This window comes from Microplitis demolitor, chromosome 9, assembly GCF_026212275.2.
Source record: "Microplitis demolitor isolate Queensland-Clemson2020A chromosome 9, iyMicDemo2.1a, whole genome shotgun sequence".
NCBI lineage: Eukaryota > Metazoa > Arthropoda > Insecta > Hymenoptera > Braconidae > Microplitis > Microplitis demolitor.
Window position 1 is genome coordinate 9,638,048 of NC_068553.1, and position 72,089 is coordinate 9,710,136.

At 33.7% G+C, this 72,089-nt stretch overlaps 1 protein-coding gene and 2 long non-coding RNA genes across 3 annotated transcripts; 1 reads left to right on the forward strand and 2 right to left on the reverse strand.

Annotated features, from left to right (window-relative positions):
• The first annotated feature begins 12,440 nt into the window (after positions 1 to 12,440).
• LOC103575242 (uncharacterized) lies at positions 12,441 to 13,185 on the forward strand. The gene is made up of 3 exons (XR_549291.2): positions 12,441 to 12,620; positions 12,712 to 12,809; positions 13,035 to 13,185. It is a non-coding gene; the product is annotated as an uncharacterized LOC103575242 (long non-coding RNA).
• A 1,274-nt stretch (positions 13,186 to 14,459) lies between these two features.
• On the reverse strand, positions 14,460 to 18,266 carry LOC106693971 (uncharacterized). Its single transcript, XR_008404220.1, has 4 exons — positions 18,048 to 18,266; positions 14,976 to 15,236; positions 14,765 to 14,891; positions 14,460 to 14,666 (listed from the first exon to the last, which is right to left on the reverse strand). It is a non-coding gene; the product is annotated as an uncharacterized LOC106693971 (long non-coding RNA).
• Positions 18,267 to 49,393: 31,127 nt separating this feature from the next.
• On the reverse strand, positions 49,394 to 50,818 carry LOC128668534 (homeobox protein 2-like). The gene has a single exon (XM_053741692.1). The coding sequence runs from the start codon at positions 50,816 to 50,818 to the stop codon at positions 49,394 to 49,396; it is 1,425 nt and encodes a 474-aa protein (XP_053597667.1).
• Positions 50,819 to 72,089: the final 21,271 nt, after the last annotated feature.

The following is a 72,089-nucleotide window of genomic DNA, read 5'->3' on the forward strand; positions in this document are numbered from 1 at the left end:
TCGAAGTACTTAAAAAAGACCTTGAGTATTTTTAAAACGATCTAGCTTAGAAGTTGGTATTAACGGTTATAACCGAGATATACTTCATTTATGGGAAGCAAATATTGATTTACAATTCATACTCGATCAATATGCGTTAATGTCATATGTTACCAGTTACGTATTAAAACCTTTTAGCGGCTTAGCAAAAGTCTTACGAGAAGCTAGTGATGATTGTGCTAATGGTTACTTGGATCCAAGAGAAAGATTAAGAAAAATTACAAATGTATTCTTAAATTGTAATCTAATGTCAGCTCAAGAAGCTGCTTACCATGTATTATCACTGCCGTTATGTAAAAAAAGTCGTAAATGTATTTTTATTAATACAAACCCAATTTCAGAACGTATTCGAATATTAAAATCTAATGCTGCACTGAAAAAATCAAATGAAATGCAGCCAGATTCAACTGAAATTTTTGCAGATGATGCTTTTAAAAAATATACTATGCGAAACAAAAAATACAACGATATTTGCTTGGCTGACTTCATCGCAAACCATACAAAAAAAACTAAAAATGCAACAAATGATGATGAAATTGATAACGACATTAATACTGATGATATTAACGAAGAAAGATATAGAAACAGACAACAATCAGCCATTATTAGATATAGAATATATAAATTGCACCAAGATCCAATTAACTATTACAGAGAACAAATTTTACTATTCCTGCCCTGGAGAAATGAAAAGACTGAAGTCGAAAATATTGATCATCCAGTTGTTTACAAAAAAAATGAATCTATAATAGAAACAAATAGAAAATTATTTGCAATTATCAGTGATGAAGAATTAGATGATACTTGGGAAAAACTAATGAATGACTTAGAAAATGAAAACAAAATAAATGATACTTTAGAAACGGATAAAATTGAATATCCAGTAGATATTTTTGAACAGGGCGGTTGTAAGCTTGATAACAAAAAACCTGAGAAACCTATAAATAAATATACATGCCCAACAAGAATATCATCAGAACAAATGTATGAAATGTTTCAAAATTTAAATCCTGAACAAAAGGAATTTGCAATGCATGTATTAAATTACTTTAAACTTAATAAGATACCTTTACGAATTTTTTTGAATGGGTTCAGCCGGAGTTGGAAAAAGCTATCTGATTAATTTATTATATCAATTAATAAGAAATTTTTATGACAATGAACCTGGTAATGAAATAGAGAAAATAATAGTATTATTAACAGCTCCATCCGGAAAAGCCGCATACTTAATTAATGGTATGACATTACATTCAGCATTTTCATTACCAATTAATCAATTCAGTGGACAAATACCTGAGTTATCTAATGATTTAGCCAATCAAATCCGGTCAAAATTAATATCTGTAAAACTTGTAATAATGGATGAAGTTTCTATGATAGGGTCAAGAACATTTAATCAAATAGATATACGTTTACGACAAATAATGGGTGTTGATAAACCATTTGGAAACTTGTCAATTATTGTAGTTGGTGACTTTATGCAATTACCACCTGTACGAGATCGTTTCATTTTTCAACTTCCCAACAATCATGAATATAAAGATTTATTAGATCGTAATCCATTATGGGGAGAAATTGAAATTTATGAATTAAAACAAATAATAAGACAAAAGGATGAAAAAGAATTTATAAATCCTCTAAATAATGTAGCTACTGGAACAATGACAGATGAAAATATCAAATTAATCAAATCTTGTGAAATAAAAAATCCTAATGATGTACCAAAAGCTGCAATCAGATTATATGCAACAAATAAAAAAGTTAACCAATATAATGATTTGAAAATTTCTGAATCTCAAGGAGAGACAGTAATTATTTATGCTAAAGATATATTATTAACCAAAGTAAGCGATGCAACCATGCGAAAAACTTCGAATGCATGAAAAAATGAAGAAATACAAGATACAAATGGATTGCCTAATGAAATAAAATTAAAAATAAACATTAAATACATGGTAACACAAAATATAGATATCGAAGATGGCTTAGTTAATGGAGCCTGTGGTACGTTAAAATTAATCACATTTAATCAAACATCGAATCAGCCGGAAATACTATGGATTGAGTTTCCTATTAATGTTGGTACAAAAGCAAGAACATCATCATTCGATTTTATGAAAAATAATAATATTGATCCAAAATTAACACCAATTAAAAAAATTTCTGTTGCATAAAATATTTCTACGAATCTAGAATTTCGCGCAATTCGTGAACAGTTTCCAATTATAAAAGCAGAAGCATTAACAATACACAAGTCTCAAGGTCAAAGTTGTGATCAAATTTTGTATAACGTTTAGTAAAACAAAAGGAAAGAGCGAACGAATTTCGAATCAAATACTATACGTTGCATTAAGTCAAGTTAAAACTATAAATGGTTTATTTATTGTTGGCTCGTTTGAACCACCACAAAATAAAACAAAAACAAAAACTGATGCATTAGACGAATTATTATTTATGAAATCAGAAAAAAAATTGAAACTATCATTTAATAACTTAAAAGAAAAAAAAGGATTGTTAATAATCTATCAAAATATCAATTCATTAAAAACAAATGCGAAATTTACACTATCTGATGAATGGTATAATCGAGGTGATATATTATTATTCAGTGAAACACTAACAAAAAAAACTGATAATTTAAATCGAGAAAATTACAAAATTGTGTTTGGATCTGTTTCTACAAATAATAGTCGAGGGTTAATATGTTATGCGAAATCAAATGTGGATATAAATTGTGTAAGTTCAATAATCGATTACAATGAAAAAGGCCATGTTGAAATATTTATGCTGAAAAAAGAATAAAATCATTTTATAATAAGTGGATACAAATCTCCATCAACAACACGTTTTACGTTTGAACAAACTTGTAATAAAATAATTAGACAAATACCTGAAAACAATAAGATTATCTTGCTAGGTGATTTTGATTATAATATACATCAGAAGAAAGGAAGTATATCCAACAACTATTTAATTGACTATCTTACAACATTCAATTTAGAAACTGCATTACCTCACGATGCAATCACAACTAATTTGAGTACACAAATAAATGTTATATTTACAAATTGTACTAATATTAATTGTGGAGTATATGAAACGTATTTCAGCTACCATAAACCTATATTTGCTGTTATAAAAGACCCAAACACAACTGTTGAAAAATCAAAATTAAGTAATTATAATGAAAATCATTGCAAAACTAATAAAAAAGAAACATCAAAATTATTTGATTTCAAAAACGAAAAAAATAAGAAAAATGATATAATATAGACTAATACACGAAAAAATTCGAACGAAATTGAAAACAACATATTAAACAATAAAAATAACCACAAATCAACTGTAGACAATACACAAAATAAGTATGATGCAATCAAAAATTTAGACTATTATTTAACTGAGGAAGATATTAATTCATTCCATAATATTATAAATACAGAATTTGAAAATCGGGGCTTATATAATCATGCTCAAAATACTATATTCTTTACTGGAAAATTATTAGAATTTTTACAACCAACTCATGAAAATGAAGAAAATATACAAATTTTATATAGTGGACCAATTCCAGGCATTGATAGCAACTCGATTGGACATTGGATTTGTACTAAATATGACGAAACCGGAACAATTAATATCTATGATAGTTTAAATTCACGCTATTTAGACAATGATCAAAGAAATTATTTAAATCGAATCTATCCATTTTGTAATAATTATCAATTCCATTTAGTACAGCAGCAACCTGACCAAATTTCTTGTGAAGCGTTTGCAATATTTCTTGCAAGTCTACTTTGTTATAATATAAATCCTGATATTAATACATTAAAAAAAGAATACAATGTTACAGTTATAAGAAAATACATAGCTAATATGCTAACACAATAAAAATTGATAAATTTTTTTGTAAATGAAAATTCAAATATTATCAATGAACCTAAAAACAATGTAGATGAAATTACAGAATTATTAAAAAAAAACGTTTCATTTAAATTTGATAATTTTGAACAAGATGAACAAAATATCCATACACTTTTCAAAAGTATGAGTTTTGATAAAAATGTAAAATCTGAAAATTCAGGCTTGCATTCAAAATTGCATCAAAACCATCTGAACAATAGAACAGAATCAAAAATTGATACCCAAAATAAAAACCTATCTACAAGTGAAAATGAAAAATTAAATAAAGAAAAGAGAATATTAAATAATGAAATATTAACAAAAAAAAAAAACGAATTCAAATCCGAAAACTATCATAAATGATAAAAAAATTTTTACTGTAAACATAAAAAAAAATTATGAACATTGATATTGAAGGCATTTTACATGGAATCGCTAACAGCTCAAACATTGATGCTATGACTAAAATATGGAATAAAAATAATAATATAATAATACCAATAATTGAAAAAATCATGTTATTTAATCCAAACATCATAAAAACAATCGATGACAATAAAAGAATTCATAAATTGAAAACAAATTCATTACCGAAACAAAGTAGAGAAAGAAATAATTCATTGAATACAAATTTTAAAATCATAGGTAATAAAGGTGAAGGAGACTGTTTATATCGAGCTCTTGCAGAAATAATTTATACTGATAAAAATAAATATATTTACATGCGGCTGAGGCAGCCGTTCGGCACGCGCGTGGCTCGGGCGATCACCGAAGTTGTGTAGCATCGAGAATGATCACTACTTGGCTGGGTGACCGTTTAGCCACACGTCGGGTTCAAACGAAGGTCTCTGATCGCTAGGCGCGGGATGAAGATCCAGTGATCGGTAAAATGGGAATTTTATCGATCACTGGAGCTTCACCCAAACCGAACTGTACTGGCTAGGTTTTCTATGTGGTTTCCCTAGCCACTGCACCTCCATTGCACAAGGGAGGTTGCAGGATATCACCGTAATGATGCAGTACAGTATAAGCACAAGTCGGGCCACAGCCGCGCAACGGAAGACAGAGGAGGAAAAGTAAAGCAGTTTGCGATATAAAGGCAAAAAGTGTAAAAGGCCGTAATTGCGACTATACACTAGAAAACAATAAAAAAATATATATATATATTTATTCACATAAAAATATTTTTAGTTAATGAAATTTTAAAAAACATTGGTTTGTACGGACCTCTTGTATTTAGAGGAGTAATCGAAATAAGAGATGAATTAGATAGTCCTATAACTGCAGCGATAATAATTGAATTACCAAAAATGATCGCGACAAAAAGAAAATGGGGCAATGAAGGAGCATTTTCTATTATGAGTACTGCATTATATATCAAAATTGTCGTCATTACTATTCATCCAATAATTGGAGAAGTAATGTCAATTGTAAATTACTCACCTAAAATGGCCAAATCAGAAACACCACTAACTTTAATAACCCGAGAAAAAATGTTTATATATACTCATACATAATTATATATAACGATATATGATCATATATAATTATATATAATCTTGTATAAATATCCATATAGAATTATATATAATTATGTATGATGATATATGATCCTATATAATACAATATTTAAACGGAGAAAGTCATATGTAGCGTCATATATAATTATATATGATTATATATAATACTATTCCGAGAAATTTTTTTCATATAGAATCATATATAATTATATATAATCTTATATATATCCATATATAATTGTATACAATTATATATGGATATACATAATTATATATGATTATATATAATACTATTCCGAGAAATTTTTTTCATATAGAATCATATATAATTATATATAATCTTATACATATACCCATACATAATTGTATACAATCATTAGGGTGTTTCAAAAAAAAAAAAGAATTTTTTTTTTCATGGTATTCAAGAATTGAAAGTACCCAGTTTTTCAATCGGTTGAATTTCATATAATTTTGTGAAATTATTTAATGTTTCCCAAAATTTCATATAAGTTTTTTTAAATTTCACATCACAACAGAAAATAAAAAAATTTGAAAAAACTTAATAAAATTTCATATAAGTTCATGGAGTATTTGTAAAAATCCATAACGAAAACTTATGAACTCTGTCTTTATCGGCATTTCACTCTAAATACATCAATTAAGCACATGACTGGCACTCTCGTGACGTGGACCAGTGATAAATGTTTAGGACATCTAGCCAAAAGGAGCTGTGTTCGAACCCGGCAGGCGTCCAGGATTTTTTCATCATTTACTGCTATCAACTCTTGTTTCTGAATTTGTAATGCGTTCGCGCGGTAATAACCAAATCAAAAATTCGGTATTTAATTTTTCTTTTTTTTTTTTTTTTGTTTTCAAGAATACTTTTCGATCATACATAACTCGATTATATATAATCATATATGAAAAATGGCCAAATATAATTATGTATAATTATATAAGTTATATATAATTGTATATAATTATATATAACTATATATAATTATATTTGGCCATTTTTCATATATGATTATATATAATCGAGTTATATATAATTTTATATGATTATATTAGGTGTACAAAAAAGTTCTACCCGTTTTTTGTCAAAAAAAAATATATTTAAAAATTTTAAATAAAATACAAATTTTAATCAAAATAACCACCATCAGCATCTACTACCCTTTGCCAACGCTCAGGCAACTGATGGATCCCACGGCGATAAAAGGCTTGATCTTTTGTCGAAATGAAATCATCTATTGTTTTTTGCATTTCGTTTTCATTTTGTAAGTGTTTGTCAGCCAAGTAATTTTGCAATGAACGGAATAGGTGAAAATCACACGGTGCAAGGTCTGGTGAATACGCCGGGTGCGGTAAAACTTCCCACTGTAAATCATTTATAGTGTGGTGGACGATTGAACTTCTATGAGGCCTGGCGTTATCATGCTGCAGTATCACTGGTCGAGGTTTTTGTCCCGCAAATCGTCTTTTACTGTTGATTTCATCTGCTAATTTTTTCAATTGACAACTGTAGCGTTCTCCAGTAACGGTTTCTCCTGGTTTGAGTAACTCATAATATAGCACGCCCCACTCATCCCACCAAATACAAAGCAATATTTTTTTCCCAAAAACATTACGTTTTGGTGTTCATGTCGTTGGTTGTCCTGGGTCTACCCAATGTTTTCGACGTTTAGGATTCTCATAGTAAACCCACTTTTCGTCCCCTGTTACAAGTTTCCACAAAAAACTTTTTTTTTATGTTGTGAAAGCAACGACAGGCAGGTGTCAACTCGTCTCTCTCGTTGTTCTGGAGTTAATTCATGAGGTACCCATTTTCCTTCTTTTTGAGTCTTACCTAAAGCATGTAATCTTTCAGAAATAGCTTGTTGAATAACGTTTAACTTTTTCGCAAGTTCTTGTTGTGTTTGTGCAGAATCTTGATTCAGTAATTCTTTCAATTTCTCGTCACTGATTGTTGAAGGTCTTCCAGAGCGTGGTTTATCATTTAAATTAAAATCTCCGTTTGTGAATTTCCGAAACCATCTTCGACAAGTACTGTCATCAATAACACTGTCACCATAAGTTGCACAGATTATTCTTTGAGCTTCAGCAGCACTTTTTCCTTGATGAAATTCATATAAAAGACAATGGCGGATATGCTCATTACTTACTTCCATTTTTAACTTAATAAAAAAATATATATATCGAAGATTAATATATTAAAAGTTTGATGAATTTAAAGAGTACAAACAGCTGTGCATGTACATATACGTATTCATAGCTAACCTATAAATAGCTGTTAGATAATTCCATCTTTGAAAAACGGGTAGAACTTTTTTGTACACCTAATAATAAATTTCAATCCGCTTTCATTAAACGTCATTAAAGAATCTCAGATAAAAAATCGACTTTTGATACTTATTAATTGGTAAGGTTTGTAACTATTCAAAGCAGTTAATTTTAGTTGACGTTTTCAGATCACTAACCTTAATTAATAATATAATATATACTGCTATGAATATTAACCCTTCGTTGGTCGCGCTTCACTGCCCGCCTTCATTGGTCGCGTGGTTAGGGAATCGCCGCAATGTTAATTTTCTTACAGTGTTGCCAAGTATACTTTTAAGTAAGCGCGGTAAAATTTGAGTTGGTATGAAATAAAAATTAATAATTAGCGCAATAGAACAATGAAATCAAATGGATTGCCATTTCATTTAACTTTTTTTAAAATAATCTAAAAAAAATTTGTTATAAATTATTATGATATTAAAGGTAGCGGTCACTTGATAATTTTTTAATTTCATTTAATAAACAAATTTGTTCCGAAAAATTATTTTCAAAAAATTGCTTTTTTATTTATTAAAAATTTCTACATGTCAATTTTTTGACTCATTTTTTTTTTAACTCAATTTAATTATTAAAAGAATTCTTAAAATTATGAAATATCTGCTAAATCAATTTTAATTAAATTATTTAATATTTAATTGTAATGTAGTATCATGACTTTAATTTTAATTATAAACGTTATATTCAAATATTTTATCAAAGAAAAAACTACGTACCGGTTTAATGCTTTGATGAGTAAAGTATTAAATACTTTTGTAGTCACAGTAGTAATATTATTATTCTTGTGATCCAATCCACGTAATGATATTTATTTATTTTCATTTATATTTATATTTATTTATTTATTTTTATATTAAAATTACTTACAATAACATTGCACAAATAAATTAAATAAATAACTTTATGGGACATGCGCATAACAACTATAACAGCTGATGACGGCCATATTGTTTTTATTTATTCAAGTTTCATACGATTGGCAACGCTACGATTAAAATTTCATGGTCGGGTTTGGTCGCGCTTACGGGAAATCGCCGCGATTCCATGTTCTTACGACATTTATTATTTAATATCTAATTAACATAAATACCTACAACTTTAAAAACTGTTTAGGTGCATGCTAAATGAATTGAAGAAGGAATAGCTAAATTTTTTAAGGCTGGAAAAAATTATTTTTTTTTTTTATAACGAATTGAAAAAAAAAAGCGGGGAATCGCTCATAGCGCGACCAACGAAGGGTTAATAAATAATTAAGAATAGAGTGTAAATTGAATATTCATTATAGTGATAATATTCAAATAATGATTAAAAAGATCAATTTTAACTCATCGAAATTATTTTTAGAGTCAAGAAGAGGAGATATAAAACTAAGCAATGCATCAAAACATTAAACACGGTGCTTAATCCATTTTCAGATAAATTATCTTCTGCTGCTGAAATAAATAGTGATGAAATTTTTGCTTATATTATTGATAAATTTTTGCTATATATAATTGTCTGTATTGTTAAATTCTATTACAAATATTTTCCAAAAAATTACTGAGTTGAAAACCTCCATAAAATCGTTGAAAGAGCAAATCAGTGTGTATGAGCGAATATACAAAGGTATTAAATTTACTCGCTTGACCGTTCCTTAACAGTCCACTTTCAATCGAGACAGAAGATCATAATGTGTAAGAAGATTCTAATTTAATTTTATTTAAGCAATAATTATAATCACAATTGATAAATCTTATAATTTTAGATTTGAATAAAATATAATTATAATTCATATATGTGAATAAAAATTTAAGATTTATAATACATAAAAAAAAAAATTCATTCATTTTTATTAATCTAGGACATATGCAAAGAAGAATTGGATTCCCTATCATTAATTTTGTTGTAAGATTATTGTCATCCTTTATTGTCAGTGGAATACATCAAGTATTTCCATTGTTTGGATGTAAAGTGATGCTATTAATTATTATAGATTTTAAAAAATAATATAGTCATAAATAATAGTTATTATTATGTTATAATAATATAAAATAATAAATAAAAAAGTAATATTTCGATCGATCGCAAGAGCTCGACATTGATATATATATATATATATATATATATATATATATATATATATATATAATACTTTTTTATACTTTATTAAAATTACATTTATTAAATCGATATTTCGTTCATTGTTTATAAAATAATTTTCTTTTCTTTTTTTGCTATAAACTTTTCCTATCATCCTAATAATTTACATTTAAGTGAAATTACATTCAAGAAAAGTCATAAAAATAAATTTAAGAGAAACTACTTAAGAATTATAAACTTTCAAATTCAAAATCACAAATTTATAGCCTTAACTATATAATTATTGACATTTTCATAAGCATATGGACATAGACTTTGATGAATTAAAAACATAAGTACTTTTGAATTTCTGCAATTCTCTTCATATGAAATGAAGTTCAGCATTATTAAGTGATTAAAAAAAATTGGAAAATTATAATATTTTTAAGTTCTTCTAAATCTTTGTATAAAATGAAATTAAATCATCATTAAATGATTACAAAATATTTAAGAATACTTAAAAAATTATAAAATATTTAAATCTTCCCAAATTTTCGAACAATCAGAAAATTCGACCATTATTTAGTATAATTAAAAATTATTATAAAGTATTTAGAAAATTGAATAACTGAATCACCCCAAATTATTGGATAAAGAGTGATGTAAAACTTTTTAAAGAGATTTAATGCTTAAACATTGAAAGAGTTTGAAATTTGTGGAAGTATTTAAAAGTACAAAAAAAAAAATTTATATTATTTTAAATCACTTTTTTCAATCAAAGAACTGTAGTAACTATTGAAATTCATTAAAAAAAGTATGCAAATATATATGTAATAAAATAATATTAATTGCTATGTTTATAGTAATAATTAATTTAAATTTGCGGTTTTTAATTAAATAACTTATAACAAAAAAAAGACCTATTTTGTAATTATATACTATATACAAAAAATCATTTTTTCAAAACAAAACTGTTTTATAATAATAAAAAATGTCTTTAAAATGATTTTCAAACTTATATAATTTTGAAATCAAAACATGGCGCATTTATTCTGTTGACTATATATAGAACATCACACTATGGCTGGTTTCCATAAACCTGTTACGTCCTGGTAGATGTTTTGGCGCTGGCGTAGTTGAGCGGTCGATTTAAATTGGACGTAATGAAAACTTATATATAATTATAAATAACAATTAAGTATGGGTTGAACAGCCACCATTTGGTGGTTGCAATAAACTGGTTGTTTGATTATATATATTATTTCATATATCTAAATCCGATTTATTCAATTATAAGGGTATAATTTTGAGTGATGTGAAAATATACAGTTGAATTAATTCATAAATTGTTAGTGAACTCTTAACAATAACTTTGAGAGGGTGAGAACGAAGTTAAGGTTTTAGTATTGAGCCTGACTGCTCTTGATGATTCTATGTTTCAGACTGCCTTCTCTTGATCGAGAAAAACTAGAGTCACTCTTATCAATACGCTTGGGCATCAGACCCACGCATCGATTCATATGGAGGGGTCATTCGAGATAACGCATGTTCTCGAATGATCCATTCTAATATTTATTGAAAATAATTAATTCTCACGATCTCTCCGCTTTTGTTACGAACAAATGAGTCACTTATCTATTAACAAAAGTTATCTTAAACAAAATAGATGTTTGTGCAGCTGCACGTCTCAAAGATTTACTCGAGGCATCAGCGCTTATTTATATTTGATAAAATATAGAAAAATAACTTTATCAATTATTACTCATATCCTTAACGTTCGAATATCTTAAATAATATTATTCTATTATTATATTATATTATTTTATATAATTAATGAAATACTACGGAAATTACTTGGTTATCGATATTCGATATAATTAGTTAGATTTCAGGTCGGTAATTAGAGAAGTAAATGCCCACGTCATCTGACGTACAGGCTGGGACGTAACAAAACTAATGACATAAAATTATCTCACCTATGTTAAATAACATAGATATGGTGAATGGCCTAATTAAAAAAAAATGAATCAAAACAATTCAATTTCAATACTATAAAAATATACATCCATCATTAAGTAAGTTATATTTCATCAAGGGCACTTTCAGACAGTACCCCCCCACTTTTTAAAAACTTGCAATGACTTTTAATTACCGTAAACGTATTAAAATTTTATTAATTAATTAAAAAAAAATTTATTATTAATTGATAAAGCTTAATTTAAAAAAAGACGTAGTTATGAATTTATTGAAATATAGAATTTAAAAAAAATTACTTACAATTCATATCAATTGGAAGTTAAACGAAATTTGTTGTATGAATTTTAGTCAACAAAATTTGAAAATTCGAATTATAGAATTGACAATTTTACTGAAATTTATTTTTTTTATTAATTTCGTTTAACTCCCAATTGATATCGACTGTAATTTTTAAAAATTCTATATCTCAACAAAACTACGACTACGTTGTCTTTATTACAATAAAGATTTTAATTATTTTTTCATTAATTAATAAAGTTTAATATGCTTATGACAGTTGAAAGTAATTGAAAATTTTTAAAAAGTGGAGGACACTGCCTGAGAATGGCCTTCATCAGAGTTCATACCATGAGGCTTGACTATAAGTATTAGCCTATCTCTTCATAGTTACATACAAACCCGCCATTAAAAGAAGTCATTTTGTTATCTCAAGCTTACTCCTCTTAATAATTAAACATCAATTGAAAACTGATTATAGATATATATACAAGTTAATATCTAAAAGTAAGTAGATTACATTTTTGAAAATTTGAGAAAAAGTATATACTAAAAACGATAATCTGATATAAATTAATTGTTCTATTTATTAACCTAGTGAATCCAGAAGAAAAAAAAAATCTCGATTTCATCACAGCAACTCTAGATGGTTTGAAAATTGACAATGATGAACCGAATATTGACAAAAAAGTTGAAGTATTTAAAAAATTAATATTTATATACATATATATTATATATATATATATATATATATATATATATATATATATATATATATATATATATATATATTATATATACATATATATATATATATATATATATTTATATATATATACATAATTTTTTTTCATTAAGCATATTATCATATTCATGTTAAATTCTTAATTAAATGATAAATCATTTTTTTTTCGTATTTAGGAGTGTTGAAGAATTAGAATACCAAATAGAGGAGCTCCAAAATAACTTGGAATTTCATAAAAGTAATGTAAAAAATTTCAACGAAAATAAATATAAATTTGTCGAGCTAGTGGTTAGAGGACGTGGACTTGGACGTGGTCGTGGATATCGATATCCACTTTATAATAAACAATATTAATTAAGTGTCATTAACCTAATATTAATATCATTTATAAAATAAATTAAATCCTTCAAATGTAAAAAAATAATAAAATTAATATTTTTAAGAATTATAGATTTGAGACTTATTTTTATAAAATGTATAGTTTAAAATAGTTATCGTAACACTTATAATGTGTACTTTTATTTACATTTACTTTTCCAATTACTCTAGCTTCTTTTTGTACTTAATATTGTTTATTTCACTTTACTCATTGTAAAATTGGAAGATCAAAATCTCACAATATTTTAAACTTTTAAAATTAAATGTTGTCAGTTATTTTATTATTTTTTAATTTATCTTTATTATCTATAACTTTTTAGAAAGATTACTGATGATAACTGACTTTAATAACCGTTAAAAATTCTAACTTTTTCAATTCTAAATTACATTCAGAATAACTATCTTAAAAACATTTTTTATGTTTATTAAATTTAAAAAAAATTTGGTTTGCCCGACAATTACTTTAAATAATTTTTATCATAAAAAATATACACATTATCAATAACATCTATCCATAAATAGTGATGAGCAACCATAAATTTCGTAGAATCTACTAATTAACTAAATTTGTTACTGATTTAGATTTTATGTCAGGAAAGAAATCCCATACCCAATCAAAGAACTAGAAACCTATCACATATGTATATCTCTGTTTAGTAAATTTTACAAAATACAAATCTACAAATACATGAAGTGATCAAGTAATAGTTCTCTGATCAATTACTAGATCTTTTAGTTTACTAAATTGTTTTTAGTGACTATACTTTAATCAATTGTTTACTTTACTGCATTGTTTTTATTTCTTACATTATTCTTTGATAAAAAAGACATAGTTAAGCTATTTATTATTACTATCCAAATGCCTGACAATCGTTATTAATTAAAGAAAAATGTACAAACCAATCAAAATATCATTATTTTGTCGACTTCAAGAATAAAATGATAATATGCTGCAAATTAAAGTACACAAAAATGAACCTCATAACAAATTGCATTGCCATTTATCAGTAATCCGTCAGCCTACTACAATCGTAGAAATTTTTTGAGGTTATTCATCAATTAAAAAATGATAATTTGATAAAGATTCAGTTGTTAAGAAACTATTAAATAATTTAAATTACATTTACGATATTAAAAAAAATTTCGTTGACTCTAAATTAAATTAAACTTCTGTTATACATTTATTAACATTCACAAATTAAAATAGAAAATTTGTATACTTGAAAATTATACTTTATATTTATTTATCTTTTTTTAAGTACATATAATTATTTAAGATTTATTAGTTAACGTCCACTATAATGTCCTCTGCCTTTGAAAACTTGTTGATGAACATTACGGTTTGTCGTCTTAATATTATCACATAAGGACTGATAGGTTTCAACTTCAGCTTCTAGACTCCGTTTTTTACATTTAAAATCTTCGATTTTCTATAAAGAAAAATTGCAGTAAGTATTTGTTAATAATTATTAAACTTTTTACTAAAGGTTACCGATCAACTAATAATAAATGTTAAAATAATATCTACTTCATCCGCAGTTTTCAATTTTGTTTCATCTAACTGAACTACTTCTTCTAATTTCTTTAAGAAGCGTTTTCATTTGTTTCTCTATTCGCACTCAACTGGATAAACGGTACTATCTCTGTTGCACTTGCTTAAATAGGAAATTTGTCCAGGTAGGTTAAACAAAACAAAATCATTTTGTATTAAAAAGTAATGTATATTTTCATACACTTACGTGGCATACTTGTTATTTATTTTTTAAAACAAAGATTTTTATTACTTATTGAAATAATTATAAATATTATTTCTATCGATTTTGCAATTACAGCTGATTTTAATGAATCTTGTTCAAGAACTCGTTACTCCTTGCTCCATACAATAAACCGAAAAGTTAAGGCTAATATTCATATAAGCCAACCTTAGGCGGACTCAATAGGTACCGTACACAAAAATAAAGGCGACACTAGCCAAAGTTCGCACTCTTTGTAGTAACATTCTAAAACAATCGAGATAAATATCCTTAATGAATAATAAAAAACAGTTTTAAAAAATGGAAAAAGTAATTACAAATTAATTTAAACCTGTTATTAATAATCACGTAAATAACAAAAATGTATGCAAAAGTGAAAAATGATTTGAATTAGGCCATGAATTCAATGTCATAGAAACAGTAAATTTAAATAACCAAGTAATAATAGCCTGTCAAGTTATTTTTTCCACTAATCACCAAATGTGCTCCTGAAAAAACTATTAAATACCAGGAATAAATCAAATCTACCTTGCCGATACAAGATATTTGTACTTCCCCAGATGCAACAAAATTTTTCTAATGAGGACATTTAAAAAATTATTTAATTAATAATTACTGAATATAAATATACAATTTCAAAGCTTGATAAATTTCCTCAATTAATAAATACTTTTATCACTAATTAGCGTTCAAATCGTCATGTACGGTCCCTGTATAGACAAGTTAGCTAAATTAACATTTATTCAGCATAAATTTTTGTTAGTTTAATAATGAATTATTGTATTCTATAAGATAATTCAATTTTTAATTAGGATACAGATACGAATTAGAGTAGTCTAATAACTACTAGCTTGTAAATTGACATCAATTTGAAAATTCAATCCAAATATGGACTTCATTTGATGACTTGAACGCTAACTAATGATAAAAGTATTCACTAATCTGGGGGATTAATCAAGTTTTCGTGTTGTGTACCCTAATAGCCTAAAATTAGCAGTAATTTGACGTTTAAATTATGGCCCAATTTTGACGTTGAAATTTGCGGCCCGATTCTGATGACAATTCGTCAGCAAAAGTTTGAAAGAAAAATTTGCGGTTAATTTTTCCTTAATTTAGGTAACTTCTGAACGCTAACTAATGAGAAAAGTACTCACTAATCTGGGGAATTAATCAAGTTTTTGTATTGTGTACCCTAATAGCCTAAAATAAGCAGTAATTTGACGTTTAAATTACGGCCCAAGTTTGATGACAATTCGTCAGCAAAAGTTTGAAGAAAAATTTGCGGTTAATTTTTCCTTAATTTAGATAACTGTTGACTAGAAAAAAAAAAAAAAAAGTTGGCAATAATCATTTTAACCATTTCAGAAGGTAAGCAAATTAATGCATACAATTTTTTACAATTTGACAGTAAAAAAATACTTTACAATTTTTTAAGTCAGATAAACCATAAATTGAACTAAAAATTTGCCAGAAAATTGACGACAACTTTTTTCTAGTCAACTTTTGAGGGAAGACGTCTATTGGACAGGTTCCAATTGGAAAAGTAACCGATAGGATGTATTCCAATACTCAGGTTCCTATTACCTGAATTACCAATTACTAATAATCCCGATGACCCAAATTTCTAATCACCCAAAATCCCGATCACCAGTAATTCCAATCACCAATACTACCAATTAGTTGGCGCTCAATAGCCGTTATGGCTCTCCGTTGATCGAAAACTGAAAATAAAATAAACCCAGAACCAAATATCCCACCTGGAGATGTCCTGAATCTCCCTGGACTGGCTGCTCCGCTCAGGCTGGGCTAAAAATCCTAATTGGGCGCCAGTTCGTGTGCCCCACGAACAAAATCAACTCAAAATAACACAACGAAGAAAATGAAAATGAAAATAAAATAAAATGGCAGGATAGCGATTTCAGATTTTAGGAATTAGGATAGCAAGAAAGATAGCAGTAATTAAAAAAATAAAATTAAATAAATACCGGGTTGATGACCACTTGCTTTAATTATTCGTTAATTACTTAAATAATCAGTCAATATATATAACGCATACTCACATAAGTAATGTTCAAAATAATAATAAATCACTTACAAAAAAAATAATAACAAAATGGTATGCGTATATAAGCTTACTTCCAATAATAATAATATCGCATAAACAATAACTGGGTTGAACAAAATATATATATTGGTAAATAGATATTAATTCGCTCGCACAGGTACAACAATCGTAAAATAATTAGTAACGCAAATAATAAATAATAATTTATAACTCAACTCAAAAAATTAAAGAAATATGATGAGGACTCAAAATAATAAGAATTAATACCTCACATTAATAATACTTTTTAGCCAATATTCGAATAAATAATAATTGATAATACAATTCCAGAATAATTAATACGTTAAATACTAATTATTCTTAAGCAATATTCGCTGAGTAATAACTAATAATTAAAATCACATCAAGGATGATTTACAAATAGTACTCAGATACTAGCAATTTCTTACTCGAATTATTAGTACTCGATTCGCGAATTACTAATATTTCTCACTTCAGATTAGCAATATTTCATAACTTAAATCACGAATTTTCCATAAATAATACATAATTAAATAATAATTTATAATTCAACTTATTAAGAATTCATAAATCCACTCAATAATAATTCATAAACAATACTCAGATAAATAATAATTCATAACCCAAATTATTAAACTCGGCGCTGTGTAATGTAGGTATATACATATATATATCAAGCTAGCGAGACTCAGGCGCATATGATGATATTCACGTGGCGTAAAATAATAATAAAATAATAGCAGAATATTTTTCCACAATAAATATTCGCTATTTAAATAATAATAGATGATCGTGATTAAATTTTTATCATCTCCTGGGTTCGATTATTACTAATTTTATTCGTGTGCTTGTAATCAACGTACACTACTACTAACAATAGAATCGTCAACTACGTGATAATCGCACGCTTGCAAATGGCCACCAACGCGGGAATGCAAGTTACACGCCAATGAATTTCCAAAGGTACTTACAGTCGTCGTTGGATAATAATCGGCGGCCAGAATTCATGGTAATAATAACCAATGACAACAAAATCAATTAATAGTGGCGTACACTAATAAAGCCGCTACAAATGGCAATTTCACTTGCAATAATTATGCGATAAATCAAATACTTTTTACAGAATAGACCTTTCTACACGGCAGCACACCTTGCCCGTACACAAGTTTATCCACGTCTGACCATGGCAGCACGTGATTTTCATGCCGGCACCTCGACCGGCCATATTTTATGTATACATCTCAGTCTAACCCATCGGAGTAATATCTCTGTCGCATGTTACTTTCAAATACTACCAACGACGACGCACCCGATGTCAATTGTGTAACCTTGCCAATTCCCGACGTCAAATGCCCAAGTACTTTGTATATTACTAATTAACAGTACTATAAATGGCTAAACCCATTACTAGTGTATTTAAAATAATTATAAATTTCATTGATAATTTAATAAATTTGTTGATGACAACTGTTGCGTCGCCGCGCATGCGCCGACCAACCACAAGCATATAAATAAAATTAATAATTACCTTCCAGCCTCATAAATTATACTTGTAAACTCAATATAATCAGCAATTTTTGCTGATTCCAGCGCAATTTTCACCTAATTAATTAATTAAGTACAAGCAGTGTAATAATAAGTATAAAATCTTATATATAAACAAAATAATCATAAAATTAATGAGTGTAGAGACGTGTGAGCAGCGTGTGCTGCCATCTGTTGCTCACCGACCTAATGTGAGACTGCCACGATATTTAAATATCGTGACATAATAATGTTTATTAATATTATTTGGATTTATCGTAATTTTTACAGCATTAACTTAAGTGTTTTTGATAAAATATTTATTTAAAAAAATACATTTTTATTATTATTATTAACATTTATCTTTTATTATTATGGTTTTTTTTTATTTTTATGATTAGAGAAAAAATCAAACTATTTGTTTATAGAGAAATTAAAGGCATATTTTGTTAAATAAATGGATGCAGAATTATCAACCAAAATAGAAAAAATATTATTATTAGCAGCAGAGAAGGATATAGTAAATGGTGTGTCAATTCGAGGATTAATTTTTGTAGACGATGGGGTCACTGTAGTGACTCTTGAAGTGGTATGTGAGTTATTCAGATGCTCATCAGGTACATTTAGTGAATCAGAAGTGACGGCACTTGGAAATGGGTGCACATTACTCCTGTGCGTTATTGCAGGAGTGCATGATATCATTTTTAAAATCGTCGAAATAAGGAGGAAAACCAACCATTTCTTGCTGCCGGCCAGACATATTAAAATACATCTGAAAAAAAATAAATAAATAAATTTACATTAATGATAATCAATTAAATAAAAAATTTTAAAAAATTTACTTGCCAAATAATTTTCGAATATAATTCGGAATCGTTGTCTACACATGACAGCCGTCTTGTTTCCTAGAGTAAAGACTCTGTCTCGGCTAATAGATCTGGGAAAAATTAATACTATTATTTCAAAATATATAATTAAGAGAATAATAAAAATTTTGTTTCTGGGATATTTATAAAATAAAATAATTTTTTTAATTAAATTTAATATCATTGGCAAGTTCTTGACCTGAATAAGTGCCTTTTTAATGTTTTATATGCAAAAGCATATAAAACAAGCTTTTGCATATAAAACATTAAAAAGGCACTTATTCAGGCCAAGAACTTTCCAATAAAAATTTTCTAAAATTGTTTATTTATTACAATAAGTTTTCGAAGTAGTTATCTATAGATTCGAATTTGGTGATAAACAAAATTCGTTTATTTTTTTCATTTTTTTTTTTTTTTTACATGTCGATGTGATTGTAGGTAAAAAATTAATTTATATAATTAAGCGACTAAGAAAAACTTTTTGTAAGTTATATCTTTATCGTAAATTGTGGTTGATACTTTTTCAGTGATCGTCTTTTATGATTTATATAATTGAGAGAGTAATGAAAATTTTGTGAAGAGCATATTATTATTTTTAAAAAAATTTTTATCGTTAAATTTGATATAATCAAAAAGTTCTTGACCAAGACTCAGTGCTTTTTTACGGTTTTATATATTTTCAGTGATAGTTAATTTTTTCGTGTTAAATTTTTGGAAAAGTTTTGAATAGTTTGTTGGTTCTACAAATTTGTTCCGTCATATTTGTCCATTAAATTATTTTTAATTGATCCTGTGATAGCACTATTATTTTTTAAGTTTATTTGAAAATATCCAAACTATATATAATGTGATTATGAATATCAAAAAATTATTAAGCCCAAGTTTTCTAATTTATAATCCATAAATGTCGGCCGTCACATAGTGACTGCAGGTTACTCGTATTAATTATTATACTTGATATATTTATAATATGGTCTTAAAAAACTCCCAAATTGAATCATCTCCGTCACCTCGCAAACGATTAAATTTTTCGTTTAATCCATGTCGCCACAGATGCAAATTTACCAAAGTAAACTCTTTTATCTCAGTCCCTGTAATTAAATATACCGGTAATTACAATTGGTTTTATCAGCAATATAAGTTTAGAATTTAAATATACTTACAATTATTTATGACGATGATTTGTAACTTTTCAAACGCTTTAGTTTCAGTTATGTCAGTAACAACTGTAAACAAAAAGAAATTACTATCGTTGTCATAGCAACATGTCTATTAATTTGCTTTTGTTTTTTTCTTTCCGAATTTACATTTAAAAATAATATTTATTATTTATGAATATAAAAATATACTTTTATTTATAAAAATAAACATTTTTGTCTTATATATAAATATATAATATCATAAATGATAAGAAAAAGATTATGAATTTAAATAAATTAAGTATTCCATCGTTATGTAAGTTATGTAAATTAATGATTACTAACTTTTACTCTCAGTTAATTCATTACTGACACATTAGTGAATTCTTTGGATTCCATTATAATGCGGCGGTGTGGCTAAATATTTTCTATTTTTCCTCAAGAATGTTAGACTGGAAGCCTGAGGGGTGTTGAAAAAGCCTCGCGCTGCAGTGCGTTTCAGTAGAGATTCTGTGGACGGCATATGCTCCAACTCACCAGTTCGCAGCGTACCAATATCGCTGATACATTTATGATTTACAAAATGAGTCCAGTAGTCAGAGAGAATTTTCGACAGACTCTCAAGAATGGCAGCTTGGGTCGTGATTTCTAAGAGCATCGCAGTCGCTGGCAGCTCTTGGGAACTGTAGCCAATTAAAGTTGGTCCAAACATTTTGACCAGGTTGCTTATAGGCATTTTACACTCCGACATCGATGACACGCACTGCAAGTGAAAAATGAAGAAGGCAACAGTGTCGCAATTAGGTTGTGGAAGCTCGAACATCGCTTGGTACAGCGCTACATCGGCATCCTGCTTGTTTGTTATCGTCACCACGTGCATAGAGTCTGCCTACAGACCGATAGTTATCAGTAGCCCTCTTAAAGATCGTAAAAAGTCTGAGAGTCGAACAAATAACCACGATATCTATTTCTGATAAATTCGGAACTCCTCTCTTTTTTAAAAACTTCTCTTTTGAATATTTGACGTCGTTGGCTCCACCGTTGATCAAGAAGTCAGATTAACAGACAGCGACGCCGAAAGTTTAGTGTCATCGTCACCGTTGTAACACTCATGCTTACAATCTTTCTTGAACTTGCGCTCAGTCACCTGTGGAGTTTGCGCCTCTTCCTCGACCTGCCGTCTTTTGACAGCACCACCGTCGTCGTAGTGATAATTCTGTCTTTTTAAATCGACGGCTTAGTTCTAAGTACTCCTGCGCTTTCTCTTGTTGAAATGTACTCTCCACTAGATCTGTGTTCCTTCTACTCACATTTGTTAAAGTTCTAATTCAGCAGCATGCTGGTGTCCAAGTCGCCCTCGGACTTCGAGTAGCAGTGGCATTTAAAAAGTCTACTCTATTCTTCAAGTATATCACTCGCGAGGGAAAAACTCCGAAGGTGCAAGACGAAGGAAGAGTGTTCTCGTTTGCACCTCAAAGCTGTCATCACTGCAACGTGCATCTATGAAAATCAAAAAAATAATATTCATGATTATTATCATTAATATATTGATATAATATTTATTGATTATTATTTTCATTGAATCAATAAATTTCTGTGTGTTATACTATCAAACTAATAGGAGTAAAAAGAAAATAAAATATACTCTTACTATTTTTATCGGTGACCTGCAATTGCAGTTGTTATTTCTAAAACGTACATTAACAGATATTACAATGTTTATAAAGTTAGCTCGCACAGCTGACCATGGAGTCTATACCCGTGGGACGTAGGTATATGATCCATAGGTACAGCTCACATCTTTTAAATTCTATGTTTTAACAGACTATAGTTCTTAATATCGGGAAAGTAAAAGAAGGCGCGTTTTTTTGAAATCTTAAATGTCCATTTTAATATGCAATAATGGAAATTTGAATAGCGCGTTGCACGCGTGCCTTAAGTTTAACCAATAATGAGTCGTGGCCCCGTTTTGCGAGTTTCAACCTACGACTAACTTCAAGACTTTCATGTATTTTTATTTAGAGGGAAACAGTGTTTTTATACTTATAATACCTATTACATGTAAATATAACCCTTTTACAATCGTTATATATTGTAATATTAATTTTTGATATCTTTAAGATTTTAATACAATACTTTTCAGAAATTAAAAATTTTAAACTTTGCTAATTATCTATATGTGATGAAATTAAATAAGTTCATTCTTAAATATTTTGAATTTTTAATGTATATTAACAGATGAATTTAAAATTTTCTATGACAACGATTTTCACTTTTTTAAAAATAATATACAAACAAATGAATATTTTTTCATTAATCGTTTCATCGATGAAATAAAATATAATTTTAAGCATTGCGACATTTTATAATAAAATAAAATTTGTTGTGAAGGTAATACCCGGAAAAAGAGCTGGATCAAAAATTATTTTTCACATAGGCTTTAAATACAGTCGTGATTCAAGCAGTACACATAGATTTCGGTGCTCAAGAAGAAAATCAGGATGTACTGCTCAACTAAATTTTCTTGTTGCTATTGATGATATTGAGGAATGTTTGGATTTGGATGAAGATGACGACTGTACTGTGGAAGATGTGCATAATCATTTAGAAGAAATTTGCGTCGGAGATTGGTGTGATCTTCTAGAAATTATAAAAAAGCGATGTAGGGAGACAAATGATGGACCGAGAAATCTTCGATGATGTGTGTCGTCCGTACGTATATTACTAAGTCTATATATTAAAGAATGAATATGACTATTCATAGTTTAATGATAATTATAATTATATTTTTAAATTTCCTGAGATTACTGCCCATTACAGTTTCGAATCATGCTCCAGTATGTTGTGTCGAGAACGGCAGAATTACAGAGAAAAAATACCTGACAGTTTAGCAAAACTTGGCATGACTTTGTATGAAAATAAAATTGCTAAAGGTTGTGTCTCAGTAGGAGGTAAATCTGCAGTAATTTTTACTAGCAGCAAATTGCTGGAAGCTTTAAACGAATCGAACGATATTTATGGATGGTACCTTCGAAGTAACTACAAACTCTTATAACATTTTTTAATTAAAAGAATTAAAACAAATATCAATTTATCTTTTAAAATTCATAGAATACTTCACGACAGCCAAAAATACATCAGATCTACACAATTCACATTAAATGCAAAGATACGCCAGATAATAGTGAAAAATAATTTTTGGTTTTAAAAAACTCTAAATGAAATACTTTTTGCATTCATTTTTTTATAAATTCAAAGTTCTTATGTCATTGTTGATTGAAAATTAAATATTTTGTGAAAAAATACATAAAAATTTAAAGAAAGTATTTAAATAAATGAAATATTTTGTCTTGAGTTAACTTTTTTTTTTCTTTGCAGTATGTTGGAACAGTCATCGATTTAATGGAGAATAGAACAACTGAAATGTATACAGAAGTTTTTAATTGGTTGAAAATCCATGCAAAGTCTATTGAAACTAATAATAAATTAATTATTATTAGCGATTTCGAAAAAGCAACTATAAAAGCACTGAGGGAATGTTTCCCGTTGGCAAAAGTTCATGGTTGCTATTTCCACTATTGCCAAGTGAGTTCTTTTCTTTTTATTCTTAATAGAGTTGTAATAATAACTTTATTAAACAGCTAATTAATTGTTATTAATTCAAAGGCTGTTATTAAACAATGGACTAAACTTAGATTATATATACCCGATCAAATCTTATCCCTGGTACTTAGTATTCCTTTACTACCTGCCGATAAATTTCCTGAAGCAGAAGAAATTATCAACGACGAGATCAAAATAAATAATTTGTCTGACAGAGATCCGAATATTTTATTGTTTATGAACTATTTACATAAAACTTGGATAAATGCAGCAGATCATGTTAGTGTGCATGATTGACCGAATTTAAACAATGATGCGAGTGAAAGTTTTAATCCCTATAATAATAAAAAAATTGGGCGGTAAACACCCGTGCATCTGAGAACTAATCGGTAAAATTTATTTTCTGATATTCATTTTCCTTCATTAAACATAATTTTGGAAAAAAAAAATCATTATTTTATTAGAAACTCTGAAAAAGTTTACAATAATGAGAAATTGTCGTGTACAGATTAAAAAAAGTATTATGAAAACGTAAATATGAATTACGTTAATATAGTTTATATAAATATAAATTAAGTAAATATAAATTGTAGTCAATATTAATTTGAAAAATTATTGTTGCAAATTTAATAATATTTTCGTTATTTCCCTATAAATTCTACCAGGTAAAGATGTCGAATTATAAAATTTTCTCTTATATCTAGTAACCTTGCAAAACTAGCAAAAAATTAAATTTAATTCAATAGATTAAAACTACAAAATTTTCCGTCTATTGTTAAATTATTTCTCTATTTACTGATAATACTGTAAACAAGAAACGTTTAATATTTAGTAATTTTTCTAATTATAAATATTTTTTATTTTATTTAAATTAAATAAAAATAATTGTAGTTTATAAAAACATGATGATATTTGTTCAATAATTTTCTATATTTATATTTCCAGATGGTGTTGATAAAGTCCTAAAAGATGAAGAAATAAATTACAGCAGGCTGCTTCCGAATGCTAAAAAACCGAAAAGACGCACACCAAGACATGCTATTGATCGGTGTTATTATATAGATAATTTGAGAAATCAAATTGAACAAGATAAGAGTAGATTTAATACCAAGAATTTCATGAAAATGATTCCAAGGTCATTACTTGAGCTACAATATACGTTAAAGCAAATAATTGGAAATAATGCCGATGATATAGAATATGATTCTTCGGTACCTGCAGAGCTGGACATTTTTAAAACTGATCAAGTTGAAAATATAAATAATATCAATTTACTAAATGAAGTAGAGCAGTTAATACCTCCAAATTCATGTAATCCATTCCTCAATCGAAGATTACAGATACTAAAAACGGAAAAAGTACCAAAAAAAAATAATTGTACACTCACCACTTCTACATTACCAAGTACCGTAACTTCTGGTTCACTAAATGAACCTAATGAGCATTTGAATAACTCACCTACAACTTCAAGAGTCACTACAGTGACCCCATCATCTACAAAAATTAATCCTCGAATTGACACACCACTTACCGTATCCTTTTCGGCAACACCAGTTACAAGCGCTACGGTACAATCTCACCCACTCAAAACAACTACTTTCAACTCACTAAATAAAGTCGTTAGTATTAGTGAAAATAAACAACAGTTATTTGACAATAATAATTTTCAACAAATTATGATAAATAACAAATGGGTTACTTTCGAAAAAAAACTAGCCAGTACAATTGAAATCAGTATTAAAAGACAATGTAGTTTCTAATCATTTGTCAAACGTATTCAAGAAAATGAAAAAATATAATTACCCAGTGATAAGTGGCTAAGAGAACCCAAGGAAAAGGAGAAGAAGACAACGGGGGAAAACAAGTAACAGAAAAGAAAAAAAAATTGTAAGAAAAAATATTATTATAATTATCATGGTTACTATTGTTGTTAATAGTCCTGCTAATGCAACTACGTTACAACCAGTGAATCAGTCATCAAGGACTGCTGTTTTAATCCATCCAGCTCAAGTATCTTCTAACTCGCCGTCTGCAAGTGCGCAATCTACGGCTGCTGCTAATAATAATATTTTTTCTATTTTGGTTGATAATTCTGCATCCATTTATTTAACAAAATATGCCTTTAATTTCTCTATGAACAAATAGTTTGATTGTTTCTCTAATCATAAAAATAAAAAAAAAAACCATAATAATAAAAGATAAATGTTAATAATAATAATAAAAATGTATTTTTTTAAATAAATATTTTATCAAAAACACTTAAGTTGATGCTGTAAAAATTACGATAAATTCAAAATAATATTAATAAACATTATTATTATAATAAGAAAATATTATTGATGATTAAATTTTAATAAATGTATTAAAAAAACACGTTAAAATTTTTAATTTAAAACATTTTTCTATATATATTAATATGAAATTTTATTTTATAATAGTTCTTGGCCATCTGCATAATCTGATTGTACTTTTTACGATAAGTATCATCTGTCGATAACAAAGAAATCGACTTTGAGCTTACGAAACCTGTCCAATCGGAATGTCTTGTCATCAATGTTTCTGGTTAACGAAAAATTAAGCTATCAAAATTTTGGATTATTGAAAATTTGGGTAATTGGTAGTATTGGTGATTGGAATTAATGGTGGTCGGGATTTTGGGTGATTAGAAATTTGGGTCATCGGGATTATTAGTAATTGGTAATTCAGGTAATAGGAACCTGAGTATTGGAATATATCCTATCGGTTACTATTCCAATTGGAACCTGTCCAATAAACGTCTTCCCACTTTTGAAGTGAATTTACATTCTAATTCGGGCAGTAAATTTATATCAGATTGAATAGCAAGTTGCATACAAATTATCGGCAAAAACGGAAAAGTCTGAAAATTAACGGACATTTGACAAAAAATTCAAAGAAAACTTTTGGATAGTAAACTTTTGCTGTAGTAATTCTGTGCTATTAGGCTATTTCCTACTTAGTACCGTAATAACACGTATTTGAGCAAGATTCTGGAAATCTGGAGTAAGTATCTTGAACAAGAGCCTTAGCTGCTGGTTTCTTTTTTCGACGTATGTGTCTTTCAAATTTATATGATGTTTTACGTATAAGAAAGTTAACAAGTTATACTGGAATTTTTTATAAATGCCGGACGCCATCCAAGTCTAAACAGTTCGATTTCAATTTCTGAGCTGAAACTCAGATTTCCTGGATTAAGATTTTTTTTTGCCTTAGATCTACTCAGACAAACTCGTAAACTACCCTAATAGCACAATTTGCTTTAGCAAAAGTTTACTTTGAAAAACTTTCCTTCAAATTTTCGTCAAATTTCCGTCCGCCTCAGTCTTTTCTGTTTTTTTTTTACGACAATTTGTGTGTAACTTCCTCTACAATTTCACATAAATTTACTCCCCGAATTAGAATGCAATTTACTTCAAATGTTGACTAGAGAAAAGTTGTCGTCAATTTTCAGACAAATTTAATGTCAATTTATTGTTAATTTGACTTGAAAAATTGTTAAGTATTTTCCTACCCCCAAATTGTAACCATTTTTGTGTATAAATTTACTTAACTTCTAAAATGGTAAAAAAGAAAATTACTGCCTTTTTTTTAATCGTAAAAAGTTACCTCTAATTTGAGGAAAAATTAACCGCAAATTATTCTTTTCAACTTTTGCTGTGAAATTGTCGGCAAATTTGGACAACAGATTTCAGATAATTTCAACACCAAATTACTGTTAATTTCAAGGTAAACTGGCTATTAGGGTACAATCGTCGATATGCCTTAATAGTCATTAGTTATTCTTTAAGCACTTACTTGCGATCTGATTAACGTCAGATTTTCGTCAAGTTTTGCTGTTTTTAATTTTGACAACAATATGAGTTTAACACTAACCGCAAGTTAGCGTAAATTTAAAACGTATAATGACGTTAAGTTAACTCGGAAAGTTGCCTGAAAGTTATAGAAAATACTTGAAATGCAAAATTTCCGTTCAGATTTGAGATTTGACCAATACGGACTATATATAGATATTTGAGATATAACCAATATAGACCATATATAGACATTTCAAATGCTGACATCTATAATAGCTTTAAGTTGCAAGCCTGATCATATCTATGGGGAAAATTGGTGAATGTATCATCAGTTATAATTGTCAGTTTTGAGTTCTATTTACTTATAAATAATCCATATAATGGTTGATAATAGTGAAATTTAAAAGAATTTTATGAAATAAAAATCCTGAGATTGTGAAAAGAAAACAATTCATTGATTTCTTCGAAAAATATCATATACTCATTGGTACAGATCAACTGATATACAAAAACTAATTTATTCAGTTAACTGTTATTTAATCTGTCAGTACTCTCGTTACGAACATTATTAAATACTGCACTCATTTTCGATTATCTATAAGTTTTTTTTTGATCCATCTATTTTCAGACTATTTCACATTTAAAAAAATCTTTTCATTACAGAAATAATGGAAATTTTTTTCCATGCTTCTTAAAAAATATTTCATCGATCAATTCCAAATTTTAATCAACTCTAAGATCGACAATAATATAAACTGTCAATTCAAACATCATAATCGGTTGATTGAATCAAGAAACATCGTGGGAAAAATTAAAAAAAAAAAAATTTTTGTTCCGAATATTTTCGAAGCGGCTAAACCGACTAATTAAAAATTTTAATCAGCTTTAGAACTCAATAAACACGTCAATTGCCACATAAAAGATCAGAATTAGTTCATTAGCTTAATATATATCAGCGTCGTAGGTTAAAAAACAACATTTTATGTGATTTTTCCCAAGTAAGTTATAATATAATGTGCTAAAATGTATTTAATAGTATATTATATACCTGCCCAGTAAAGTAAAAAAAGTCACAGATGACATGTAATTGTTGGCCGAGGTTGATAAATATGAAGTCTAAAACTTTCTTTTTTACTGGCCAAGGTGCGTAGACTATTTTTCTGCTCGGCGGAGCCAGAAAGTTGCAACTTCGTTCGGGCAGCGGCCCGAAAGTTGCCACATTCCGATCGGAGGGCATAAAAATCATACCAGCTCTTCTTCTTTTTAGTCTCTTTCGACCACCATGTAATGGAATGGAACTCATTCTTAAGTTTAAATAATATTATCGACAAAAAAATACACCAAATACTGTTTTTAGGATTGTTCTTGGATATTTCATGTATTAACGCTCTGACGTAAATCAGAACCCATTTAAATCCTTAATTCGATCACTTTCATTGATTTTTGCTTAAATAGGTTTTTTTTTCTTTTATTGTACATAATCGTGAATAAATATTTAAAAAACGCTCATTCCTTAATTATACTTGGTTCTAAAATTTCAAACTTTGACATAAAAAGTACCTCTTTTGAGCTTGAAATGCTCATAACAAAGAGGGAAGTAAAGATATTTTCGAGCTCGAAAACATATCTATGCTGATGTTTGAGCTCGAAAACAGAGGGAAGTTTTGGGGCTGGCCCGCAGGGTCAACCGACAGTCCGATTTTTTTGTATTATTGCTAATTGGTAAACCTGAATTTTTTAAATTCAATTTTTGTTTGTTTTTTTTTTCATATATTTTTTTTGTTATTAGATTAGTAAGTTCTTTTATAATTATAAAAAAAAAATTTAATGAAAGAAAATTTTGTATATTTTAAATTTATTTGTGCTTTCCGCCATTTTTATATTATTATTGTATTATTTCATAATAAATGAGCATTATAAGTCGTGCACTTTCGGATTTTCCAAATTTTTTTATTCTAGCTATATTAGGCGGTAAAATAATTATTTAAATTCCTTTCCGTGCCAACCGTGAGATATTTTTCCTTGTTAGTTGCAATCGATTTAATAGTTTTAATTAATGTTATTATTTTGTTGTTTATTTCATAGAATCATTAACTATCATTTCCAATAAAACTAGCAATTATTCATTTCAACTATAAAATAATTATTTAAATTTCTTACCGTGCCAACCTTGTGAGATTTTCTATGGTTTCTTACAGCTGGTTGAATTGTGATTCACATAGCTTTTTTTTATTTGTGTGAATTTGAGAATTACTTGCATTTACGTTTTTTAGTACTAGAATGTCTTTAGCTAATTAAATATTTATGAACTAATTGTTTAAATTGGTTACCGTTTTACCTGTGTGAGATTGAACGCTACTTTTTAAATTGTTCGGATTGTTTATTATTTATGTGATTTTTATTGATTAAAAAATAAAAAACTCTCAGTGAGAAGGTCATATAGGACTACCGATTATTAATTAAAATCAATATCTACAACAAAGTAAAGTGTTCAGCTGATTATCATACCGTCGACGTAAAATTTTCCCTGGCCTGTTGATTCAGGTGGGAGAATTTTTCTCCAATCTTTTTTTTCTAAAATACCGAAAAATTTATTGTCAGAAACGAGAATGTTATTATTAAAAACTATTTACTGTTGTAACAAACCGATTATCAAGATCTTCATCAGTGTCATTGCCTTTTTATTTTCGAGACGATAATAAACTTTCCAGTATTTTAATATGTCTCCTTCAGATACTGGAATTTAGTTATTTATTTATTATTAAAAACTCTTTCTAAGTTTCAAAAATACCGCTTGTGGAGGAATACGAGCTTGTTTGACGGTTGTGCTGTGGAATCAAACTTTTCGGTCGGAGTAGTTTAAGTAGTGGGGAGCTCGTCGGGTGCTAAAATCGAAAAGGGAAAGCTTTCAGTCGTCCGACTAAAGTATAGAACCGGATAGTTCAAGTGGTAGAGCACTTGGCGCGATACCGACATGGTCTGGGTTAGATTCCTAGTATGGGCTATAGATAGCCCAGTAGTATTCAGAGCCCCTCAAGGGGTATATCCCAGATGTTTTAAATGCTAAGTACTTCAAAAATCTACGCTAAATTCTTTCAATAATCGATACGTCTTTCTTATAGATCGGAGACCAGACAACATCAGCATATTCAAGTTTGGGGCAGACAAGGGCAATGTATAGTGCTTTAATGGCATTGGGATTCTTGAAGTTCTTCGTTGCTCTTATGACAAAGCCCAATGTTCTAAGAGCAGATTTGGTAATGAACGCAATATGATCAGTAAAAGTCAGGATACAATCAAAAGTAATGCCTAGGTCTCTACATGAGTTAGTAACTTTTAGCTGAACGTTATTGATCATGTAGGGGTAGGATATTTTGGATTGCGAACGGGAGAACGTCATAACTTTACACTTATATTCGTTTATTGGTAGCTTGTTAATTTTACACCATGACGACAATGCCGTCAGGTTAGCTTGCAAGTGCTGACAGTCCAATAATGATCTAATACGTAGATAAAATTTACCGTCATCAGCGAATAATTCGAAAAAGCATGAGATGATGCTAATGATAGGATTAATAAAGATCAGGAATAGCAGAGGACCAAGACTAGACCTTTGTGGTACTCCAGATGTTGATAAATATGGTGCAGAGCGATGACCATTAAAAATAACCGCGTTGGGTCTGTTAGTCAGATAGGAAACAAATAAGATAGTAAACATAGACGGTAACCCTAATTGACTCAGCCTACCAATCAATAAAAACAAATCAACCCTATCAAACGCTTTGGCAAAGTCCGTGTGAATTACATCTACCTGGCTACCATCAGAAACACATTCGTAAAGATTTCGTGTGTACGTTATGAGATTGGTAACTGTTAATCATCGCCTGATGAAGCCATGCTGGTACTTACTAATATTAGGTTGGAAGTAGAGCAAGAGCTGGTCCCCCAGATACATTTCAAATACTTTAGCAAAAGCAGAGATAATCGAGATTGGACGGAAGTTGGAGACTACCGCTGGATCCCCAGATTTTAGTATAGGGCGAACCTTTGCTTTTTTTCCATTCCGAAGGAAATACACCTGATCGCAGGCTACAATTGAAAATTAGACTTAATGGCTTACTAAAGTACTGATAGCAGTCCCTGACAATCACATAAGGGATACCGTTAAGACCCACTGACATATTTTTTCGAAGTTTGGTAATGTATTTGTGCACTGTATTCTCGTCCAAAGGGGTCATATCACCAAGATGCATTAATTATCACCAGAGCAATTTACATCAATTAACGGGTTAGTTGGTGAAAATACACTACTGAAATAAGATGCAAAAGCTTCAGCAATAATTTGCGAATCAGAGCAGTCACGGTTATTCACAGTAAAGTTTATTGGGAACTGATTTTGTTTTCTACTTGACTTGATAAAATTCCAAAAACTCTTGAGGTTAGCTGTGAGATTATTTTCCGCATCGGACTGATATTTATTAAATGCTGCTTTGATTTTCGATTTCAGTGATTTTCTAAGACCTCTATATTGGGACAATAGATACGCAGATGGATTCTTCTGCAGTTTCAAACTCAATTTTTCATTAAGTCTACAGTCATTGACGATATCCCACGTAAACCAAGAGGGGTATGACGCCTTGCATTTATCAGGTACATTATTCGTCCTAGGAACGGCTTCATCAAACGCTTCAAAGATAATGCTATAAAAACCTGTGTATGTCTCATCCGGAGAAGTTTCCTGAAACAGACTGTAATCCAATTGTTGTAATACAAGTAAAAGTTTGTTTTTGTCATAACGATGGTAGTTATAGCTGATAACCAGCAGTTTGCGAATTTGCTTGTTTCTATAGAGCTCAACATGCGTCGAGATAGAAAGAGCTGGATGGTAATTGTCCAACTTAAGAAAAGAAGAATTTATACGCTCAACATAACAATTAATTGATGCGAATACTAGATCTAGCGTCCGATTCAGACAGTTAAGTACATCATTGCACTGAGTGATATTCAAAAGTGATGCGAAGGCACAGACTAGTTCAGCCTTAGCACAGAACTTCCCACTATTGAATTGAGGTGAGTTGAAGTCTCCCTTTATAACCAGCCTCACGTCCTCCAGCGCAGGGTCAGACGAGGAGGCATCCTGGAAGTCAGAGTACAGTGAAAACTCCAGATCAGGTGGAATATAAACCGCTATTAAATTAAACTTGTAGCTGTCACGATCGGAGAGAGTGAACGCGACGGGCGAAGGGTTATTATTAATTTATTATTTAGTAAAATTACCCACAATATTTATTCTATTACTCAACCAAGGAGCCCAATAGGACCTTCACGTGGCTAGTGTGAGAATGTTTAATATTTGGCAAGTTTTGATTACTAAATAAGTCTATTTCGTACCGAGCGGAAGTACGATAGACAATCCCGATCGTTGACCTGCGTGGCTTTAGGGTAGGTCAGGGATTTTAAAGCGAGAGAGAAGCAGGTAGGTGAATATGGGCCCTCGAGAAGTCCCTGTTCTTTTACGTCTGTCTCTTTCTGTACCCGTTAACTTAGGAATGTTAGAGTAAGAGGTATAAATAAGAGAAAGATGATTTTAAAAAAAGAAAAAGAATCGGTATATTCTTGTCACGATCGGAGAGAGTGAAGGCGACGGGCGAAGGGTTATTATTAATTAATTATTTAGTAAAATTACCCACAATATTTATTCTATTACTCAACCAAGGAGCCTAATAGGACCGTCACGTGGCTAGTGTGAGAATGTTTAATATTTGGCAAGTTTTGACTACTAAATAAGCCCGTGGCTTAGGGATTTTACTCAGCGGAATTTGATGCACTTTTCGGACTCGGAGCTACTGGGGTGCCAAGCGGATACACTCCCCTCTCTGTCGAGTACGAGTATGAGTATTTAATTTTTATTTAGGATTTCGATCTAGGAGTCTGGTTTCCTAGGCTATAGACCGTCACGAGACCGATGATCCTGATGAGTCGAATCGACCGCGATTTTAGCAAGATTAAAATCTAGGTATTTGGCCAAGGAGCCCGATTGCCTAGGCGGTGGACCGTCACGTGGACAACGATTAAGATTTCATCTCTGATTCGCGGTACTAATCGGACTTGGGCCGATAGAACTAATCGGAGATTTTAACTTATAGAACTTCGGAGCGAGTGACTCGAGATCCGACAGAGGTTCGTTCAGATTAGCGATTGACTGCCTTCGTTAGATTTTCGGCAGTTTATATACTCTAATTTTGATGGGAAAGTCATAGGGTTTCTTATGCAACCAACCGGTCCATCTCATCATTTCGGACAACAACATGATGAATAAGTACATGGATCCGGTTTAGGTACCTTTCTAAAAATTAGAAAAGTCCATATATGGAAATTGAATCATATTATTTTTGTGTAAACAACAGCGGATGAGTAAATGCTCTATTGGAAGTACATAGATCCGGGTGACTTTCGAAATGTCATAGGTGACTCGGAATATGGAAATGAGATGGTCATAGAATCTTTGTATATATTGGAATTTTAATTAAAAGTCCGGTGCACACGTGCAGGTGTCCCGCTGAGTCACAGCGAAACTTGTTTTTGGGTACTACGCCCGTACACACACACACATACACATTCTCTTATAACTGTATTGTAAATAGATGTACGCAGGTAAGCGCGGATGCAAGATGAGTATACAGCTAAAATATGTAGTTGGGTTTGAGCATAGACTCTGTCCCTTTTGATGAAGAAAGAGAAAGGGAGACAGGTATATTATAATATCTGTCGATCTTCGTCTATCCTTACTCATCGTGCACGCACTTACATAGGTTCCTGCGAAAAGTGAAAGGATCTCGATGAGAAGAGCTGGGGTGCAGTTTGGTAAACCCTTCTTGAAAGAAAATGAAAAATTTAAATATATATATGTATGGTTAAATCGCGATACGTATATATCGATTGTTACACCTCTACCCTTAGATTCGTCGTCGTCCTCGATGACTTCAATTTATGCAATTGGCGTAAATAAAAATGCAGAGAGCTGATTAATACGGATTGCGCTTTAACCTTACATTTGTACATTATATTGAATAAAAATTTAAAAATTATATACTGGTGGTCCTCGTTGATTGCTTAGATTACGGGTCCCGTTTCTTCCGCTATGGCCCGTCGTTGTCTTTTGGTTGTACTTAAAATTTTATGACTTTTCTCAGTATTCGGATGCGTTTTCTCTTGAGGGGACGCTATGGTTGTTTTTTTTTTTATATTTATGGTTAATATTCCCGTTTTATTTTAAATTAGAAAAATTTCTCTTCTAGTTTTATTAAAATTTTATAGCTTTTGGTATCGGATTGCTCTTTGTGGATGGTGTTCCGTCAATCCTTATCGTTATGAGATCGATCGGTTATGATTTCTCTTCTTTCTTGTTTTTTTTTTTTTTTTTTTTATAGCTTTTCGGAGAAATCGCGGCGCGGTGTCGTTGCATTAGATCGAGATGCACCCCTTCCGAAATTTAGATTTTAGTCGACGTCTTCGTTGTTGATTGGTCCTTGATCCCACTTTTCTCAAATATTTTGGTCTTTGGTAGTTTTCTTCGGTGGCTAAAAATCTCTAGTTGTCACTCAAAATTTTCTTTACACCGGGTGTTGAAGCAAAGTTTATTTTTCTACAATGTACCAACTCAAGATTGAGGAGATAGTGTCTGGTGACGACATTGTCGTTACTGAGGATGTGGTTACCTTCCGTGTAAGTGAAGAAAATGGTGCTCCGGGAAGTCATTTGGTGGGTGGCTTCCTTGGCGAAGATCCACGAGTGCAGGTGGTAATACACGAGAGGGTTGAATCGGCCTTTGATGAGGGGATTGAAGCTCAGGCGGAGCCTTTGGACTTGTCCATGGGGACAAGTTCGGTGATAAAAGGTTTTGTTGGTTCGTATCCGTCAACTTCCAGTGGATCCCAGGAGATTGTGGTAAGTTTCACTAAAGATTAAGAAGAATCAATAATTTTATTTATTTTTCTTAATATAAAAATTATTTTTTTTTTCTCTCTCTCTTTTTTTTTTTTTTTTTGTTTTAAAATGTTTCTCTGCTCCTTTTTCTTTAGTTGTCCCAAATTGAAGGGGGTTATGGATCCGGGGAGGCGAGACTTCGGCACCCTGGAGTGCCAACGACTCCGGAGCTATTGAAGTGGGCGAATAGTGCCCCTCCAATGGAATCCCATTGGATGGATACTATGGAGTACATTGTAAGTATTCGTTTTTTTTTTTTTTCTTTTCTTTGTTTTTCGTATAAATTTTATTTTATTATATACCCCTTTTTTTATAGCGACACCGTCCAACGTCGGCAGTGACTGTGCTTAATTCACCCAGGCAAAGTCCAGCACTGGTGAGTGACCAGGCCGAGGGGTCTGATATGGTGAGCCCTGGTGGTCCTGAGCTCCAGGTGCTCGGGTCAACTGTTGGTGGTTCCAACGAGGTTCGGGAGGATCCGATCGAGCAGGGAGAACCATCTGCAGCTCCTCCTCGGAAGCGGAGGGCACCTCGCTCGGACAAAGGTCAGCCGAGGAGGAAAAAGGCTGCCATTCTTGCGGTGAGTCCCAATCCCTTGTTGAAGGGGTCGCTGGCTCAACCGCCAGTGGGTCCTGTGCTGTTGCCATTGTCGGGGGCACATGTTTTTTTGGGAAGCCGGCCGGTGTTCCGCATCCCATTCAGGGTCACGTTTCAGGAGGGTCACGGGTATGTTATCCCGTACTCGGATCCTCTAGTGGCGGCTCTCTCCCCCATGACGACCCAGGATGCCCAGTGGTTGACTGAGTGCACCTCATGGCACGTCATGGAGTATTTGGTACATGATTCTATGTTGTCGGCAAGTACTCTATTTGAATTATTATATATACATACATACATATATATATATATATATATATATATATATATATATATACATACATATACACACATATATACAGATATATATATATATATAATTTAAAAATTTAAATGATATTTTATTGTTTTCTTCAGGTAATGGTCAGCTTGTGTCTCGTGCACTTTCATGGTGGAAACGTGGGTGCTCCTCCCAGGATAATTGCCATCCTGGAGGAATTGCGAAGAGTAGGTCACGTGCCGGGGGCACTTTGCATCTATTGTGCCCAGGGTGTTCGCTCGGCGTAGTAGAGCAAGTCCATATAATTTGTCCCTTTTATTATTAAGCTGCATATAAGTTTTGTATTCCTTTTGTAAGTTTATTAAATAAAAAAAAAAAATGAATTTAATTTTATTTACTTGTTTTTGCATTTAACCTTTTATCCATTCCTTCCATTTAAATTAAGAAAGTCTTGGTGTGTTGTTTCCTTTTTTAGTGTTGCAATTCATTATCAATTTTGCTGGCGGAGGAGTTGATCGTTTCCATCTCGCATCATGTTGGGATTTTGTTCATTTGACGTCATTATTGAATTAATTCAATTTAGATCTTTGAAAATATTTTCCCTTTTTTTTTTGTTTGGTTTCCGAAAGACGTTGTCATGAGGACATTTAAGTCCGACTTTTAGTTTCGTTGCTGGTACCGAATGTTCTGTTTGTCTTCGAGTGGGAACTTTCCCTTTTTAGGAAGAGGAGGGACGTTAGAGTAAGCACGCTTACTCTAAGTGGCCCCTCTGATTGTCTCTTCGTTGGTTGTTGGGCCTTGTTGTTATGGCTGCTTGTGACGTCATGCGCAGCATAGGTGCCGTATCATATACAGAGCCTGTGGACGCACGAGTTCATCGTATCAGGTGTCTGTTTTTCCGTAGATCTCTCGCCTCTAGGGGGTTTCCGAAGGTGGTGGAGGGTGAAGGGAAACGTGCCCTAGGTCGTGAGTATTCTTGAATTCATAATGGATGCCGATGGTTGTCTGCGCTTGCGTAGTCCTATCTTATAACTAATTGTATTTATCATTTCTTATTTGTGAATTGCATTAAATAAAATGATTCGAGGAAAAATTAAAAATAACTAAAATTTAGTAATACTTATAATGTAACGATGCCGTATATTTTGATTTGATAGATTATGTATATAAAAAAAAAGTTACTTAATAAACATTTATAAAAGTATATTTTTATATTTTTTTGTGTTTTATCATGTTTTATATATTTTTTTTGTGTTTTTTTATTTTTTTATTTTTATTTATTTATTTATATATTTTTTTTTTTTTTGTTATGCCGGTTTTCACGTTTGTACACATATATCTAGCCTTATAATTAACAATTGAAATCTAAATTTTGAATATTCCTATGGCCAAATAACTAACATAATTAGCTTATTCAGATTAATGCAATTATCTAGTAACTTAAGAATTACGCGCTCTATTAGACTAAAAGTAAGTAGCTAACTTACGATACCTAGTCACTGTCTTACTTAACATTATTACATCGTATATCAAGTTTTAATTATATTTCTTATTATTGCTTATTCTTAAATATAGTGCCTTAGTACCTTGCATTATTCATTTATTATTAAATTCATAAGCTATAGATATTTTAAACAATTTTCTTATATGTCTACCCATTACCCTTATTGTATACGTGTATGTATTTCCTCCCCCTTTTTTTTTTTGATTTTGTGAAATATAATTTCTTTTGAAATTTTTTTTTTTTATATATATATTTTGTGGGTTTTTTTTTTTTTTTTTTTTTTTTTTGTCTTTCTGTCTACATATGAATTTATTAACTTTACCCTGCACCTTGTATATCAACATATTTATCTACATGGTAGGATGTATTTTGATCGATGATTAACGGGCCAAATTCATCGATCTCTAATTCGAGGCATATTACGTAACTGTTTGCAGTATATGCATAGATATATTTATGAGTAATTACACACACCTATGACTTCGGCGTTCTTGGAATGATTAAGATCGGCGAAGATCGGGTATTCATAAGTATGAGCATTTACTCACGTGAGCATGAATAAATTTGTTAGAAGCGGTTAGTTATTATTTATATATTAAAAAATTGCATAGTTGCATTAGAATATATATATATATATATATACTTTTTTTTTATTCTTATTTTTCCCTTTTTTTTTGTATTTTCCTTTTTGAAATATGGTTAGTTATTTACATTATTAGTTCGTTACCATCGGTTAGTATTTATAAGGTGAATATGTATATTACCTGCCTTACTTCTGCATGCGGAGAAGTCGGCAATTTGTTAGTGTTTGCTTATTACCCTTATCCCTTAGTTAGAGGTTAGTTTTGTTTTTAACTTCTTCCGTGAGTTCTTCTTCCTTCGGATCTTCCTTTTACAACCTCGTATCCTGGTTGTTTTGCGTCGACGAGCTTGTTTCTTGCGGTTATTCTCGATATAAGCAACTCTATCTCTTATGGAAACCATGTCATCCATATACGTAGATGAACCTCGGCTTATTATGCTGGAAGTAGCGTATGGGTGATATAAACTCACACTGGGTTGGTAATTGCATGGGTACAGGCCGGATGGTAAGTCTGGTTCCTCATAGAATCTTGATATATCGTCCATGAGGTCGAGGTAGCAGTAGGTTGAAGGTCGTTGATGAAAGTGTCTGACTGTAATCAGGTTGGATAACCGGATTATAGTTTCTTCGAGGTAAAGACTGGTGCGAACGTCCGCCCATGGTATCTCTCCAAATAGACGAAGCAAGTCTACTTTGTAGATTATTTCTGGAAAGTATTCATGTTGGGCTTTACGTATTTTGCATTGTTCTCTGAGGTGGCTCTTGCTTTTCCAGTAATTCCTCATGACTTGTATCCTTAGGTGTTTGTCTTGGGCAATAATCCAAGCGGCGTGTATTTCTAAGGGGCTCGTTTTGATGTCTTCATTGATTCTCACAGGTTTGGGTAATACTCGTAGATCTTTTTCTAGGCCCAGTGGGTCGGAGTGTTGTTGATATATACTACTGCGGCGAAGTCGTCGCAGCGCTCTTATGTGTTTTCGTCTGTACCAGTGGTCTTGGAGGATTATGGACGAGACGATGTAAGCAAATTGCATGTCTAGACCAACTGAGAGATTCCGGGGGAAATGTTTGGTTACTTTATGCGACATTGTAGTTTTTATGAAGGAAATGTTTTCAATTGTTGATCACGTAGCCACTGCCTCAGGCAGATTGCGTTGGTTAAAGCGCAGTAATGGTTCTTTTTGAGTCCGTGGTTGGTACACGTGGTTGATGATTTCCGAATGACGTCGAACTTAGGACAATTGTATTTTCTGTTTTCTAAGTTTACTATGTCACGTTTTAATACTTGTTGTAAATAGGTAGCTTTAATTTCTCCTCTGGTGTAAACTGCGCGTGCGTTCCTAGCGTATCTCTTTAGGATTTTTATACTTGATGGAGTTGCGTGTCACCTTCTGACCAGTGAATACCGTGATGCTTTGAAGTGATCCAGTCGTTTCTTTCGCGTGCCTTAGGTGATAATTTGTGGTATGGGAATGGTTGTTCGACTATCCAGTGGCCCAAGATGTCTTCGGTGGTCACAACTAATGCAATTTTTTTTGGAATGAATTCTTCTTTATTGTCCCAAAATCCTTGGATGTCAATCACTATGTCCATAATACCCTGAAAGGTATTGTTCACAAGTGGAAAAAGAAGGTGTTTTTTAAGTTTTCGAACCGATTGCTTAGCGAACTGATTCTATAACTGTGTCGAATGCAACGATGTAGTGAATTCTCTATCCAATATTCTCGTAAAAAGATTTTCCGGAAGTGTTCGCGGTGACTGGCTTGGATAGCTCGGTCCAGGTCAGTTATATCCAATGATGATGGTAGAAATAACTGAAATGTTCCCAGAGCCTTTTGGTAAGCTCGGTGTTCCTTGATGGGGTCTATGTTGTATGCCTCCTCGTTAAAGGAGTCGTCGCAAAGGAGATTATTTCGTATTCTTAATCTTGTCCGTAATTTTCTTGTAGCTTGTGCTGTCTTCCAGTGGTTTCGATGGATTAGGAATGACGTGAGTTCACAAAAATCCTCGAAACTTTGGCTCAAGTTTTTATGTTGTTGGATCGTCATTATACTAGCGTCTCTTTCTTCGTCAGTGGTAAGTCTATTGTTGGGGAGACCTTTGCACATAACTTTCTTTCGTCAGAGTCTGAAAATTCCAGATCTTCGTGGATGTTGGTGCACTGCTGATAAGTTATTCCGGTCTCTAAGGTTGGCAATTTATTCCTAGTATAACAAAAAATTAATTTTCTAAATAAGAGTGTTAAGCATCCCGCTAAAATTAGTGAAATAAGTACTATTCCATGCAAGAAATAAGGGGGTAAACAGGTTTGATTTTTGGGCTAATTAGTTGTTTGTAGTTCTCTTTTTACTTGGTCCAAAGTAAAATCGTAGGATAAAAATCCGTATGAGTCGATGAGAGGTAGATTTGTAGAGTTGTTGTTCGTATAGTTGGTGAAGCTGAGAGGTTCGTAATTGTCTATTTCTGGGAATAGTTGTGTTACGTTTAGTCCAATGGTAGGTTGTGATTGAAGCGGAATCTCGAGGTTTAAATCTGCAGATCCGAATAAATTTACATAGCCAATCCGTATGGAAGCCTCAGGGCTTAGGCTTAAGGTTCCGGTGCCGAATATCTTTACATATTCTAGAGGTTTTCCTGGATTTTGGACCTGAAGTAAGCTCAGATGTGGTATAGAGTAGATCCAGCCCTTAATTTCTTCTAAGGATTTCCAGTAAAAATAATGGGTCTTGCTGAGTCTTATGTCACATCTCTGGAATGATTCGAAATCTGAGTTGGTGAGTAGGTCAGCTTCACATGCAGGATGAACGGCAGTTTCATATATTACAAAATTTGGTTTGCAAATATGTGATCCTTCCGATTTTATACATTGTTTGAGTTCATTCTCTTGAATCAGCGAGTAGCTCGCGTGGTTTGCAGACATCATCAAGTAATCAGATCGAGGTTGGATATAAGCTGAACCCTTGGTGTTATTCTCAAAGATTTGTTGGACGGGATAAGCGTGAAATCTGTACAAGTTGTATTTTGATGGCTGTATTAGTGGTATTTGAAGTGTCAAAATTAATTTATCATTGAGTGATTCATATTTAAGTTTCATTATCTGAGAAGCTTTTTCATTGTAGAGGTCCTTGACAGTTATTGGAAATTGATGTTGTGGATTATTTTTAATGAATTTTTTTATGGCTTCTGAAATCCTTTTTGGACTGAGAATTCTCGGAGAGATCTTTCCGGCTAGAACAAAATTAACTGCTTCCAAAACGTCTTCCATATGATTGTGGTAGTCTTCGAAACAATTTCGAGCCTGGGCACTCCAAGAACTCAGTCGCATAACGTAGTGCGAGTAAGTTACATTATTTATGATGATTAAACCACTTGTTTCTTTTAAAGGAGTTGTGTATCTATAGTAGTTACCGCGGCGTAGTATTAATTGATTTAAGTCATCGTGTAGGTCTGAATGAATTATTTGTCTATTCTTCTCGAGTAGTACTGAATCTTCAGGAGAGGAAGCAAAAACAATCTTGTTGAACTTGTCGAGATAATGTTGAAGAATGTCTAATTTGTTCTGTTCAACCAAAGATGATCGATTATTTACTTGTCCAGAACCGACCAGTTGTCTTATTGACTTCATTCGCTCAGTTGATTCTCGAAGAATGCGCTTGTAGTCGTCAAGTTGTACGTAGTGCCTGCAGTTGTCTTCTTCAATTGTCGATCGGCAGTTTTGGTCCAGGAGATTTATTTCCAAATCTGCTATGTTAGGGAGTTGTTGCTCTAGAAAACCTAGATCTATCATAGTGGTTAGTTTCCAGTCGTCTGGAGTAAGGTGGATATCGGCGAGGTGTTCATAGTAGAGCCCCGAACTGGGTTCCAGTGGTTTTAGATGGACAGCAGTTCCTTTCGTGGTGCTTATGACGGCGATGAAAATTATGATTATCTTGTTTAGAGTTGCCATGTCGATGATGGTTGCACTAAAATTATTCATTTTAATTTTGCTGAGTACTTGAGATTTGGTAAACTTAATTTAATCTTAAAGTTAGGTTGTAAGGACGTAAGGAGCATGCATGGGGTTAGTTTGGCGGCTGTTGTGTATTTTCGGGTTTAGTCCTAGGTTCGCGAGGATCCAGGTCTTGAGGAAAGTTATACTGAGTACCAACTGTTCTAGGAGCGGCATAAATTACTTCTCTAGTGTGATTGGGTGGTGCGTACGGCAAGTACGGGTAAATGTTTTGAGTAGTAATAACTTTAGATTTTTCTTTCTCACTTAGCTCCACGTCATCTGTCGTAATATCTTTGTCGATCTTGGGTAGATGTAGTAGAAGATTTGTGACGGAGTCCCAAAATGCTCCTATTAACCATACACTCCATCCATATATAGTATGTAGCGCATAGCCGTGGATTAAGGTGTCTATTGCGAATTTAATTGCCTTGAACGTGAGATATACTCCAAAAAGTGTTGCACTAAAGGTACCCACGGTATTAAAGAAGTTATATACCTTTCCCCGAGCTTTGGCTAGAGATAGCCTTATAGCCTCTTCATCAATAAAATTGTTGATCTTGATTGTATTATCAGCTACAGGTTGTCCTGTTGCTCCTCTGGCAATAGTGTTTAATACAGCAGTTCTTTCCAAAGGAAACATCATATAGTCTTTTAATTTTACGATGTCGTTGTCAGAGTAGATTCCTCCTGTCGCTAGTCCTTGAGCTGGTACATACTTCCAAGAATGGTTTGTTGAAGCTGTAAGTTGTTCTGGATTTGGTACAGAGGAAAGTTTAGGATTTAATTCGTACCATGAATCTTCTAGTCGATACATCGGTGCTAGTAAAGGGTTGCAATCTATCTGTGTTCCAGTTTTAATTAATATGTGAGTTCGTGGCAACATGTAATATGTGTCGTTACCTCTTAGTACAGGTAACTCTTGGTAACATTCTTTTGTATCTCGCCTTTTTACATCTACTGCTATACACTTGGCAAATCTTATTACTTTACATGAAACATGGGCAATATATCCTGGTTTCTTCATGAATTGAAAAGCAAATTCATCGGGTGCTAGCGTGGCTATGATAAGTGCATTTTGTAGAACCTTTTTTTCTAGCTCACATTCTTGTCTGATCATATCGTTGTATAGCATCGTGATCTGGTTGTGAAGGTGGCGTTCTAGATATACAAATTTAGTGTTTACGTATGTGAAAAGGTCCATGGATTGAGTATCTATTCTATTGGCGTCATGGAAAAATTCACTATTCTCGGAGTCAAGTATGAAGAGTCTAGGATGTTCAGTCTTAATTAGTTTGGTGGCGCAGTTTGCGATATGACCCTTAGTTGTTAGTGCGAACGTTACGCCTCCAGTAGTCACTGAATATACTTATTCTCCGAATTTCCTATTGACATGATCTTGTATCTTGCTAGCTGTTCCTTCATAAAGTATGGAGAACTTGCGAGAATTGCACTGATCCAGTGGTAATAAATCCCAGAAGGTGTTTCCTCCTTCGATGTCCATACACTTCCCTTGCTGGTATTTGCATCGGACCCCGGATCGTAATATTATTTCGTTTTGATCCAGATTAATAGGAGTGTAATAGTCTTGTAGGGTGAAGGTGACATGCCCGGTTACAGTGACTGCATCGCATTTACCGTAAGGATCGGAGTATGATGCCCTTTTGCAACCACCACCGGAGGTGAATGAACCTGCCAGGGTGATTGGGAATCTAGTCGTAGAGTTTTTCTGAACACCTGCAAGTGTGGTGTCCCGATACATAAAGAGTCCGCTATCGTGGACGGATTTGCAAGCTTCATGACTTAACTCTTGCATAAACTCCATATTATTACTCGTTTCTCCGAATAGGTGGTCAAGTATGCCACAATGGAAAATCGTACGTTGGATGGAGAGTTTGCACTGAATAATCTTTATAAGTGAGAAATTACTGGATTGTAATAGTTGGACCTTGGTGTTTTTAATTACTGGTTTTGCGGTAGGCATGTTGCAGTCTTTAATGTCTAGTAAGGATAATGAAGTAACGTTTATTGATGGGGTTCCACAGTCATATGCCACGAATCCATACGTCAATTGGACGGCTGACATCATCCAGAGGATAAATTTTATCCACCCCATGGTGTTTGGACTTTTACTTGTTTCACCTGGAGTAATTTTATATAACTAGAACATAACGATTAGCGGGACATACGGGAAATAGTAATATGTTAGTCGGATTGAGTGTCAGTGTTAGAATTAGTAGAATCTCGTGTGTTACAGATTTTTAACTTATCTATGTGCTTAAGGGAACGTTTGCCCTTTTCATCCTCTATTATAGCCGTATTATTATCTAATAACTCGGCTATAACATATGGACCTTTATAATGCGAATCGAACTTACCCTTTCGTGGTTCTTTTATAGCATAAACCTGATCTCCAACATTCAAAGTACTGGGGTTCAGGCGAGCGTCATAGTAACGTTTAGAGCGGTGTTTAGATTTAATTAAATTAGATGCCGCGAAATGTCTCATGTCATCCATGCGGTTGACCAAGTCGTTTAGGTAGGTTCCGTAAGTTTCAGTTTTGTCTGGGGGTGGAAAAGAACTGGGTATGCGCGCTCTTTTACCGTATATAAGTTCGAAAGGAGTGAAATTAGTAGATTCATGTACAGCAATATTATATGAAAACATTGCAAAGGGAACAAGTTTATCCCAGTCTTCATATTTATTTACATAATGTTTGATAAATTCTGCCAATAATATGTGACTACGCTCTAGGGATCCATTGGTTTGTGGATGTTATCCTGAGGTAGTTACTTGTTTAATTTTGAAAATTTTTGCTAGGTGGTGAAATATTTTACCAACAAATGATCTGCCGTGATCACTTAATATTACGCGAGGTGACCCAAACTGAATAATAACGTGGCGAGCAAGTGCGTCTGCAATAGTCTCAGCCTTAATGTTTGGTATTGGTACTGCTACGCAATATTTCGTGAGATTGTCTTGCACAGTAAGGATATGCATATTGCCTGATGGTGTTTGAGGTAATGGGCCCACTGTGTCGATTGAGATTTTGTCAAAGGGTTCTGCAGGAGTATCCGTGATGATCATTGGTTCTTTAGTCTTGATCCGGACTAGTTTTTGTTCTTGACAACTTCTGCATGTACGAATAAATTCTGTGATGTCATCTCTCATATTTAGCCAGTAAAAACGTTCACGAATTCGTCGGTATGTTTTAGTTATACCTTTATGACCACCTGTTAGGCTTTCATGATACTCTGCGATGATATCCTTGCGGACATCCTCGTCTGGTATGGTTACACTTCCATGACAAATGGTGAGTGAACATTCGCAGTCATCTAAGCATTCCTTAAGAACGTCAGTGACAAGTGATTGGCTCAAACCTTCGAGCATATCTCCTGGTTTTGAGATTCGCAAAGTTTTTATGTTGTAGTGGTTTAGTACATTTTTGACGGTTTTTAGTACATCTTTTAATTCTTGTATGGAAAATGAGTCAAAGTGGTTTCTTTTTAGCACTGCACTGAGGATTTTATGTTTTCCGTGTGGTGTTATTAGTACTTGATTAATTTTTGGTTTCTTCAACCTCAGATCCTGTGGATCTATTTTGTCTGTTTCTATCAGTAGTCGTGATGTGATGGTTGTAAGTTCACAATCAGCAGAGATAAAGTGCAAATAATTATCTCTGAAATACGTCAAGTTTTCATTCGTCGTGTGTAAGGATATCTTACTTTCATGATTCTTTATACCAGGGTAAAATAATTCACAAGGAACAGTATCGGTTATGGATTGTCTTCTTATCTGTTGTGGTTGTTGGACTTCTTCGTCTTCATGAACTTCTTCATCCGTGTCTGTACTCGAATGGATTTCATCGATCGGTGGTAAATTAGCCCATCGTCTGCTTGCTGCTCCTCGTGGTATTGCTTCATCTACCTCTGATTCTGTGGTTGATCCTTCTGAAGCAACTGCAGGGGTTGATCGTCCTACAGGATGTCGAAATGTTACGCCAGATGGTCTGTGGGGTTGTGCTTCGGGTTTCCTAGTTGGAGGTTCTGTTCGTGGAGATTCGTAAGTTGGATCTTCAGCGCGTCGATCCCAGTAATAATTATCATTTCCTGACGATGGTCCAGGTGATACTTCGATAACATTTTTAGGCGGTGGTACTGGTATCGGTTCAGTTAGTGAAGGAGTTTCTTCGCCTGATTGATTATTTACGTATGTGAGTTGATAGTCAGTTGTTCGAGTTTTGGTAGATAACGGTCCTGGTTTTTCAGAAGCTTTAGAGAGTGGTACACGATTACTAGCGAGACTCGGAAAAGCACTGCTTCTTGCATGCGGTACTGGTGGTGTTGGATCACTTGGATGACCAGTATCTGGTTGTTTTGACGGAGTCGATCCATTTTAGTGGTTCGTGGTCATAGACGAGAGTGAATCTTCGACCATATAAGTACGGTCGAAAATGCAAAATACCGTAAATAACTGCTAAACATTCTTTTTCGGTTGTTGTGTAATTTCGCTCTGCATTTTTGAGAAGTCTTGATAAATAAGCAATTGGTCTGTCTTCACCAATTTTTCCTTGGCTTAATACCGCACCAATAGCGAGATCTGAAGCGTCAGTATTTAAGATAAATGGTTGAGAAAAGTCAGGATATTGCAAAACTGGAGATGTACATAGTGCCTTGCGTAAGTCGTCAAAACTTTCTTGTTGAGCTGAAGTCCAGTTGAATGGATTATCCTTTTTTAATAGTTCTGTTAATGGTTTCGCACGGCCTGAGAAGTTTTCAATGAAGCGACGATAATAGCCAGCTAGTCCAAGAAACTGTCTGATGTTCGTAACTGTCTTTGGTCTTGGAAATTTTTCGATAGCTTCAGTCTTCTTTGAGTCTGGACGTACACCGCCATTGCCAATAATATGACCAAGATATGCAACTTCTAGATTTAGAAATTCACATTTATCTGATTGTAAGACTAAATTGGCTTGTTCTAGTCGATTGAAGAGTCTTCGGACACGTATGCCGTGTTCTTCGAGTGATGATGCGAAAATAACGACGTCATCGAGATAGACAAATAGCTCAACGTCTTGTAGACCTAGAAGAACTCGGTCCATAAGTCGTTGAAAAGTTGCTGGAGCATTTTTCAGTCCAAATGGCATTCTGTTATACTCATAGTGACCATTTGGTGTACTGAATGCGGTTTTCTGTTGGTCCTTTGGATTCATTTTGATTTGATGAAATCCACTAGCCAAGTCGAAAACTGAAAAATACTTTGCTCCTCCTAGTCTATCGAGAATCTCAACTATATTCGGGAGAGGATAAGCATCGCCTATGGTTTTCTCGTTTAATTGTCTAAAGTCAATTACCATACGCCAGCGCTTATTACCTTTCGAATCTGGCTTCTTTGGGACTATCCAAAGGGGTGAATTATATGGAGATACAGATTCAGATGTTACACCATCATTCAGTAATTTATTTACTTGTCGAGCGATTTCTTTCTTATGTACAGGTGGAAAACGGTACTGACGGACTGATATAGGAATTTCATCGGTCGTTGGAATCGAGTGTGTCATCATTGTTGTAGCTGGAAGATCATCTCCAGGGAGATGAAAGAGCATCGGAAATTCTCTGATAAGCTCATGCACATGCTCTCTTTCCAAAACATTTAAATAATCAAGTCGGAGACTAGCACAAATGCGCTCGAATCTGTCCTGACCATTTTCCGGTATATCGATATCTTCAGAATCGTCAAAGAAATCCTCTGAACTCCCATCGCATTCGAAGGGAATAATTTCTTGTGGTGGAACGACTAATTCGATATAATCCTCGTATGCGTTTATCGCGTAGACGTAGCAAGTACTGTCATTGTTCGTGACCAAAGCATTACCAATGAAAATATTTTCGCGAGTTTCAATGCGAGGTAAAAACCCAGTTTTTTGATCTGTCTTACGAAGATTAATTGGTATTACTGTTCGAGTTCTGGCTTTTTAAAAGAATACTGAGGGTTCGTCTTCACTTCGAAACATAGTTACCAGGGGTGTATCAAATGGTTCACCTTTGGTGTTTTCGAGCGGGATTGGGTTCACGGGTTCGGAATCTGCGACTATGGTATTGTGATGAAAAGATATTTCAACCTTTTCTTTAGTTAGAAAGTCTATGCCGATAATTCCATCGGTTGGAATGGGCAATGGGTTCTCGAGAACGTGAAATTTCTCGGGATTTGAGAAGAATGTAATTTCTGTGGTTCCTAAAGTATCGAGTCGTTCAGTAGTGATGCCTTTTATGGATACTGAATCCCAGGTATCAATTACTGTACGAGGGGCCAGTGCGTCTTTTCTGATAACATTTATGTCAGCTCCTGTGTCGACTAGAAAATGAGCTCTGCCGTTTCGCAACTCAGGGGCTGTTAGAGTAACGACTGGTCCTCTACCCTGGACTTCAGACCACATTACAAATTTTCGACGGTCAGGAATCTGATTGATGATGGACGCGTTTCCGTGGGGTTCGCGCTGTTCGACGTCGCGTCGTTCCGTCGAACCGCGTTGGAGTTTAGAGGTTCCTTAGGTGGTGCAGGAGAGGTTGGTCTTGAATTATTTTGTTGGTTTTGTGGGTTACTATTACTACTGTAATTTCCATAATTATTTCTATTATAGCTATTATAACCATTGTTACCGTATCTTTGATTGTTATTGTCATAATTGTTACGATTATTGTAATTATTGGAATTATTGTTGCTATAATTCTTATTAGGGCTATGCTGATTGTTATCTTGAGGAGGATAACTTTGATAATATGGCGGATTATATGGTGCTGGAGGTGGATATGCTCCAGGAGGTGGGTATTGATATGGCATAGGAGGTATATATGGAATTGGAGGGAAATAACCCGGTGGAGGATAACATGGATAGTAGTTTCCGGGTGATCGGCTTCGCGAACGATAGGGTGAATTGCCACGCTCAGGATAGTTGCGTTTATCGCGTGGTGGTGTCGTATCCCGCACCGGAGATCTACTGTATGAATTAGAAGGTCTGTTATTGTCTTCGCGAGTAAATATGAACGGTATGGTATTTCGACGTTCTTCGTCTTGAAAGCTAACCGTTCGAGTTCTACGCGGTAAATCAAGATTTGCTGATTCGGACTGCGCGTAGGCTAAATAATTGGAATTACGGTGAGAACTACCTTTCAGGTCTTCTTCGAGCCGTAGTGCGATTTTATATGCCTCGTCGAGAGTATCAGGATTTTGTACACTTACTCCGTATATTAGATCGTCTGGTAGCCCGCGTTTGAATGACTCGAGTGCTAATCCGTCTAGCATTTTCTTCATCGCATTTACTTCGGCTACATTATTAAACCTTTCGTTTAATGCCGTTATTGCATTAGCGCGAATTTTCTTTATTCGAGTATAGTAACTCAGAATTGATTCATTTTGTTTAAGCCGAATGGCTTGGATATCCGCGCAATATTGTGAGTAAGTCTTCTTAGTGGCGAAATATTCTTTAAGCGCGTCTCTAAGAGTGTTCATTGTATTAATTGTCTTATCCGCGATCGCGTCTCTAGCAGTGTCCTTAAGCTTAGATTTTACTCCGTTAAAATAAGTGTTCCTGAAATTATCTGGTACGATTGTAAGACCGTTTTCTACATCTAGTAAGAATGCTTGTAAAGGCATGTTTTTACCGTCAAAACTCGGGACTTGCATTAACGCCTGATGCAATGTCATACTTTCCCCAAGGGACGTGATCATTTGATCCGTAATATTCGCATGTCGGGTAATATTATGGAGTTGTTGATCTAAGTCATTATTATTAGCCGGTGGGTTCAACCCGCCATTGCCTCGTGGTCCCAAATTTTCGCCGTTCTCTTCGTTGTCCGACATTTTAATTGATTATAGGAGAAAGTTATAGAAGTAATATAGAGATAGTAAGAGTGTGAATTTTGGGTAAATAGTATGAAGTTAGCAAGAAAACTATAATTGCGGTAGTCAGACGCAAGTAAAAATTGCGTTGGTTAGAACAAAATTTATTCACTGATTAATTGTTCCGAAACTTAAATAGCTTGTATTGAGTTTATAATTAATTTTGTAAAGTGAGTAGTGTTTAAGATTTATTAATTACTCGAATGAGATGTTATGTCTGTCTGTGTTTGTTGATCTTTAGTTTTAGGATTCTTATCGACACTACTGGTGGGTGAATTATCTGTTTCCTGAATGTTTACAGTATTTGTTAAATTTTTCTTTTTTTACAGGATACGGACCCAGTGATCCTTTATCTAGTATCGCTATTAACTTTCGTATCTGAAATTTTCTCCCGGCGCGTTTTCTGGTTCTCATTGAATAGTGTTTAAACTTGTGTGTAAAATAAAAGTGAAATAGGTTTATTTTATGAAATTACAGTTATTTTTCTCCTCCGAATCTGGATGATTTATTTCCTGATTTTGTAAAGATAACGGTATTGTTACGGGAGTGTATGATAACTCTCCCCTATGGTATATTGCAACTAGTTTTCGTAATTGGTATTTTCTTCCAGCGCGTTTACCGCGTTTCATTAGATATTTCTAAGCTGTATGCACAAGATACTCTTTACGATTGCTCCACTGACCAATTGAAGAGTAAGAGTACTTCAGTAACTGATCTAACGAAATATTACAAATTCCTATGTCTCCTTGAAAATGAGTAGGTGAATGAATAATGAATGAATCGCCTGGAATTCGACAAAAAGTATGCGCAATTCCAATTGATTGAATGAAAGATTGAATAGAATTCGACAAAAAGTCCGCGCAATTCGAAGCAATCGATGAAAGGTTAAATAGAATTCGACAAAAAGTCTGCGCAATTCTAAGCAACCCCAATTAATGAGATGAGTAATGAGTGAGTAATAAATGATTCAAGGTTTAACGAAAGGAATTGCGATTTCGGGTGCAAAAGACAGCAAGTTGCTTGTACGTAAAACTCAGTAGTACTATAGAATGAAGAATCACTTTAGAAAATCACAATTTATTTTCACTGAAATTGATTCTAATTTTAATAATTAAATTTATCGATAATAAATTGATTTTTTTGTCTAATACTTGCGTTCGAGGATCTAGACTTGAAAATTTATAATTGAATTTTAAAAAAAATCGATTGGGTATATCCACTGGTGTAAGTGTATAATTGATAAAATCTTGCGATCTATTAGCGTGTAAATATTTTTGTATAAAAGGGCACGATGGCGCGTCTTCTATGATTGCAACCAATCTTTCAATGTGAAATTTAATTTTTGTTTGTTTAGTACGTTTTAGTGTAACTGAGTTAGGCATAAACGTGTAGTGTAAAAAAAAAAAATTGTAGGCAACAATAAATTGTAAGAGCCTTTGAAATGTTGAAACTAAAAGTGTAAAACTTCCTCGGATAAGAATTTATTTTAGATTATGATAAGAGTTAGAGAAGACTTTCGAAAATAAAAAAATTGCAAATAGTATTAAGAAAGGAAAGTTAAGATTTTAATTACAGAGAATTTAGAAAAAGTTTTGGAATTTTATTCCCGGATTTTATTTTAGTAAGAGAAAAATAAAGATAAGTATAGAAAAAGGTCTCAGAGGTTTAGGTCTTTAGTTGTTTTTAAAAGGTTTTGAATTGATTTTTGCGCGTTGAATATTTCCGAATTTCTCAAAATGGAAAGAATTTAGCAAAATGATTTTTAGAATTTGAAACAATAGTTATGATTTCGAGAAAAATAGTTTAAATGGTCGAGTTAAGAAAATTAAATCAGTTCTATATTAAGATGTCAAAAAAAAAAAGAAAATTTTCGCTTTATGAGTTTTTATAATTGGTAAAAGAATTTATTTTGAAGAATAGAAAATATTTTTGATTTGATTTAAAATTTTCAGGATATAGAATTTCAAATTTAAGAATTTATCGAATGTATGAAATTTGTAAAATTTGTAATTAAGATTTTTTTTTTTTGAAGATTGAATACTTAAAAGTTACAAGTTGAAATTTAACTCGGAAATTTCAACAAGGCGGGACGTTTATTTTTGTTAAAATTACAAGAATCGAATAATATTATAAATTTTTAGTGAAAAGAACAATTCACCAGCGTATCCCACCGCTGTCACCAAATTTTTCGACTGTCACGATCGGAGAGAGTGAAGGCGACGGGCGAAGGGTTATTATTAATTAATTATTTAGTAAAATTACCCACAATATTTATTCTATTACTCAACCAAGGAGCCTAATAGGACCGTCACGTGGCTAGTGTGAGAATGTTTAATATTTGGCAAGTTTTGATTACTAAATAAGTCTATTTCGTACCGAGCGGAAGTACGATAGACAATCCCGATCGTTGACCTGCGTGGCTTTAGGGTAGGTCAGGGATTTTAAAGCGAGAGAGAAGCAGGTAGGTGAATATGGGCCCTCGAGAAGTCCCTGTTCTTTTACGTCTGTCTCTTTCTGTACCCGTTAACTTAGGAATGTTAGAGTAAGAGGTATAAATAAGAGAAAGATGATTTTAAAAAAAGAAAAAGAATCTGTATATTCTTGTCACGATCGGAGAGAGTGAAGGCGACGGGCGAAGGGTTATTATTAATTAATTATTTAGTAAAATTACCCACAATATTTATTCTATTACTCAACCAAGGAGCCTAATAGGACCGTCACGTGGCTAGTGTGAGAATGTTTAATATTTGGCAAGTTTTGATTACTAAATAAGTCTATTTCGTACCGAGCGGAAGTACGATAGACAATCCCGATCGTTGACCTGCGTGGCTTTAGGGTAGGTCAGGGATTTTAAAGCGAGAGGGAAGCAGGTAGGTGAATATGGGCCCTCGAGAAGTCCCTGTTCTTTTACGTCTGTCTCTTTCTGTACCCGTTAACTTAGGAATGTTAGAGTAAGAGGAATAAATAAGAGAAAGATGATTTTAAAAAAAAGAAAAAGAATCTGTATATTCTTATAAAATTATAATGTTGTTTACATGTGTGTACTAAAATTAACAATTATGATTAACTTACCACTCAGCTTGAGGTGGTTTACAATCTCGCTGATCACACTCTCTCACAATTCACCACTTTGAATTTATGATCGCGGAATTGTTTTTGTTTAATTCGCTGGGACCCTGCCCGTGGCTTAGGGATTTTACTCAGCGGAATTTGATGCACTTTTCGGACTCGGAGCTACTGGGGTGCCAAGCGGATACACTCCCCTCTCTGTCGAGTACGAGTATGAGTATTTAATTTTTATTTAGGATTTCGATCTAGGAGTCTGGTTTCCTAGGCTATAGACCGTCACGAGACCGATGATCCTGATGAGTCGAATCGACCGCGATTTTAGCAAGATTAAAATCTAGGTATTTGGCCAAGGAGCCCGATTGCCTAGGCGGTGGACCGTCACGTGGACAACGATTAAGATTTCATCTCTGATTCGCGGTACTAATCGGACTTGGGCCGATAGAACTAATCGGAGATTTTAACTTATAGAACTTCGGAGCGAGTGACTCGAGATCCGACAGAGGTTCGTTCAGATTAGCGATTGACTGCCTTCGTTAGATTTTCGGCAGTTTATATACTCTAATTTTGATGGGAAAGTCATAGGGTTTCTTATGCAACCAACCGGTCCATCTTATCATTTCGGACAACAACATGATGAATAAGTACATGGATCCGGTTTAGGTACCTTTCTAAAAATTAGAAAAGTCCATATATGGAAATTGAATCATATTATTTTTGTGTAAACAACAGCGGATGAGTAAATGCTCTATTGGAAGTACATAGATCCGGGTGACTTTCGAAATGTCATAGGTGACTCGGAATATGGAAATGAGATGGTCATAGAATCTTTGTATATATTGGAATTTTAATTAGAAGTCCGGTGCACACGTGCAGGTGTCCCGCTGAGTCACAGCTAAACTTGTTTTTGGGTACTACGCCCGTACACACACACATACACATTCTCTTATAACTGTATTGTAAATAGATGTACGCAGGTAATCGTGGATGCAAGATGAGTATACAGCTAAAATATGTAGTTGGGTTTGAGCATAGACTCTGTCCCTTTTGATGAAGAAAGAGAGAGGGACATAGGTATATTATCATATCTGTCGATCTTCGTCTATCCTTGCTCATCGTGCACGCACTTACATAGGTTCCTGCGAAAAGTGAAAGGATCTCGATGAGAAGAGCTGGGGTGCAGTTTGATAAGCCCTTCTTGAAAGAAAATGAAAAATTTGTAGATATATATATATATATATATATGTATATATATATATGTATGGTTAAATCGCGATACGTATATATCGATTGTTACATAGCCAACATCAATAACAACACCAACCACATCAATTTGGAGTAAATAATTATTCAGTCAGTAACTGAACCAGTGTTTGAGTAAATTCACCTGATTGTTCAGTCCACTTCTTATAATTAAGCATAAATGAAGCAGCACCTGAATACAAGCGTCAAGGTCCCAAAGGGGTATCCTGGAGGGTCATCAACCAGCCAGTTCAAGGACATCAAGAACTACATTACCGAACTCCAGATTAGGCTATGTACTAGTATTGGTTTAATTTGTAAGGCCAGTTCGGGTATAATAGATTACAGACGAGTCTTAGGAAGAGCTAGTAGGCCAGACTTACGAGAAGCTCTATATCGATCATAAATACAGTTTGTACGTATTTCTAGCGTAGCAATGAATCGGAGCATGCACCCTAAGTCTTCATTCACCAGATTATACCTTTCCCGGCACATCGGAGGGAGAGGTCTACAGAGCTTGGAGTGTCTACACGATCGTTTGGTTTTGGGTATAATATCCGAGATTGTCAATTTCACTGCAGATGGAGACGACTTCCTTCTGCAAATTGTTCATAGTCATGAGAATAGGCATAAAGGAGCGTTTTTATATAAGGCAGCAATGTACGCAGCAAAGTCCTTCGGTCTTGGAAGAGTAAACCCGCTTATTGAACTCCCTGAGGAGGAATTTACGGGGGTCATCAGGAACGCTGAGCACCAAAAACTGCTCAGTACACATATGGACAAGTCCATGCACAGCGTGTTCTTTAATCACGACGTGATCATGGCTTGTCTACCCAACCGACGTTAACTTTCCTTAAGTCAGCTGGCCTGATGTCCCAGACAGAAGGGTATATTTTTGCCTGCCGAGATGGTGTTATCAACACTTTCGAATACCGTGATAAAGTGCTTCAGATGCAGCTACCCGACACTTTGTGTATGGTTTTTAAGCAACATCCAGAGACGCTTATGCATCTATTGTCAGCATGTCCTGTGCTGGCAAGAAATGCATACGTCCAGCGTCACAATGCTGCTCTGCAAGTACTTTACCATCTTAGACATACGTACGCTATCGATTAAACACCAGTGCTGCCTTACCTGCCAGAAGATATTCCGCAAGTTGTTGAGAAAGACCGTTGCCGTATTTATTGGAACGTGCCATTTGCTACAACGCTGAAAATAGACCATCATAACTAATGACCTTGTATAGAAGATTCTAAATCTACAAGTGCTACTTCTTTAGGTCAAAAATTTCCATAATTATCGAAGAAGCCTTGAATATCTATTATAATATCCATTTATAATTAGTTTTAACGATTAGGTAGACTGTCTTTGGAGAACTGAAGAAAATAAACTCATATAAGTAACTAAATAAATAAAAATTACTTACGCCGCTAATTTAAAGTGGGGGAAAATGAAATATAGATGAAGTGAGTATATTTATACAATAAATATCACCTATTGCAGTGTTAATTTAAATACAATTAATCAACTCTATACCCAAATGGTGATGTTGAATATTCATTTATAAAACATCTTCATTTATATTGCCAAAATGTCGTTTTCGTTGCCTTTTTTGTTATAATAGCATGAACACATGTTCTGCGTATAGCGTCAAATTTTACTTTAACACGTTCTCTTTTTCACCAGTTACAAGTGCTCTAACTGAATTATAATTAATTCTAAGACCATTAGAAAAATTTGACATTATACTTTTCACTTTACATACCTTGGCGGTCGTATTATTAGGTTTACTTATGGTATAAGCACAAAATTTCAGGCCACCTATTACAAAAGATGCAATATAACTTCCTAGACCGTACCCTTCTGACTCGGCAGTTAATTCTCCCAAAACTTTACCTGTTGGTGGTTCATATTTTCCGTCTGCAGACACGCGAATACAAGAATCGGTGTCACAGTATAGAGCCCTAGTACCTAAGTTTTCTTAGTAAGTGTATAATTTAAGACGTGCCTGGGCCGTTGGATACGCTGCGATAACAACATTTATTGTATGGGAAGATTTTATAGCATTCTCACTATGAACAAAATTTATATATAATGTATTATCGTTATCAGGTAAAAAACCACATATTTCAATTTGGCTATCATTTTGTGTTAAATTTTCACGCTGACCAAATTTTCCCCAAAGAAAATTTAAACTAAGTTTTGCTATATAGCTCGTAGCCCTGCGTTGAATTCAATTTTTTCTTTATCTAATTTTATACCTTCAGCATACTCATAATCTTCAATATATTTATTTTTTTGCTCGTCTGTTTTACAATCTTTAGGGTAGCCACTCGCTTCAGTTTTAATTTTCAAACGAGTGTTAATGTCGTCTGTAAATATCTCTTGAGACCCTGTTCTAAGGTCATACTGATCTTTTTTATACGGCCAAATTTTAAATACTTTTATGATAATTTAACCTTTTTCAACAGCTTTCCTAACCTCATCTACCGGCCATGTACCTGTTAAAGCGCGGTTTGTAGGCGTATCATTACAGTCTGCCTGTCTTCATTCTTGAGCGCAAGAACGAAACCGTGCTAAGAGTAGTCTATCATGAACTCTACATGGTAATACTGGATGATAAAGCTTTGTTGGTGGAAGAACAGTACGTTTCACCAGCCCTTCCACAAGTGTTGAATTATTATTTTCACCTATAACAGTCTGGCATTCATCACTTATAAAAATTTTGGGATGACCTATCGTAAATTTACCAATTCTACAAACATAAGGGTACATTGAATATACATCTTCATATTTGATTCTTTCATGGCTTTTTATATGGTATAACGTAACAAAGCTATCTGTACAACCGCTAAAAAAAGCATCTCTAGGATTAAACGGTTCAGTACAAAGTAAGGGATGATTCCGTATTTCAGCTGCAACTTCAGGATTTCTAGATACAAATAAATCGAAACGACATTCCCACTCTTCAATATGATTATAACCTAATCTGCAGATTTTTTTTGACGTAGCTATGGTACAGTCATACCTTACATCCATACTTTCATCAATATTAAGTATTCTATCGCGGTTTACTCTGTAACATTTAGGGCAACCATGCCGGTAAAACCCGTAAAATTGTAACACATGATCTTTGCCAGTTCTATTGTTTTTATAATTATAACGTATACCATTCTGAAATTCCGCGACGGAGACGCGGAACAGCACAATATAGCGTATGTAGTCGCCCACGCGTGATAAACAAATAATAATGAACAATAATAAATGATACTAGATGATGATAAATACCGAGATTAAATTAAAATAAAATAATAGATTTGGATAATTGTTAAATTATAAATAAATGAATGTTGTACCTGAACCATCTCCTCAGGCTGGGTTAGTGCACGCACGCGCCAGACCGTTTACTTAAAATGGACAAAATTTATTCAGGGGGAATTTACGAGGGAAAATCGGAGCAAGTGACTTGTGGCGAAGCGGATAAACACTCAAGCGACACAATAGAAATTAAATTAATAATGGAAAAAATAGTAAATATATGATGAATAATTGCATACAAGTAATACATAAGAGCAGGAAAAATAAAATGAAACAGTAGAAAAAGATCCAGAGGAAAATAAATATTAAATTTTCCCGACAGCTGTTTGTTTCCGAATGTTTAATTTTCATAAAAAATAGTAAAATAAGGATTTTACACAATATTTAGTTTTGTTTAAACTAATACCGATAATAATACCTGGTAATTACCAAAATACAATTTAAACGGTTATAAATTACCACTGGAGATAAATTTATCAGATAATTATCTCAGCTACAAAACACAGTATTCATACTCAACTCGAGAAATAATAATATAACTAGAAAGATTACTTATACTCAATTTAATAAAAACTAATATAATTTGATTTAATTGATTCTATAAATCTTAATATTAAGTAAAAGAATTAATTATTACATCTAAATTTTCCCAAAAAGAAAAATAATAAATAATAACAATATTTCGATTTTATTTTAATCTGTCTCTCACACTTGTGAGAGAGAGAAAGATACGGAATTTTAAATTCTCACTCACACTCACAAATAATAATTTTTCTCTGTTAAGTAATTTATAATTTTTTAAATAAAAATTTTAACAATAATTTTGACCGCTAGGGTAAATAAATCAAAATAAAAAAAAGTAAAGTTACTTAATTACTTTAAATGATAATAAATATAAATAATAGTAAATATAAATAATAATGATTAATATTCTCACAAATATTTCAAGTGAAAACAAAAAAATAACTTTAATACTTTGGGGAATTTTCACCCAAATGATGATGTCAGTACTTGAGGAATTTACTCAAATACTGTATGTACTCCAGATATATATATATCTATAGGTATATATGTGTCTACCGGCAACGGTCACCTACGTTGCATATGCCTTATACATATATAAAGAAATATCTGGATATTTTTAACAATAATAAAAAGAAATATCCAACAATAATTAATGATAACTATTTATAATGTATAACATGTATCATTCAGCAATCAATTATTAATTAATTAATATTTATCCCCTGCGGTGACCCTCAACTACCGGGGGGGGGGGATTATTATGTGAAAATATAAGGCTAAAAGAATCCAAAGTACTTACTCAGAAATCTCCCAAAATCAGCAAAATAATATCTGAAAACAAAGATCAATTAATTCACCAGGTGAATGACAATTACTGATCACCACAACTGTAATTATTAACAATAATACCGATAAATCAATCGCTAACGTATATTGCAAACCAAGACGGCTTCCGTTTACATCGATACCTCGTATCTTTCTACTTTAATTACTCTATCCTCCACCTGTTGGTCGTTGCCCACGTGGCGCGCCCATCGCCCTTAATTACTATAATGATTATTTCTACTAGCTCTGGGCCTAGTTTGAAGTTATAAATACGAATTATAAAGATAATTTCTCGACACCTGAATGATACATGAATAATTAATTTTATGTATGAACTATTTATTCATAACATATGCATGTTTTTATTTTATCTAATAAACGAAATAATAATTATTTAAAAATCATAGAACTGACGTCGGGAATATGACCTAGGTATTAATTTTCCGCTACCCAGCCGTCAATATTTTTCCCAAACATCAAATAACATTCCCACTCGGATAACAAGTTTAATGAAAATAATATGTTAAACAAATGTTAGGACATAATGTCACGCTTGATTATGCATCCCAACTGTTTCAAAATCATACACAAATACTTAAAATTAACAAAAGTCAATGGTTTGTATTTTTAAATCAGAAAATAAAATTAATTCACACACGTGCTCTCATACACTGCGCGCATGCGTTAGCACCGTGTACGGACTGCCGTCTCCATCGGTGAAATGGCGGAATGCCCGCACAACGACTCAAATTCAAACGTAAAATTAAAATATTTAACTTACAAGTAATTAAGATTAAACAATTTGAATCGTTACGTGCCACCTCCGCCTCCCCCCACCAGGCCGCATTTCGCCCCTAAAATACGGGCGAGACTCTGCATTCCCCTCGCCGCACAATCACCTGAAAACCTTAAATTCAATACTAATACCTGAATCTTTTGTACCGGGTGTGTAAAACAAAATAATCAAAAATTATAAATCAAAAGAAAATTAATGTAATAAAACTCAAACGAAATGTCGACCAATCCGTCACTCACCAACTTGCTCGAACCGTTACAACTCCCAGTGTAAAAACACAGGCACTCTTCACAAAAGGGTCGACTTTCTTGTGGCATGTTGGTGCGAAATCTGGCTGGGTGTCCGCCCTGGCTACATCTGGCGCATCACGGTTGTAAGTTACCTCGGCGCGGCGGTTGTCTTTGATGAGCCCAAATCTTCATTTGCAACATAAGGGTGAGATGTGCTTTCCACGTAGCAGACCCCCGGGGTATCATAGCGATCCCCTGTTAATGGTGGTACGTCTTCATGTACCGCATCATCAGGTTTTTGTTTAACGCCATTCCTAAATAAACGTATTAATTGTTACATCAATTCCCCTGGGATGATAATACAGTACAGAATAATCAAGCGACATAAATTGTAGGTAGCGATAAAACAGTAATAGACTAAAATAGTGATAGATAGATGTGGATAGAAGCATAGTAGTCAAGTAGTAGTAATAGATAGTACATTTAGCCATGCGATTGCGTCGGCTTGCCTCTGATGGACGTTCTCAGCTCGCTTAACTAATTTTAGAAATTTAACGTGACTACGGCCAATATATTTGCCCTCGGGGGTCTCCATTTCGACAATGACTGGAGTGACCACCTTCGAGATGACAAATGGGCCCGCATAGCGCGGTGCTAGTTTACCTACAACCTGCTCACTCTTTTTCGACAAGACGTGAGTAGGTTTATAGACTTGATCACCTATCTCAAACAAAATATCACATCGTTTTTTATCGTAATAGGCTGCGTATCGTTCGGAGGATCATCGAATACGTTGATTAATAATATCGCGTAATTCTATCATACGATCCATGCGTTGAATCCAGCCACTGGGATCAACATTATCATCAACAACAATATTATTGTCATCGGTAGCTCGATGATTACGGATTGGGCAGGGATCACGGCCCAAATTTAAATACGCAGGACTCACACCGAGTGACTCATGTACCGCAGTATTGTACGCAAACTGGAATTCGTGAATATTTATATCCCAGTCACGATGATCATCACCCAAGTAACTCATGATCATCGTTTTTAAATTACGGTTGATCCTTTCAACCGGGTTAGCTTGGGCATGATACGAGGATGTGGTAGTATGTTGAATACCACACTCTTGAATGAGATCAACGACATCTCGGTTTAAGTACTCGCGTCCATTGCCGGTCCAAAACACGCGCGGTACGCCCTAGCGGTTAATAACGAACTGTCGAAAACTTTTGGCAACAGTTTTCCCGTTTGCAGCTCGAACTGGTACGCACTCAATCCATCGCGTGTATAAGTCTTCGAAAATGAGTATTTACGAATACCCCGCACAAGAACGCGTAAACGACATCGTATCAGCGGCTACGACTTCCCAAGGCTCACTTGGTATCCTTGGCGTCATAAAACCAATTGGTCTGCGTTGAACTAGTTTAGACTCAAAACATCGTTCACAAGTATTGACATATCTCATGTATCACGGAATATTCCAGGCCAATAATACCTCAATAACGCCCGAGCGTATGTCTTCTGGACGCCCAAGTGGCCAGATTGTGGATGATCGTGGACTTCCTGGAGTACGCGTTCTCGTCGTTGGACTAGTACGACTAATTTCCAGTCGTTATCTTCTTCACCGAGGATCTGTCTCATCGAGTCAGACCTACGTCGTTACAGACTACTATTCTCGTAGTGATAGTCGGGTAATGCGCCTGGATCAGAAGTCAACAAAGGACACTTTTCTTCATACCACTCATTATTTCCAGCCTCCCCTAGCGCGTTAACGTGACCCACTGCGAGTTTCTGGTCCTCATAGATCCGCGAGAGGGCATCCGGAGCTTCGTTTTCTGCCCCTTTTCGATATTCGATCTTCATATAGTACTCGGAGAGCTCCATAGCCCACGGGACTAATTTTCCCGTCGGATCCCGAGCATTCAAAAGCCACAGGAGGCTAGCATGATCAGTCACGACTACAAATTTAAAACCTTCAAGGTAATGTCTAAATTTACGTACGGCCCAAACTACCGCAATACATTCCTTTTCAGTCGTACTGCAATTGGCTTCGGCACTGTTCAATGCCTTACTTGCACACGCAATTAAGTATTCTTGGTCATCGTTACGCTGAACCAAGACTGCGCCAAGTCCACACTGACTAGCATCCGTATACAACGTGAACGGTAGCGTGTAGTCAGGCGTTGACAAGACTGAAGCTTCCGCGAGTGCTTTCTTAAGAGATTGGAAAGACTCTTCTTCAGCCTCAGTCCATCTTCAAGATACGTCTCTACGTGTCAAACGATACAGTGGACCAGCTACGCACGCGACGTTCTTCAAATGGTGATGGTACTAATTGATCATGCCACTGAAACGACGTATTAGTTTTACATTTCTCGGCCGTGGGTAGTTTAAAATCGGTTATGTTTTCTCAGGGTCTGGCCTGAGTCCCTTCTTGTCAAGTAAAAAGCCCAAAAATCGTACTTGCTGTTGGCAAAATTTACTTTTGTTGAAGTTCAAAGTAAACCCAGCGCCTCGTAACCGACTCAAAACGTTTTCCAACGTCTTCAGATGTTTCTTAAAAGTCGGGGATACGATAATTATGTCGTCCAGATACGCAAACAAAAACGGAGATAAATCAGGTGTAATTATTTTGTCCATTACACGCTGGAAACTCGCCGGAGCGTTACATAACCCCATCAGCATACGTTTATATTGAAAAAAAACACGACCGGGAATCCAAAAAGCAGTATATTTGCGACTGTTTGAACTCATTAGGATTTGCCAAATCGCTGAGTTCATATCAAGTGTCGTGATATAATATGCATCGCGACATTTTTCGAAAATCTCGATCATATCCGGCGGTCGATACGTGTCTTTTTCAGTGACATTGTTCACATCGCGATCATTCACGCACATGCGATATGTTTCGTCGGGTTTCTTCACCATTATCGGTTGACTGGGCCATTCAGACGCTGGAGCAGGTTCAACGATGTCACCTTCGAGCATCTTGTCAATCGCCTCGTGTAATGCCTGAAGAACCACTATCGATCGACGATGAACCCGCTGTTTAATAGGTCGCTTGTCTTTGAGCCTAATCTCATGGTCAACCAACGAGGTCAACCCCAAACCAGGTGGCATTAGTTTCCGTTGAAGGTCAAGAACTCACCTAACTGTTTGGCTTCGTCTCCAGTGAGTTCATATACAGCTGCGACATCTTTAGGTCTCGAATTAATCTCAGGCTCGAACGTCGACTCGTGCCAGGTACCACTGCGCATACGCCACGAACGGTTTTGTAAGTCCCATTCCATTTTAACATAATGTATGAAATTGGTGCCGATTGAATTCAAACTTCCTAAACGAGGAATATAATGAACCGGAGATATGACCTCTTCAACACCATCGAGGGTCATTTTCACGTTTACCACGCCTCCACTCACGTCAGTCGTTCTGTTTACCATTCCAAAGCGAGTCGGTCGAGCTTCAAACAGACATGGTAAACCCTCAGCCATTAATTCTCTCGTAAAGTCACCAAAAGCTGTCGTTTTAGCCCCAGTATCGATTATCGCGACTCGTTGACGAGTACCCGCGCGGATGACAACCTGCGGTCGGGGTTTACCATGACGTAGATGCCAAAAATCATCATTTTCATCACTGGGTTGATTTGTAAATGGCACTGAAACAGCTGTACAATCATCTACCGCGGTTATTTCATCAAGTGTGGCATCTTCTTCACACTTGGCCTCGCACGGTGGATCAGAAACAGCGTGAATATCAGCCTGGACAACAATACGACGTAAACTCATCGAAACCCGCTCCCTGGTGACTTTATTGGAGGGATTGGCGAACGTCCAGCACCACCACCCTCTACTGGCGGGCTGCGTCGGCGTTTTTTGGTAATTGGAAGGCGTTAGGACGGCTGTCGACATTACAGACACATGTAACGACCGTCTTCCCAACTACTCCACACCTCATACATACGTCCCGGCGTCGTTCGTGACAAAAGTAGCCCAAATGTTCCAGCGAGCCACAATTGTAACAGAATCTTGGACTAATGATTTTGTTTTGTCCCATCTGACCTGGATTACGGGTAAACGACTGATTATTGTTGTTGTTAAATTCAAGAGGCGATCAATTGCCACCATGTGGAGTCATTGGACCTCTCGGAGAGTTACTGGTAGGTGAATTTGACAGCCTCGGAGGTTGTTGATGCTGTACGGGAGGGTTCTTCAGAATCGCACCACGATTCTGCGCAAATTGGATCTGCTGCTGACTCGCTGGCGGGTCCTGTGGATTTCCACGCTGCTCAGCAGTCTCTACAATTGCCTTGGTAACCTGTTTTGTCGACTAGCCAGGTCCACCAGGTTTAATAGGTGCCAGGTTTCGCTCAGCGGCCCTCTATTGGCGAGATCTGCGCGATCTATGCTTCTTCTTTGTCCCCTGTCCTGACTGTGAACCACTGGTAGAGTCAGAGTGTTCGGCCGTGATGTCAACCGCGTGCATGACAGCTCGATGGTCCCTAGGAGGTCTAATACCCGCGGAATACGAACATTCCTTTATGTTCGCTTCTTCTCTCAGCGGTGGCTGACGATGGTTTCTCGCTGCTTTCCATCTTTCCTCAACCCGGGTGGCTTTTATCAACAGCGAGTGATACGTATTGAAGTCATCAAGCGGACAGTGGTCTCAATACGCGGGTAACAATCCTTTGGTTGCCCTTCCGACCTGCGTATTCTCCGATGGTGGATACCTCAGCCGAGATTACAAGTTCTGGAGGCCAATCAAGTAATCACGGGCATTTTCCTTCAGGTCCTGATTTCGCGTTGACGACCACCACTCTTGAACCACGTCAAAAATTTTGATCGGAATGACTCCCAATTCGACCATCGGTGGCAATTTGCACTAAACGAGACTTCAGCTTTGCCTTTGAAGACCTCTGGTAGTACAGCAAGACGATCAGCTCAACGAATCCCAGCGCTGCTCATTAATACGACCAAGCGTCTCAAGAATTCATCGCTAGTCATTGTTCCATCACCAGAGAACGATGACTTCCAATTCCTGGCAATGGCACCGTGATCACGAGCGAACACGCGGGGTGGATGGCGTTTCTCGCTACCCAAACTCCGATGTAAATGATCCTCCGATGACGATGATGAATAACTATCATCTGAATCCGACGAACTGTGATGATGTCGGTCAGAATTACGACCTCTGTGGGAATCCTTGGGTGTCTGGAACTGGACACGCGACTATGTAGGGTTAGGAGGGCCCCCAGGCCCAGGATTTTGCCGTCACTGGTCATTGGGATTGTCATCAGGATGTAGAGCCAGTGGATTAGTCGAGGGAACGTGTACACGGGTGCCTTGAGTAGTGGCAGGTCTCGTGTTTTGCCCAGAGCTCGCGGTAGCAGTAACAGTGGGAATAACACTGATTTCCGGGAGTACTGCAGGTACAGTGGGACCACCATGCGGTGAAAACGCACGGATTGAATTATTTGTAGATAAGCTCTCGATCACCTCATACAGTCTCTGATGCCCACGTTCCATTTTCTCTTCAAGCATGCGCAGCCCCTGTTGCCCCGGTGACATACGCATCCATGCCATCGGGAAATTCCGGCACCTTATTTAATTTGGATAATAAAAATATAGTTTTTGGATTGTTTATTATTGAAAGTTCCAGCAAGAAATTTTTGTCAACGCCGGTAAGGCAGTTGTATGATCATTTGCTGCATCGGCTATCGCTGGACCCTCGTTAGAGTTGATCGTGATAAATAATTGAAACTGAGTTTTTTGTAATAATAAGTTGAATTTGTTCGGCGTACGTCCCATAAGTTTTGTGCATATGTACGTAGACGCGTCGAACAAATTCCTTAGAGGATTAGACAAGGATTGCATGTGTGGCTCCTTGTCTTACGCTAGTATTTCACATATTATTTTAATACCATATTTCAGTATTTAAAATATTATTTCTCTGGGTAAAATTTATTTTATAAATTAATGGTATAGAAACTCAGTGTTGCCAAATATATATTGAGTACCTGCGTCTTTCTCTCCCCAGAGTAAATAATATAAAATAAAGAAAAAGATGAGTATTATTTTATTCGTTTACAATCTATAATAATTATATTGAGTAAAACTTTGTAGTTTGTAATTTGGTTTCCCCAGTGGATAATTTAATAATATTATTTTAATTGAATTGATTATTATTATTATTTAATGATATCTTATTATAAAGAATTAATTAAACTAATTATTTGGGTATTTTAATCATTTGTTGAAATTCTTTAAATATATTTTCAATTAAATAATTTCACGAAAGGAACCCAGTGATAGTCAATGTTGTTTGTTTCCTGGATATATTTAGTAGTATTTATTCCTTATTATTATTTTTATTTATTATATATTTGTTTGGTTGTCATTTCGCTTGGTGCATACATTCTCGCTCGAGATTTTGTCTCGTGATCTTTCCCCTGATTCGTTATTGGTTTTGTCCGTTTTGTAAAAACGGGCTGGCACCCTCGTGCACTAACCCAGCCTGAGGAGCTGGTCCACGCACACCTTTAATTGATTTATAATTATTTATTATTTTTAGTTATAATTAATATCGTTACTTATTATTTTTTTTAATACACTTGGGTGACCACATACGACTCCGGGTTTGTTTCACGTCTCCGTCATGAAAATAAAAACGGTTTACGTTATGTAATAACCGTCAACGAGTATTCCTGAAGGCAAACGATATTCTCAGACGCGCGCAGAATGTATAATTCTAAAACCATGTACTCGTTCTTTGAAAATAAGCCATTGCATTGCTTTGTGTGATTGATTTGATGACCATCGATAAGTACTACTGGCTGGCATAATGCATATCCTGTCAGGTTAAGAAAATTACGTCTGTAAATTTTTGAGCAAGCTGATGCTATAGTGGTACATTCTGAAAAGGGGTATACTTTACCACATTTTATGAACATTTCACGAAATAACTACAGGCTCTTTTTAAAACATTTACATCATTTTGACATTAAAATTCAATTTCATTTTGAAAATTAAAAATATAACTTTCTTGTACTATTTTGTTATACCATTTCATAAATTGCTCACGTTCTTTAGCGACCATAGTATCGGGTGGAAAATATTTCACATCCGTCATAAAGCCTATATAATTTTTATTAGACGGAGTGTTAAATAAGTACGGAAAATAGCCTTTCGATGCTTTATTAGCGAATCCAAACTTCTTAGGAAGCTCTCTCAAAGACATGCAAATAATTAAGACTATCTAAAAAAACTGTTTTTCCTACGCGCTTCACAATTATTTTTGTACCGTTTGAAATTAGATCAGATAATCGTGTTTTCTTTTGCTCAATCATACATTTTAAAACAAATTGCGCATTGAAACTACTAACGTTTTGTGCAATACATATTATTTTCGAGAATTTAGAATTATTTTGTAAAGCCAAATCAATAAATTTTCGACAGGTTTTTCTTCAAAAATATATTCGCATTGACCGCATTCAGTGCAATTTTCAGAGACGTTCTTACCATCCCAGCAACAGAGACATGTTTTTTGAACAACACATAAATTAGGCACGTGTATTTTTGTAGACTTATCACCTTTTAAATGTTTATTTCACCGCGTTTCAAAATCATTAAATAAAAATAAAACTTTTGGAAGCTTTTTCTGTTTAAGAAGGGCCATAAAAGAATAATGATCAAGTGGTCTTCCGTAGCAACAAATCTAACAGTAAGATATGTTACACTTATGCTCTAGATCTTGATATATGTATCTATAACATACCGTACATAATTTCAAAACATCACACTCTGTAAGAGCCTTATTTTTTCCGCGTTAATTAGCTGAATCTAATTTTAAATGATTCTTATAACATTCAATATTTGAAAACCAGCGATTACATAAAATACACGTTTTAAGCTACATATTCATATACAGACGAGGTATTACAGTGCGAACATTTTTTAGAACATCTATGCTCACGATTAGACTCGTAACCTTTATTACATTGATCGCAAAATGATCGACTTCCTGAAGCACCAGCTAAATTTGTTATGGGCTGATAATGGTTAGTATCTTGATAATACAATAAATGTATTAAATGACAAATCGACCTAAACGTTTCTTGAACCATGACGCGCCTGTCAAAAAGTGGTTGAGCTTCTTTTCCAAATGTTAAAAATTCAGACACAACTATCACTATACCTTTATGCGTAAAATACCGTTGAAAAGCTAATATTTCGTTAACACCGCATCCGTGTTTAGGAATCACAACGCCGCTAGCTTGTAATAATTCAAGAGCTTTTTTTGGTTGTGTATCTCTCCTGTTGTCTATTATATTTTTCCACTTACGCCGTAAAGAACTCTAGTGAACCTCACTTCTTCCAATATACGTCATTGCAATAACAAACGACCGCGGCAAACATAAATTATCTTTATTATTAATAGTTATTATTGATCGTTTAAAAAGTGTTTCATGAGTCAAAATTTCTTTCCCGCGACCGTCAATACCTGAGACAACAGCTGATGTGATAAAAAGTCGATCGTCAGTAGTCAGACCGCCTGCGCTTTGAGCAACATTGCTTAATAAACGCCATTGATCATTTACTGTAATACTGTTTGCTCTTGTAAACTTCGCCCAAATAGCCTTAGCTGTGAGTCTTTCGTAATTAACTGTAAAACCTACGTGATCATAAGGTCTGCACGACGCTGTAATATACATGAGAATACCACGTTAATCACCTTCAACCCATTGCATATGATTAGATTCTGCAGCGGGTGGAAAGATTCTGATTGTAGTCTCTTCACCTTTAGCTTGAAACTATCTATATTTTTTAACTATTTGCCACTCGACTATAAATCTTTGACCTGGGGGTTGTACGTTAATGTAACCATCTGCGCTTTCATCATTTTCACTATTGCTACTACAATTATTACTGTTATCGTCAACGCTAAACTGTGTTGATGTTGACGGCAAAGAGACGTATTCCTTTTTGCTGTTGATTTTGTTGTTATACCTCCTGATTGTACACTTGAAAATATAATTTTTAAATATTTAAAACTCACAGGTTACAAAATTTATCTTACTTTTTACCTGGTAGTAGTCTCCCAAATTCTTCTATAATTATTAAGGCCCTGATGCTGTATAAAAGGTACGCTGTTTAGCATTGTGTAAAATACCTAAAAGTTTACGTTGTATAAAACGTCTTGACTCATCACCGTCATCGTCATCATCATCATCATTAAATTTATGTGAATTGATTATTATCTTCTTCTACTTCGTCGCTGATACAGTTATCATAATATTGTTGAGTTTTTTTAGTCAGCAGTGATTCTTCCTCTTCAGAATCACTTTGAACCCCTGTGAAATGATCTATTTTTATCGTTTCATAACCTGGGTGATAACCAAGCCACGGTGCAGCCGTTTGCGTAGCAACCTAGGTGATAAAAATACAAAACAAATTAAAATATTCAAACAAATTGAAACACTCAACCAAATTAATATATTTCACGAAAATTAAAAAACTACGTCATCGGTTTCGCTATTGTTATTATAGCTTGTATATGCTTGCACGTGGTGATCTTCCCTTTACATAACGTACCGATTCTAAAAGGGCCGTAATAAAAGGTTTGTGATAATGCAAATTTTCAGGATTCATATTGCTATGTAAGTTTTACAACACTAGGTATCTCGTAATGAACTAAATAATTCTAAATACCAGGCAGCTGCAAATAAAATCATACTAAAGAGTAGGAAACGTATTGCTGATGTTGTTTTACGCCTCACGTGTTCTTATGACTACCTTTTTTGTTGTAAAGCTGTATTATATCATTTTTACCATTGTTACGTGCATATAATTTTTAAGCCCTTGAAAATTATTGTTAAAAAGAAATTTGAAAGGTACGAGTGTCTTTGCATGATCCCTTATAAGGTGTTGACAAACGTAATAAAAAACTCAGCATGAGTTATACAAAAGTAGTAATGTATATTTCTATTTATTAATTTTATTTATTAGCTCGTATATACATATATCCCATGAAGATGCGCGAATTAATGAACTAATAAAGAAGCGTAGATTAAAAATGCATAGTTTGCATTTACATGTGGTGGGGTAATGAATGTGTTAAAAAGTTGAAACTTTTATGTGCGACAACAGTTCTCTCCTAGAGCTTGTTACTAAAACATATCACACTGCTTTTAAAATGTCGCTATCTAAAAAACAATCTTTTAATGATATGACTGAGCCAAGTACCTCGCAACAAGACAGCCGTGTGCTTCAGTCTTGGGAAAAATTTAATTTTTCATTAACCAGTTCGTATAAACTAAACGAGTCTCGTACAAAATCCATAATTGTAGGACTCAAGTTCGATACTCAAACGTACAAGTTTGCACCGTGTATTGTAATTGTTGATAAAAAAATCATGTGATATAGTGTGTTCATCAGAAAAGTAGCAGCAATTTACAACTGTATTGAAAAAACTAACGAAAAATTTCAATTTGCCTGACGGTCAATACAGAAAGCTGCCTAATGACACGTCATCACTCGAGGGATACATTTTTCAATATTCGTCGTTGGGATCTACCTATGGAAAAGCAAAATTATTTACAACCATGGATGTCACCGGCTAGCAAGCTGATGCAATGCCCAAATATGTACGAAAAGTGGCAATGCGTCAAAATACAGTGCAGAATATTTGTAAGTTTGAAGATCTAATAAATAATTGTCTGAATTATCTTCAAAAATTATGTAAGCCATGTGACGAATGTTTGAATCAGTTAATAATACCTGTTAAGGAGATAATGCTTCATATACGTCAAAATTTTGGGGATATCGGCCTATCTGAATAAAATCATTGGTAAATTTGTAATCGGTGGTTTGAAAAACGCCTCTGTGTTACGTCCAGAATGACATAAAATATGTTCGGTCCCTTATTTTGAGTCAGGACACTGAAGTCCTTTACTCGGGTAACGGGGACCTCGTTATTCGATGTCGAGCATGGATAGGAAACGGGAAAGTGTATATGTTCTTACAATGTATTCAATAAAATGAATGTCAGGACTTACTACTTTATAACGTAAACCGTAATTAATTTCCGCGACGGAGACGCGGATCAACCGGTAAACCGTATGCGGTCACCCACGTGTTAAAATAATAATAATAATAATAAATATTGCTAATAAATGATTTTAAATGTTTCCTTCAAATTGAAATAAATGATAAGTTATAAATAATAA

What these genes read in the sequence shown, in the direction of transcription:
- LOC128668534 (XM_053741692.1), bottom strand. Translation starts at nt 50,818, where the DNA reads ATGTCGGACAACGAAGAGAACGGCGAAAATTTGGGACCACGAGGCAAT.